This window comes from Pelecanus crispus, chromosome 1 (genome assembly GCF_030463565.1).
Source record: "Pelecanus crispus isolate bPelCri1 chromosome 1, bPelCri1.pri, whole genome shotgun sequence".
In the NCBI taxonomy this organism is placed as follows: domain Eukaryota; kingdom Metazoa; phylum Chordata; class Aves; order Pelecaniformes; family Pelecanidae; genus Pelecanus; species Pelecanus crispus.
Window position 1 is genome coordinate 215,826,441 of NC_134643.1, and position 72,089 is coordinate 215,898,529.

A 72,089-nucleotide genomic window follows, 5' to 3' on the forward strand; every position below is an offset into this window, starting at 1 on the left:
TAATAAGCCATTATTTTGCTTGGTAAAGAACATTACAACAGATTGGAAATCTCTATTTAACACAGACCTGTCTGTGTTGCCATATAGATGCTTTTGTTCATTATGCCAATCAGTGGCTTTGGGCAAGTATTTTGTTTGACAAAGTGCTGCATACACAGTGAAGGCAGGGAGTTCAGCTTGTAGAGCCTAACCCTTAACAGAGTCAGGAGCAGTTGGAAAAAGCTGCCCCAACACATGACGAGCAGTGAAGAGGACACGGAAGTGAAAGCCAGTAAAGCATATTTTCACTCCAGTTAGCCACCCAGGCAAGAAGCAAAGCTGAGCTGAGAATTTGTTGGGTCCTTCTTATCATGATAAATCCACAGGGCCACCACTGTAATTCCTTCTTCCTTACTGCCCTTGTCTTGTCTGTTCTATGTTCAGTATTGGCTGGTTGAGTGAACACCAACATCTGAGCTCTGTTGCTGGCAGGTATTTTTAATCTTCTTAACCTGAATCCAGTTTACTTCCAGCCCCAATCCTTTCTTTGATCTGATTTTCTGTCAGACCCTATATAAAAATTTCAAGCGGCTTTTGTCTGTGTGGACTGAGTGTAAAGTCTTCAGCTAGGTGGATCTTAGCTCCCTGCAAAGAGTATAAGGGATGATCTGGCCCGTCATTCCTCAGAGTGTATCAGTTTCACATCTCTTTCTACAAATGAACTTCTTCAGCATTGCTCTGATTTGAGACTCACCTATGAGACAATGATTTAGCAAGACCACCCCCAAAATCCCTGAGTGCATGTATTCATTGTAGCCAAGCACTTACACAGTAATCACTAACTTCTTAAAAAAAAGACAGATAAATAACAAGAACTTTCCCTCTGTGTTGACATTTGAGTGGAAAGGCTGAGCTATAAGAATGCACATTTCAGTCCTCAAACCTTGATGTAATAACGTCACCTTTTCAGTCCTGAGCCTGTGGCTGGACTCTTGTCTCTTGAAACTGTTACTATTAGACTTCTGAAGTCTACCTACTTTGTGCTGAAAGATTTAGCTTTGTCAGAAAAAACATCACCTACTGCTTACTAGCAGAGCTTGTTCTTGGTTAGATATCTCAGAAGTAAAGGACAAGAACAAGAGTCTGAAGTCATATTCTGGTCCCTCCTAGCTTTTCCAAGCTGGCAGCAAGAAATTCCTGAGAAGAATAAATGCTATCAGAGCTGTGGGCAGCACCCTAGGCTGAGTTTTTCTAAACTTGCTTTTTTTTTGTTTTTTCTTTTCCTCAACGCCTTGAAATAAAATAGAAATTCTGTTGTATTCTGCACTTCCTACTCTCAGGCAGAGGTGCCTGGTTGGAGGACAGGTTGCCACCAAGCCCAAGCACTCCAGTCTGCCTGGAAGGCACCTGGAAGGATGCTGGTTCTTCCTGCTGTGATTCCAAAATCCAATTCTCCTTCTTCAAGTTCTTACCCCTGAAGAAGGAGACTAAAAGCAGATTGTTCTGCATGATTTCATACTACATTAGCTACCTGTGTACAAAGAAAGATTCTCTCATGTTGTATGCCACCTGAGGTTTCCATCTGAGGAGAGCTTTGTAGAGTTTCACTTGCATTATTCGTCATTGAGCTACTGGTGCTGACTCTGAACCTTTGATCTGCCAGAAGAAGTGCTTGTGGAACTGCTACCTAATCCAATTCATTAGACATGATCTACCTTCTCTTAAACAGTTTAAAGTAGATTTCTTGTAGTCCTAATTGTATTGAATGAATTCTGCTGGGAAGCAATTACATGGACAGTTATGCCAATGAGCAGCGACCAGCTGTTGGGCATAGGCCAAGAACAGAAAAATTTTTGTCAGTCATCCACAGCCAAAGACAGGAATTATGACACTAATCTTATGGTATTTTGCATACAGGTAGTATATATAGACCTTTTGGGAAAAGAGCCTAGTATTGAATGCACAGCAAGTTTTCAAACTAACTTTGAGCTATAAATTACTGGAAAGTCAAGACTGAGTGTTTGTTGGGATTTAGTCTAGCCTAACAGGTAGTTTAAAGGGACAACATGAGCAATATAAACCTCATAGAATCATAGAATCATAGAATGTTTTGGGTTGGAAGGGACCTTTAGAGGCCATCTAGCCCAACCCCCCTGCAGTGAGCAGGGACAGCTTTAACCAGATCAGGTTGCTCAGAGCCCCATCCAACTTGACCATGAATGTTTCCAAGGATGGGGCCTCTACCACCTCTCTGGGCAACCTGTTCCAGTGCCTCACCACCCTCACTGTAAAAAATTTCTTTCTAATGTCTAGTCTAAATCTATTCTTCTTCAGTTTAAATCCATTATTCCTTGTCCTGTCACAACAGGCCTTGCTAAAAAGATTGTCCCCATCTTTCCTGTAGGCCTTCTTTAAGTACTGGAAGGCCGCAATAAGGTCTCCCCGCAGCCTTCTCTTCTCCATGCTGAACAACCCCAACTCTCTCAGCCTGGCCTCGTAGGAGAGGTGCTCCAGCCCTCGGATCATTTTTGTGGCCCTCTTCTGGACCCACTCCAACAGGTCCATGTCCTTCTTGTGCTGAGGGCTCCAGAGCTGAACACAGTACTCCAGATGAGGTCTCATGCCCAACTTTAAGACAGTTCCCTTCTTGATAAGGGTGGAGGTATTTCCTTTGGTTATTTTTGGAACCGTTCTTTCTTCTTCCTCAGAGAGCTGACATGTTATTGAATTATGTGTCAAGTCCTCCACAGATCAGCTCTACCCACCACTGACACCTGAGTTAAATTTATAAAGCTTTTAGTCTGTTGTGTTTCTCAGCCTTGGGAATTGTTTCTCTTTTGGATGTGATTTTTCAGCCTGAGGTCTCTGCATCACTGGAGACTACAGACTTCTAAATGGTCTGCAAAAGCAAGCCAGTTCTCAGCTTAATTGGTTTTGTAGGGGTCCCTGATTTTGTTGGAAAACCTTTTAGAAGTTTGGTTTTTTTTATAAGAAAAAGACAGAAAACCCACTGACATGCTTTAAATTACATTAGACATAATTATTACTGTCGATTATTTTTAATTAATTTTAATAAGTTTATTTAATATATTTAATCACTTTAGGTCATTCACTTTTTAAAGGTAGTTGCTGTACGCTAGGTGTTTGTATTAAAGATGTTTGTGTGAAATGAAGCTAACAAACTACTCATTATCTGAACTGTCTGAAAGCAGTGATTTAGGAATATAGAGAAATTTGAATACACCATATCAAACAGACCCAGTCTTGAGGGATGTAGAGACCATGCTCAGAACTATGTGGTCTGTGGCCTGTGGAGTTACCCATTGCTTTCCAAATCTCCATGGCCCACTACGAGACAGCAGGGTAAATTTGAGGTGCTCTCCAGTGTCAGTCTTTCATTATTTATGTTGCTAATTAATGAAAGTCATTCTTTCATTATTAATGTTGGAAAGCTTTAAAACCCTAAACATTTTTATATGTCAAGTGCCTAGCTGATTTAGCTTGATTCCTTGCTAGATTCCCTGCAGAAAATCCTCCTCATTCTGGGGGTGAGCAGCCCCTCTGAGTCAGCCAGGGAGAGGCAACAGGGAGAGCTGCCCATGTCTTCGCACACAGTATAATTCAGATCTGTGTGGGAGTGTCTCTAAATGCTGTGTAAAAGGTTCTTGCCTCCATCCTGATGACATAATACAGGGTTTTAACTTACCTACTGTGGATGTGCCGTATTTGTTTCCAAACGAATAGTGAACAGACTGCAGATACTATAAATATTCTACGTAGTTACTTAATAAACCCAAATGGCTGTAAATGAAAAGGACCTTTCTGAATTAGTGAGTAAATAATTGCTCAAAGCCTTTTTGCCCCAGCAGTCCTCAATTACAACTGCACAGTATGTCAGAGAACATTTAATTACCTTCCAGAGGGCTCTGTAATTCTGCTTATAATGGCTACACCTCCCTATTAATCCTGTGCAAAAATTACCCCTCTGATGAGTTTTTGTTTTGGTTTTGTTGCTTTTTTTGATTAAAGGAAACAAACAGCTCTAGGAGGAGCCTTGCTGTCTGTCCATCAGTCCCTCTTGCCCACCAGAAAATTTGCTGCTGCCCTTCTTGTTTTCAGGGCTGGGTATGGTGCTGACACTTCAGTGGGATCAGATCTGACATCAGCTGAAATCACTAGCAATAGGGTTCCATTCTAAATTAAGACATCAGAAAGAAAAATTTCATATATGAGCGAAGTGTCTAAGCTCACATCTAGGAGAGATCCATTCATAAACCCACAGAACACTGAAAGCAAATTGGCTGACCAGACACAAGGGGCCCAATTGGTCAACCTATGCAAAGGCATTTTAAATGATCTGAAATGCCCTAGGATATCTCTGGAAATGGACACATTTCCCACAGGTCCTTTGTCATACATGCTTTAGAATATAGCCTCAGATATCTCAGGTTATTCGAAACAGCATTAAATACCTATTTTTAGGCAACTGGATGATATCTTGGTTATCTACTGTGGGGTGAGCTGAACTGGTGTGTAGATTCCTCTGTGTAATACTACCTTGGACACCCAGATCACATGCAGATATCTACGTAAAACCCCCTAAACTGAGATGTCTTAAAAATGATATCTTATCCTTTCCTAGAGAGTAATAATTTTGCCTCAGGCCCTTGTAGCTAGAAAGGACCTATGCTATGAAACTGGGATGAGAATCAAGTCAGGTTATATGTGAATTTAGCTTATTGCAGTTGGACTTGACCATCATCATGTAAGTGGCTGAAAAATACAAGGAGTATTGTTTTGAATAATCGCCCTAGCTGTTTGCTGATGTATCTCCAGGTGTGTAGTGACAGACGCCATGCCATACAGTGGGTGACTTCCAAGTGTTGTGGTATAGGAGCAAGTTGGCTTCAGCATTGAGCATTTGGGAGTCACCCTTTAGGCTTCACAGGGGCTTGTAGAGAGGATTTATGTCCCAGATGGTGTGAATGGAGTCCTCATCTAGAAAGGATTTTTACGGTACTAACTGCAAAGGTCAGGAGAGCACGGCCTATAGCAAACTGCACCTATGTCTGACAGAAATGAAGAAACCTATGAGCAACTAAGTAGGTGTTTTGGTAATTATAGGTTCAGCTGCCTTTCCTGATCATAAATAGTACTTTAATCTGAAGGGAAACCCAGTCACCTTCATGAAACTGATATATCATTTAGCCTGTGAAATACCCTCGGTTTAAGATTAAAGATGAGTATATGTGTCCATGAGTTTAAAAACTGAAAATTAGCATGTGTCCTGGTTTCGGCTGGGATAGAGTTAATTTTCTTCCTAGCAGCAGGCATAGTGCTGTGTTTTGGATTTAGTAGGAGAAGAATGTTGATAACATGCTGATGTTTTTAGTTGTTGCTGAGTACTGCTTATGCTAGTCAAGGACTTTTTCAGCTTCCCATGCTCTGCCAGGTGCACAAGAAACTGGGAGGGGGCACAGCCAGAAGAGTTGATCCAAACTGACCAAAGGGCTATTCCATACCATATGACGTCATGCTCAGTATAGAAACTGGGGGTGGGGGTTGGCCAGGGAGCAGTGATCGCTGCTCGGGAACTGTCTGGGTATCGGTTGGCAGGTGGTGAGCAATTGCATTGTGCATCACTTGCTTCGTGTATCATTATTATTATTATCATTATTATAGTGTTACTATTATCATTACTATTTTACTTTATTTCAATTATTAAACTGTTCTTATCTCAACCCAGGAGTGTTTCTCACTCTTACTCCTCCAATTCTCTCCCCCATCCCATCGGGGTAGGGGGAGTGAGCGAGCGGCTGCGTGGTGCTTAGTTGCTGGCTGGGGCTAAACCACGACAGCATGAAAGAAAGGGAGAAAGAGGTTTGCTCCTACTGGATTGGTAGCGTTTGTTTGTTATGGATTTCTAGCAACGTGATTCTAGAATTATCTATTTCCCTGGAGTTTCTACTCATCTATCGAGGAAGACTGGACCTGATATTTCATGTCAGGAGCCTGTTAAGATGAAGGAGTGTGGGTGAACCAAAATCAAGTTAAAACCAGTGAACTTACTCTCTGCATCTTCAGGACTGTCTAGAAACTCATCATGCAGCTTACACTTGTGGCCCTGTGGCAGCTATGAGGTGTCACCAGGAAATCTGTAGGGCCCTACGTGCCTTGGTGTGCTTGGTGGCTTAGTATGCCTGATAGGTGGCTTAATCCACTAGCAAAAGGACATTAACATGCTGTCTGATGAACTCATATGACAGCCTTATGCACAGGAATCAGGCAAATCTAAAAGCACCTTGTGCTCATGGATGTTCCAGAATCCAGTCTTTCGGATGAAGTATGTGTAGTATGCGTAACCATTGCCATTGTGTCCTTGTAGCTGAGCCGTGAATATAGGGAGAAATGCAGAATGTAGCTAGATCTTCCATACATCTCCTACTGTTTGTTTCTGTTTCAGGAAAACAGATGAAATTTTGTGGATGCACTGATTGAAAGAAATAGTAAATAACGGAAGGAATTAGCAGCTGATTTTTTTTATATTGTCGTTGAGCTCCTGAAGATTTTTACTTGATTCCACTCTGGTCATAAGACCTCCTTCTCATTTTACCATGACAGGATGAAATCCCAGCATGGTTTTGCTTGCCTTTTATTTACTTAGCACATATACTTGCAGCAGAACAGATGTCATATAGTAGCCATGTATGATTACTGCTACCCTACTGAAAAATGAAATCTGTTGTGTGGAGACTCCATCCTACACCAAAAGGCAGCATCGCTATTACCACTACCATTGGCAGTTTGGACCTACCTGGGTCTGGAAACGGTACACGTGTCCTGCATAAATACATCAACTGTACTGATAGATTGCTATCACTTATGTAGCACAGGATGAGGCTTCTAGCTTGTTTTGTGGCTGCATGGGGGATTTAAATGGTCTTTTCCAAGTACCTTTCATAAACACTAAATGCAGCCTGGGAATGACTGGCCTCTATTTCAGTGTAGCTAATCAGTTAACAACTCAGCTGTGACCACAGGTATATTTTCTTCTGTGGAAACCCTTGTCTTCCTCTTTTCTCTATGTGACTATGAAGACTTCTTTCTGTATAATCTAGAGAAAATGTCATTCCAGAATGAAAACCTCCATTGTGAAGTCTGGATATCATGCAGCAGTTTAGGAGTTTGAAGTTTAGAAAATAATACATTAACATTTCAATTAGGTGCAAAAATAATAGACTGGTGCTGAAGTTCAAAGTTGAGGATATGAATTTTTTACAAAGGGCACTTGCATCTTCAAAGAAAGAATCATGGGCTTTTGAAACTCATAAGGTAAATCTAGCAGCCTATGACAATCCACTAAATATAAATGAAAAGGGCTATGATGAAGAATTACAGGGGCTCCATAACAAGCTATGCAATAGTTACCTGGAATGAGGGCATCTGAAAAAGGTCTCTTAGGCTTAGTTTACTCATTCTTTCAAACTAAGCTAGTTTAACACTTGAGTTACCAGAGGATCCTCAGTCAAATCTGAAGCATTTGTCTCTGCACAAAGAGATAGCCATTATCCTTCCAGCAGCTAATGTCTCTGAAGAACCATAGGAAATGATTCAGCCCTTGTTGCTGTCAGAGAAATAATATGAGCATGTAGCAGAGAAGAAATATGAAAGTTATGAACAATATTTTATCCTGCTTTCCTAAACATCACTGGGGTGCCTGCTTCTTCTTTTTCTGGTGCTTCACACTGCAGATTAAGAGGTCTATCAACATGTCTAAAGGCAAAAGAAGCCATACATTAAGTATGAGGTGATAAAAAACCTGCTTGCCGAGTGTTTTCTTTTAAGGACTTTTAAAAAATAATTTTTCTTCATTTTTAAATACTATGTGTTACAATTTATCCAATTAACACTATGAAGAAACTGCTTAAATGGAATAGACAAGTGAGCTGTTAGCCACTTGGAAACAAAGAATGTGTTAGCTACTTATGGCCTAATGAGAGAGGATTATGCTTACCCTCCAAAAGCACACACACCTTTTATAATACAGAACTCCTAAAGAAATTACTAATTTCTTAATACAAAAAACCCTATAAAATTTAAGGTACATACTGTTAATACCAATAATGTTTTTTAAAATATAAATAGGCAGTGATATTTGGGGGAAGAATAAAAGAAACTTCGTTTTTTACCTTCATGACTACAAAGGTACTTTGGTGTCTTTGTGTTTCCAGTGGGGGAAAAAAAAAGATTCTTTCCATATACTTCTGTTGAGAGATAAGATAGGATAAGTGACAAATGGAGTCCCTCAGGGGTCCGTACTGGGACCAGTGCTGTTTAACATCTTCATCAATGACATAGACAGTGGGATCGAGTGCACCCTCAGCAAGTTTGCAGATGACACCAAGCTGAGTGGTGCCGTTGACACACCCGGAGGACAAGATGTCATCCAGAGGGACCTGGACAAGCTGGAGAGGTGGGCCTCTGTGAACCTCATGAGGTTCAAAAAGGCTAAGTGCAAGGTTCTACACCTGGGACGGGGCAACCCCTGATATCGATACAGGCTGGGGGATGAAGGGATTGAGAGCAGCCCTGCGGAGAAGGACTTGGGGGTACTGGTAGATGAAAAGCTGGACACGAGCCGGCAATGTGTGCTTGCAGCACAGAAAGCCAACCACATCCTGGGCTGCATCAAAAGCAGCATGGCCAGCAGGTCAAGGGAGGTGATTCTGCCTCTCTACTCTGCTCTGGTGAGACCTCACCTGCAGTGCTGCGTCCAGCTCTGGGGCCCTCAGCACAAGAAGGACATGGACCTGCTGGAGCGGGTCCAGAGGAGGGCCACAAAAATGATCCGAGGGCTGGAGCACCTCTCCTACGAGGCCAGGCTGAGAGAGTTGGGATTGTTCAGCATGGAGAAGAGAAGGCTGCAAGGAGACCTTATTGCGACCTTCCAGTACTTAAAGGGGGCCTATAGGAAGGATGGGGGAAATCTTTTTAGCAAGGCCTGTTGTGACAGGACAAGGAATAATGGATTTAAACTAAAGAAGAATAGATTTAGACTAGACATTAGAAAGAAGTTTTTTACAATGAGGGTGGTGAAGCACTGGAAGAGCTTGCCCAGAGAGGTGGTAGAGGCCCCATCCTTGGAAACATTCATGGTCAAGTTGGACGGGGCTGTGAGCACCCTGATCTGGTTAAAGCTGTCCCTGCTCACTGCAGGGGGGTTGGGCTAGATGACCTCTAAAGGTCCCTTCCAGCCCAAAGCATTCTATGATTCTATGATAAAATGTAATTTTTGTTACAGAACTGTTCATCCTTTTATCCCATATCTGCTAGTGTAAGTGATCATTTTATCCTAAATTTGAGAAAATAGGATTATGGGATGGAGTGGGAAATTTCAAGTGAGGTTTTTCCATGGTATGGGACAAGTTGAAGATCTAAGCTCAGACCTTCCAATACCGCTAGTATGTCTTGATTTCTTGATTGTATCCCTCCTAAAGGCTCACAGTCATTTTGCATTAACAGTTTAATCCCATCCTGTTTGTTCTGGGTCTTTTATGTCATAAAAACTCCAAGGAGCTTGTATGTCTATGTATGGTATTATATGTCCGCATATATTTGTAGCTGATATTTATTAGCTATCCTTATGTATATGCTGCTACCATACCAAACTCTTACAGCAGCTCTGCGTGCTAGGTCTTCCTTCATCCACACATACGGGCAGTACAGGACCAAGTAGGGAACACAGCTCCCAAAAACAAGTTCCTTTAACTCATGATGAACAAGAAACAACACATTCTGGAGCTTTCCTCTCTTCAGCTGCTTTAGTGTGGCCTGTAAATGCCTGAGGTTATTGAGTGCCTTTATGGTTTGGGTGGGAGCAGAGCCCAGGACCTCAGTGGAGCAAATCTAGGAAGCTAGAATTGAAAGCTGGCTGAAGAGTTGACTTTTTGCCCTTATGAGGGCAAAGTCATGAGGAGGCCTTGTCTAAGGTGAGAATGCTAACATTTGTAAGACAGTGAACCGATAGTCTCTACTTTGAGTTTTCCATGGTGCCAAGAAAAGATACTGCATATTTTAGCTTTGTGTCGTTAAACTATAAGGTACCCCATTCTTATAAGAAATATCATCTAGAAAAAAAAAGAAACAAAGTACTCCCATTTTATTCTGATTGTTTCTAACACTTGTGGTTTTATCACTGATCTCATGATAGTTAGCTGTTTTCTTTAGCATCCAATCTCATGAGACAAATGTTAGTGGCAGCACCAGAACAGGAGGACAGTAAATATTGCTGACATAGTCATTGAGGAATTCTGAGCCTACTTAACCATTTTCTGAGCAACCTGGTTTTGTAGACATCTGCTTGTCTCCCAGAGGAGGGTGTGAGAAGTTCATAGAGACTCCAAGGTGCCTATGTTTGTGAATGTGATGGGAACAGAGGCCATTTCCAGAAGCAGAGTCTCATTACCCTGAGGAGCAGAAATATGTCATTCATTTGACCATTTATCTTACAACAGCTCACAACATATTCATCCTCATAGCCAGTATAATTTGACCTTTTACTTGGATCTCTGCTTTCTAAGGCAGTAGGATTTGTAGTGTCAGCAAATCTGTAGAGATCAATGAAAAAAAGCAAAGGCAGAAAATCTGCTTACCTGGGTTTCATTTTCAGTGAGCCATGTAGAACTTGTTATGCTAACAGAGATTCCTACTGCTCTGGAGAGTATTCAGTGTATGCAAGTAATTGCATGTGCATGGTATGTGACATCTAGGAGGTTTCTATACCATGGATTGAATTATATGGCTGTAGAGACACCTTTTATGATTTTTATTCATATGTCATGAATAAAATTTGTGAGACAATTAAGTGCTTTTTTCATTAGAGAGAGACTTCCTGGAAGGAATCTGAATAACACAGATGCATTATTTAATAAGAACAAAAAATATTCCCTGTCTCCTGTTTACTGCATACTGGACTAAAGACAGAATGGATCATGGTTTGCATATTTACCTGAGAGTGCCACATTCAAATTTACTGTAAAATCTCTTCCTAGTTCCAAGAAAATGAGCACTTGAGGGAGAATTGCTCAGGCTGAAAAGGGCATGGGATGAAAGCCTTGTAACAAAGCTGTCCTCCTCTGGGGTGGAGTGGGGGGGGGGGCACAGAACTAAATGCTCCAGTAGCACATCAAATTCTTTCAAATAACACCATTTTTGATTCATAGGTTTCAGTTCAATCTGTGCAATTATTTTCGCATAGGAAAAGTTAAGATGATGGAAGAAGTTGTTCAACAAGCAAGCGTATCTTTTTGAAAAATAGCTAGAGAATGAGATGGAGCATAAAACTCCAGGATCTGTATACGTTTTCCCTGAAGAAATGGTACTTGAGGCTGCCTAGTTCCTTGCATGTAATGCATTTGAAAGATGGTCTCTATATATGGGACATTGTCATGTTGTATTTCTTTTTTTTTTTAGTTGTTCTCCACACAGACAAACCTGGGAAAAAACCCATATGCAGAATATGCTTTAATACAGATTACTTGAATGTCATGTCAATTTATGATATACACCAGAGAGGGTTATTAGAGCCATTGTATTCACTTTTGGTATTTCCAGCTGAAAGCTGGGCATTGTAACCAATGGCCCAAGAGTATCCAGATCAATCACTGCGGTAACTTTTTGATAGTTCATACATGCTAATTATGTAAAATACTCCAAAATACTAAATGTCTGCTTGAAATTTAGCAGCAGAACATGCTTTCATGGTGTTGCAGTGACAAAGCTATCTTGTATTTTTAAAATTATATCTATTATTTAAAAAATTATATATATTGCATATACTTAATATAAATAGTTCTAGTTCCTTACCTTTTAAACAAAGTGAATGATAAAGGAAATAGAAAAAAGGTTTGCAGCAGTTACTCTGGCTAAGAGCAACTTTCAACAAGGATGCTTTAACATTAAGAGACACACAAGTGCTTGAACCATGCTGATGAAATGGGCTTTCAGTGAAGTTCTGCTTGAAAGTAATGAAAAGTGCAGGATGTGATAACATTTTCAATGTCAAAAATATCTTTTAGAAGTCCCTAGATTGGTACTGACATATAAAAGGAAAAAACCCCAAAGCCTGATATTTCTTTTTGATTGATTGATTCCTTCACAGAAAGATTTACTTCTCAACATGCTCTAGCATTTGATCTAAATGTCATTGTCAAGGAATATTAGATGACTTGCCAGTACAGTCTGTCTCTTACTGGGCTGTGCATTTGGTTTGGATCATCAAGAATATCCTGCACCACCTAACCTTTCTCACTATAGGAAGTCATACAAAATAGTGCCTGCTTCTCACAGTCGCAATGTCAGGCTGCTGCAAATGGAATGGAAAGAGAAAGGCTTCTTCAGACTCTGGGGCACAGAGATTGGAATTGAATCTGTGCAATAATCTCTTTCACATGGTACGTAGTCCAGGAGGGAGCAAGGTGAAGGGCGATAAGGAAGGTCTCTATAAATACATTGGTATTAAAAGGAAGGGTAAGAAGCATGGGGGCCCATTTTTCAGTGGGGCAGGGAACCTAGTGAGAAGCTACAAGGAAAAGACTGAGGTACTCAATGCATTTTTTGTCTCAGTTTTCAATGGTAAGGCTTGTCCTCAGGCATCCCAGGTCCCTGAGCCTTCTAGCAGGATGTGTGGGAGTAAACCAGTACCCACAGTAAAGGAAGAACGAGTTAGGGATCACTTAAGCCTCTTGTGCATACATAAGTCCATGGGATGAGATGGGATGCATCTAAGGGTGTTGGGAGAGCTTGCTAAGGGACATTGTGATGAGACACTGCATCATTTTTGAAATTTCATGGCAACTGGGGAGGCTCCTCATAACTGCAAAAAGGCAAATGTCACACCTTCTTTGAGAAGAACAAGAAGGGGGATCCAGGGGACTACAGGCTGGTCAGTCTCACCTCAGCCTCCAGGAAAGTGATGGGGCAAATCCATTCAGAAGTAATTTCTAAACTCATGAAAGACAAGAAGATGATTAAAAGCAGCCAGCACAAGTTTATCAAGTGGAAATCATGCCTGACCATCCTCATTGCTTTCTATGACAAGGTGACTGGTGCTGTGGCCAAGGGAGGGCAGTGAGTGTTGTACACCGTAATTTTAGCAAGGCCTTTGACACAATCTTCCATAATCACCTTATCACTGAATTTGTAAGATAAGTGGACAGAAAGGTGGGTGGAGAAGTGGTTCAGCTGGTGGGCCTGAAGAGCTGTGATCAGTGATCCAAAGTCTAGCTAATGGTCAGTAACTAATGGTGTCCCTCAGGGGTCAATAATGGGACCAATGCTGCTTAAAGTCTTTAGTAACAACCCAGATGATGGGACAGAGTGCATCCTTAGCAAGTTTGTGGACAACACCAAATTGGAGAAAGCAGTCAATATGCTGAAGGGCAGGACTGCTACTCAGAGGGACCTGAACAGGCTGAACACATGGGTTGCAAGGAACATAATGAAATTCAGTAAGAGCAAGATATTGCATATAGGATAGAATAACATCATGTAACACTACAAGTTGTGGCCCAACCATCTAGGAAGCAGCTCTGCAGAAAAGGACAGAAAGGGTCTTTGTGGGCAAGAAGTTGACCGTGAGCCAGCAACAGGTGCTTGCAGTAGAGGGCTGCATTAGGAAAAGAGTCACCAGCAGGTCAAGGGAAGTGACCTATCCACTTTATTCAGTGCTTTTAAGACCACATCTGGAGTACTGTGCCCTGTTCTGGGCTCCCCAGTGCAAGATAGGTATTGATATACTGGAGTGAGTCCAGCAGAGGCCACCAAGCTGGTCAAGGGCCTGGAGCATGAGCCACACAAGGAAAGGCTGAGAAAAGTGGATTTGTTCAGCTTGGAGAAAAGAAGCTGAAGGGCAGACCGTACTGCTGTCTACAACTACCTGATCAGAGGAAGATGGAGCTAGAGTCTTCCTGAAGGTGCATATGATAGGATGGGAGGCAATGGGAACAAGTTGCAATATGGGAGATTCCAAATAGATATTAGGGGAAAAAAATATGCATGAGGGTGACCAAATATTGGTGTACGATGTCCAGAGAGGTTGTGTAGTCTCCATCCTTGGAGGTATTCAAAGCTGATTGAGCATGGTCCTGAAGAACCTGATCTATTTAGATCTGTTTTGAGCAGTGGATTGGACAAGATGACTTCTGGAGGTCCCTCCCAACCTAAGCTATGATTCTGGGATTCTGACAGTATTACTGAGAATGCAAGGGAAAATTTACAGCTACTCATATACTGATTACCACACAGATGTGAACATTTCAAGCCATAGGTAGTCCTTATTTTAAGATCTCTTAAAAATTGTGAGGTTTTTTTCTTTTTTGGTAATAATTGTTCAAAACCAGAAAAGTACTGACATTGAAAGCAACAGGCTTTGAGAGAGGTTGTTCTTCCTGGAAAAGCTTTTTTGTCAGTTGTAGAGACAGCTTAAGGCTCCTCAGCCACGTAAGCAAATTGTTCTTAAGGCTGGGGAAACAAGGCTGAACCAAGCTGCTCTTGACATGAAAAAGGGAGCAGCATGAGAAAGACGTACAAATGCAATGCAGTGAAGAGCCAAAATATAGAGCCCTGGAAAGTTGCTGTCAGCAGAGAATGAGAAGGAGACAGTGACAGTATCTGCTAGAGGAATATTCCTATTAGCAATAGCTGTGGTCTTATCCTGGACAGCAGCTGCTGCAGCAAAAACTTGGATTTCCAGACTCCTTCCTGGGCCTGGCATATTCATGTACTTCTTTTGTGCTCACAGTAATCAGATAAGATCTGTTTTGTGGACAAAATATGAAGCACTGAAATTCTCCATGTCTGGAGATCGTTGTGCAACCTTCCACATTTTGCTCTCATGTTATTCCGTGTGCGTCTTCAGTGTCTTATGCTGCTGAAAGTTAGGAATTGCAACGTGCACATTTCCACAGTAGAGTATCCTTTTCATTGGAACGCTATTTTATCTTTTTGAATTTTGAAAAGCCTTTTGGATTTTTTTTCCAGGATGAAATGGTTACATTTACACTAAACACATGTAAACAGGTGATCTGCCACAGGGTTTCTTTGTGAAGCAATTTAAAATTATGGTTACATGGCTTGCTTTCACAGGATTTTTGGTGGTGGTGGTGGTGGTTTTGTTCTTTTTTTTTTTTTCCCCTAAGGACTAAACCTCACTGTTCATTAGTTTCTAATTAAAAAACCAGCCTGCATCAATGGACCTCACTTGTCACTGCCTATAATTTCAGTTGGCATGCATTTAGTTGATTTTACCACATGACTGTAGGCAGAAGGGAACCTCAGTAAGTTTACAGAAGAGTAGAATTAGTTGGTAGGTATTTCAGACATGCAATATGATTTTTAAAATGCTGGTACCATGGCCAGCTCTTCTTTATTCTCCCAAAGAGCGATTCCTTACACAGCAATTTCAAGGCTTCATTCTGCAGCCATTGAACTATTCGGAGTTTTGCCTGCACAATCACATGAGATTAACTTGTTCTGTGAGTGGACACCAACAACATTCCATAGGACCTTCCCAGCTGTCCCCAAGGACTAAAGCCCTCAGGGCTGAACACAAGTGTCTCTACTGTTAGTGAACGTGACAGTCCCACCTCTGTGACCAGGTCCAGTGGGAGACACAGTGGGTCACGTTCTTTGTGGTTTCAGCTCCAACTCCAGTTGTTAAATTCAGAGTATCTGGTTTTTGACAATGCATTTAATGTGGTTCTTACCCCAGAGTAAATTTATGCCACAAAAATATTTATAAAAATATAGATTTAAAAAAATGGTTTAGTCCTTTTTTTTTCTTACTACAGCTCCAGGTGTTACTAACAAGAGGATGAACAGGAATCAGTTATGTGTTCTACAATGGACGTCCGTAGTGGTCTCTTTGCATGCTCATTATAACTTGAGGCAAAATATTGATCTATTATTATAGACCAGGTGTGCAAAGATCCAGTTAAAATAGCAACATATCAATAGATAACTGAAAATAAATTGTCTTCCACATTTTGCATTGAATCTGTAAATGTCTCTAAATGCAAGAAATTGTTCAGATGACCAAAATTATGTTATATACCTATTAAGAAATATAGTCTTCCATAGATATTTATTCATTGTGAAATTCCCAGACTTGTACAGTTATTTAAAAATAAAATTGGGAAATAGAAGTAATCATCTTTTATCTAAATGTGTTCTTAAAGGGAGAAGTGGAGAGACAGAAGTGCATTTCTGCCTCTGAGAATGAGCCAAACAGAATTATTCTATTCGGCCAATAATTTGGTGTGAAAACCTGATCTCACTGAAGTCAACAGTAATATGATTGAATCCTTAGTTTTAATTCTTCCTTGAGAGTGAAATTTTCACTTGCATGGAGCAACAGGATAAGGGTAATGCATCGCTTCAGTTTCATTTAGACTTTACCATACCTCCACTTCCCTCTTTACTGAAATAGAATTTGCAAGTGGTCTTCACCCATCCACATAAGGGTAAGCTTTTTTTTTTGTAAGAACAATTCTAGAATACATTAATTTCTTTTAATAAACAGAAAACACAACACTTTTTAAACAAGATAACATTAAATGCTTGAAAACACTCCAAATTTTCTGGAAACAGATTTTGTCCCTGAGTCCCTTGTCTTGCCTTCACTAATTACCTTGTGCAGAACAAAGGCTCTACCTGACTTTCTTCCTCCTTTTTCTTAAAGTGTCTATATCTTACATGCTGGTATAAATACTTTTATATAACAGAAATAAGAATTTCCTCAAAGGTGCATAAATCTGTACAGAGCTGATATGTTCTTCCTGAGTATACTTTTAAATCACGTTATAACCATATCACCTATCTTGATGGTTAGTTACATTTTAAATTGCACTTACAATTTTTTTCTTCAAATGTAAATTCAGGGAAAATGGATTTTGAGTTGTAATAAGAGAGGAAGAAAATTAATTTAAGGCTTTTGATGTAGGCAGATGGATACATTACTATATGGAAAAATAAAATATCACTACATAAAGAGGTTTCACCATGCAAGAGCTGCATTTAGTCATCTAAATTAATATAAATGCTATGAATTTGGTTGATTTCCAGGTCAACTCAAGTGCCATGCTTTGTAATAATGCACAGCATAAAAACTCACTTTGACAGACATGAGTTATTGTTGTACATCAGACTCAGTAAGTAAGAGTAGCTGGCACACTAAATAGATCCATTGGCTTTGCAGACACCATGCAGAGCAGGATCCCATTCAGGAAAAGTTGTGGTGGTAGAATCCACACCTAATAATTTAGCACTGTTCAAAAAATTTTCCATAATTTGTGAGGAAGGATCAAATTTTGGAACAATTCTTTGAACAATGCATTACTGTGTTCAAGTACTGTATTCAGCTCTGGGGCCCCCAGCATAAGAAAGGACATGGACCTGTTGGAGTGGGTCCAGAGGAGGGCCACAAAAATGATCCGAGGGCTGGAGCACCTCTCCTATGAGGACAGGCTGAGAGAGTTGGGGTTGTTCAGCCTGGAGAAGAGAAGGCTGCGAGGAGACCTTACAGCAGCCTTCCAGTTCTTCAAGGGGGCCTACAGGAAAGATGGGGAGGGAGTCTTTATCAGGGAGTGTGGTGATAGGACGAGGGGTAATGGTTTTAAACTGAAAGAAGGTAGATTTAGATTAGATATTAGGAAGAAATTCTTTACTGTGAGGGTGGTGAGGCACTGGAACAGGTTTCCTAGAGAAGTTGTGGGTGTCCCATCCCTGGAAGTGTTCAAGGCCAGGTTGGATGGGGTTTTGAGCAACCTGATCTATTGGAAGGTGTCCCTGCCCATGACAAGAGGGTTGCAACTAGATGATCTTAAAGGTCCCTTGCAACCCAAACCATTCTATGATTCTATGTTTCTACTCTATTACTCGTGTGAGCTTCATTTAGGGTAGTTGAGGAGGTACTAGCACAAGGATGCTTAAAAGTGATCTTTAATTTTTAATGTGCAGAGATGATTTGTAAAATGACTTCATAAAAATTTCAAATCTTCTTCCCATGAGTATGCAGAATGATAGCTGCTCACTTTTATGGCTAAGCAAGTGGTAACAATGTTTAAATTTGTTTTATGGAGCTAAAACAACAATGGGAATTTGATCCAAATTCTGGACTCTGTTCTGACTCGTGTCAGCAAGTGATAAACCAAAGTCAATCAATTTACTTCTAATACTAGTTCATCTACAAGTCAGGCAACAAATTTTGACTTTCAAGTCACAGTTTGGAGTACTCATAGAAGTAAGAAAAAGCAGGATTGTCAATGAAACAAACTTGATGTCCTTTCCTGCAAGTTTCCCATACTCTTGAAACTCCTTATTTAATCTGGGGGAAGTTTCACATGTAGACATACGTCCATATTAGTTCTGTGTTCAGTACCTTGGTGTGGAATTCATAAGGAAAGACAATACATACCAAAACTGTGTCAGACTTACAAAATTATGTTCCAGGTAGAACCTACATATTAATGATTGCTACTTTTAGCTACAGTATTTTTATTATCTACTTCCAGGTTAAATTTGTCCCATCTCTTTCTTACCCTTATTCACCAAGTTTTCAGCTTTCATCAGGCTACCACTCTATGAGTCCTAGGGTACTGAACTTCAGAGATTATTAGAAACTATCTGAAGAACATGAAAGAAGCTAGAAGAATCATCATATTTGTTACTTTGCTGTGCTGTACTTAGACTTTTGGAAAGCAAATAAAACTGTTAAAGTACTGTGGTTCTTTGATGTTTTTCTCTAAGTGTAGCAAGATAAGGGTGATGTTTAATAGGTCTTTATGGCTTCAGGAGCAGTATATTGGCTGTACAAATTAACATTACTACAGAAATATTTTTCATAATAGCCAGGTCAGGAAACCCAAATTGGAATGTAATAGCAACCTGAATTCCTCCTTTTCCTGTTTCAATACCTGACGTGGATTTACCTCTCCCTTGAGCAGTGCTACTAAGAGTAATGTGCATTTCAGGTCTAATGATAAAATAACTTCACTGACTGTGTCTTTGCACACAGATCCCTAATCTGATTTAGAGATAATGTAAACCACATTGTGTAAATTACTATGATGCTATGGGGTATAACCCAGATTGTAATCTGATCTGTACAGTCACTGTTACAATATGTTACCTGAAAAAGAAGAAATCCAGTTTGAATTTGAGCTGAGTTTGAAAAGAAATTGAAAACCAGCCTTTCATTTTATGAACTGTGCAAATATGAACTGTAGGTGCGCTAATTATGGCATTGAGATCATCTGTCTTTGCCTGGAATGTGTCTATGTGAGCTGCCTGATCTCCATTATAGTCAATGAAGCTACAGTCAGTGAGTTCTGTTGATCAGTTCCCTTGACCAATAGATGTCTGTTTCAAGATAAAATTAATAATTTCCTAGAACTCCATGGACTACAGTGGGAATTTAGAAAATAAATCATGTGCAAACACCTACACTGGAGACATCCCAAATTAGGCAAGATAAATCCCAGTCTAGCTATCCAAAGGGAGGTGTTTGAAGTAGTAATCAAAGCTCCTTCTAAAGTCAATGAAAGGAGACCAGTACCTCCACAAAGCAATTAATCTCATCCTTGGATGTGTGTTTATAGCAGATGGAAGGAAGCATATCTCCATTACAGGGAACCTTGAAGGTTGGCTTAAATTAGACACCAACAGTGGATTTTGTTCAAGATTAGATGTAGACATAAGGCAAGTATCTCAGCTACCTTTATAGTCAAAAGGGCTGCTTCTTTTGGTCTAGTGCCATTTGAGATGATCTAGGATCCTACCTGGTGTCCAGTTGTCACTCCAGACAATCACAGGTCATATACCATAAGTTCCAGCCTGTTGCAAATGTGTAAGGTGTATTAAAGTGCATCAAATGGCATTGGATGTATATATTTAGGTAAATAAATGGAGTGCAATGAAAATTCAATCCTCTCTAAGGGAAGAATATTGCATAAAGCAAATGTGTAAGAAATCAACCATTTGTATTTTCTACATAAAATTGACCACAAAAGATGAACAGAGTAAATACACTGTATTCCTAATCTCAGTGTATGTAAGTATGAAAAACCTGTGAGGAAAGGCTCTAATGTTAATATTTGCTTTTACACAAGCATTATTCTTTCCAATTTACAAGTTTGATTCAAAGATACTACTGCTGCCACCAGTACATGCACAGAAATGTGGTTTGGCTTATGTGTGGAAAACAGTATCTGCTTCACCCTCTTTGTTCAGATACAGGAGGGAGGAAAACATCACTCTGCAGCCTTGATGAGCTGCTGTGCCCCCAGACAAATATCATCATTATGTTGTCTAAGAAACGAATCCTGACCTTGTATAAAGAATGCAAAACTCCCACTGAAGTAAAAAAATGCCTCATTCGTATGTCTGGAAGCAGAATTCACCTCTCAGAACAAAACCAGCTTGCACTCACCTGCTGCTTTAAATCTGAAATGTGTTTTAAATTGATATCTTGTATAAATCATGAACTGAAAGCCATGTGCTTTATCAAGAAGACAGTATTCCAGTCACAAAGTGCCATCCAAATGGAAAGCCCCCAAAAGTAAGCAAGAATGACCAGAACACAATGATGTTGTTGGAGTTCTCCATAACAGACACTTGCATTGACTATTCACATTTACAAGGTATCAGTTTTCATTTGGTCATTGTTGTTTAAAGCAGGAGAAGGCTTGCTCTTCTGACCATCAGTTCCTCCTTTGGATGTGTCCTGGAAGAAAAGCCTTGGCATCCATATCGACATTAAAATTCGTTTGTATTCATTCCGAAAATTCTGGTTAAGAAGTCCATATATTATTGCATTAAGGCAACTGTTGAAATAGGCCATGAAGTAGCTTATAATGAATAACCATTCAGGAACTTTTGGTGCCATTTCCATAGGATCGATGGCTACAGCCAGTCCAATAATGTTTAGAGGTGCCCAGCAAAAGGCAAAGATCACAAAAACCACAAACATGGTAAGAAAGTTTCTGAAGTCACTTGGCTTCAGTCTTGGCTTTGTTTCTGACTTGACTCGTCTTCTAACTTGAAGCACTAAAACCCAAATTCGAAGGTAGCAGAAGCTCACAATGGTGATAGGGACGATGAAGTGAATTACCACAACAGCTATTGTATAGTAGGAATTTGCAGTCTGAACAAATGTGCATGAATAGATGCGTGGATCGTACTTTAAAGAGCCAACAAAAAAATTTGGCACAGTTGCAATTACTGTTAATACCCAGACTAAGGAGACATACAGCATTGTGTTCCAACAGCTGTACACTTTGTCATAGGCAAAACTATGACATATGTAGCAATATCGGTTTATTGCAATTGCAGTGATGTTGAAAATAGAGCCTATTACACTTAGTCCCATCACAAAGCCACTCACTTTACAGTGCATTTCACCCAGAGTCCATCCATTATGGAAAATAGCTAAGAGCACCAGTGGGTATGGGTACAAGGCCACCACCAGATCAGCCAAAGCCAGGCTCACCACAAATGCATTACCTGGGGAAAAAGAAAAATACATAGATGTAAGTCTGAAAGCAAGCATAGTTATGAATAAGAAGAAAATATGATATATTATTTTGGATATCTGCAATGCTAAATTATTGATGATGTCAGCAAGCAGCAGGTATATAGGACCAATAGATCTGTACGGGAAATAATTTTACAGTTCAACTTAGAACACCATGGAAATACCTACAGCAACATGATCTTTCAAATCTGTTGGTGACTTGATTATACCCTCCATTCTATTTCAATCAATTGACTGATTTCAATTTATTTCAATTATGTTTATTAAAAATAAGCATAATTATCAGTGAGCCATTACATAAGCATGTGTTGAGTTGTTTCAGTGTAGCAAACTCCACAGCTGGATCAAATAAAGCAAAAAAGAAAAAAAGCCTAAATCGTGCCAGGTAGGCCAGCTATTAAGCCATTTTAACCTATCAGTGAAATACAACAGGCTTGACAGGTATCAAGGGAAGGGATATGCAAGGACTGGGTCTGTAGGGATTAGAAGTATATGTTGGTTTATGTCTAAATTGCTACACAATTGTCTGTAGTATAGATATTTTCTGCATGAATGGCCTACCCATACTGCAGTTATTTTCCCATTGGATTGACTAGGAAAGAGTGAATTGCCTTCATCACCCTCTGTAGAAAGGCATATTTAATTGTACAAAGGAAACGTGCATGAATGCAAGAGAAAGTATTCAAATTAGGAAAAATTTTTTCACTGAAAGGGTTGTCAAGCATTGGAACAGGTTGCCCAGGGAAGCGGTGGAGTCACTATCTCTGGAGGTATTTAAAAGACGTGTAGATGTGGTGCCTAGGGACACGGTTTAGTGGTGAACTTTGGCAGTGTTAGGTTATCAGTTGGACTTGATGATCTTACAGGTCTTTTCCAACCTAAACATTTCTATGATTCTATGAAATTAATGGGAGGAGCCTTTAGATCTTTTTCTGCAGCTGATGTTTAAAGAAGTTTTAGTGATATAGTTGAGACTTACTGTCTCTCTTTAAACAGTGTCCTTTTCATCAGTTTGAAATTTCTGGATATTGTATCTAAGGATACTTTAATAAAATAGTGAGATAGTAAACCATATTCCTGAAATATTAGATTCTTTCCATGGTAAGTAGCACCTTCCTTCCTTTTTAAGAAAAATGTGACATCATTCTCTAGGAACTCCCCAGGAGACAGAAAACAGAGGTACTAACTTTAGATTCTTGGCATTTAGGTAGCATAAAACACATTTCTGGTTAGCATACTCACTTTTTTGCTTTAAGTCCTTCACAGCGTGAACAGATGTGCAAAAGACCCAGGTAGCTTTAAAAATTGTGTGTAGAAATTAATTATTTTTTTGAGAAGAGCAATTAGATGCTCAATCCTGCAAATTCTGAGCTTTCTAGCCCTCATCTAGGAAAGCAGTTCTCCATTTAATCTTAAGCACAGAAATAATGCTGTGGATAAGGACATCATTAGCTGGGGGCCAGAAAATGAACAGCCTTGTACGATTAAACTGTTTGCTCCACCAGCTATTTATCTGTAGCTTGCTTAACCTGAATTAAGGAATGGGGAGCTCTCTTTCTCCCAGGGGAAGACCATGCTCATCAGAATTTGTACAACAGCTAGTGAACGTAACAGAAAGCAGGATTATCCATCTGTAGCTTCAGAAATATGGCTTATCTCAAGAGTGGTGTACAACTTATTTTACATGGTACCTTGTTATACATTTAGCAGCCTGTCTCACACACTCTTTATTCTTCAAAGGCCATATAAGTGTTATCATAGCTACAGTTCACTGTAAGGCAATTCCATGGTATTTGTCTGAGAAGTAGGACGTAAACCCAATACCACTATTGTTTTTTGTGTCCTCCCAAGTGACAGACACTCCCTGCTTTAGGGCTGAGGGAGTCTATTTGAGTATGTTGTTGGACATGCACAATGAGACATTTCCTGCTGGCTTTGTATATGCTATGCTGAATACAATTCAGTAATGTCATGCTGTTTTGAAAAAGGCAAACTTGATTTTCAGATGCATAACCAGAACTCTTAGAAAATACATAAAGTAATTTTTCTGTCTTACTAGGGATTGCTAAGGCATTAGAAAAATATCTCCGGTTTGGGGCTTCGCACTTCAAGAAAGAAGTAAACCCTAATTAGAGCTAATCTTGAGCAAAGCAAATATCTACTAGTTTTACAATCTGTGAGGAAGGATTGAACAAACTAGGGAGAGGATTGAGAGGCACATGATAACCTCAAATAAGTGAAGTGGGAAGGATATAATCCATTCCCATGACTGTGGTGAACACAAACAAGCCTCAGTCACAACAAGGAAGTTTCAGATTAGACACTAAAAAAACCATTTTAATGGCAAGAAGAAGTAAGTGCTGGAACACCTTGCTTTGAGTCTGCCATTGGAGGCTGAAGAAAAAGTTAAATACACATTTGTCATTACTGGCCTAGATAATGCTGTTCCGTGTTTTGAGCATAGGAAGGATGAGATGACTTTGAAGGCCTTTTCCTGCTGTATGGTAAATAGGATAAAAGACAAGAATAACAAAGGAGCAGGGACATCTTTATCAGAATGTATTTACATCATGGTAACCAGAATTTCTCTTATGTATTTTCATAACTGTATCTGACGTTAGAAGATAGAGAAGTCAGGAGAAAGAAAGAAAAAAATAATTTTTTTCTGTTTTAGAATGACTTTTGGAGAAAGATAGAGTTTAGTCCAGGGTGTGTGTTAAGATCAGTCTAACGTCTAAGGCCTCCCAGCATCATCTTATACCTAAAATATATTTGTTCAGTTAAAATCAAGTGGGCATTCAGCTCTTTCAATCGTATTTGGAAATTTACTGTAAAGTACATTTGGCAAGAGAATTTCAAAATTGTGTGTGTAATTTCAGACTTCTTGAAAATTCCAGCTGCAATGAATAAGGACAGTTAGCAATGAACTTGTCAAAAAAATAATATACCACTTCACAACATAGAAGAAAAACTGTGCAATATCTATAAAGGCCTAAAGTGTTTTGTCATTTTTGTGGCTGTTTACAGGGTCTGGTGTTCACACTGCTCTGAAAAGTAAGGTCCAATGTTTTTTCTTTCTCTTTGGCTGACTGCAGAATGAAGTTTAATATTATATTACTGCAATGACTAATCTACAAAAGTAGAGAGAAACTTTTCTAATTCATAAAAAATGCTTAATCAACATTTTGAGAAATCAAAGATTTTAGATGTCTTTTAAGTGCTTGGAGGAAGTACATGTTCCTTGATACACCTAAGACACAGCATTTGGACTGGCTGTAACTACATTCATAAGACAACCAAAAAGGTAAGTTTTTGCCATCGGTAACAAAATAGAAAGCACAGAATGCTCATCTAGTTGGAATTATTATCATTATTTCCATAATTTACCCAATGGACTTTGTTCCTAGATTTCAGTTTCATCAGACAGAAGATTATATAAATTTATAAGAAGTACATTCGCTTACTGGAATGGAAAGATCCCTTAATTACAAGCAGTAGCTACTAAAAGCCAAATATCTAGCCAGGGTGTCAAAAAGATACACATCTGCACTGTTTTAAACGTTGATAGTTGGGTTTATAGAAAAGAAAATAAGTTCTGATCCTGACTTTGGGTGCAATGAACTAGATTGATATTTCATGAAGCACTCTTGCATATTGGTTTTGTTACCCAAATTAACAGGAAAAAGGGAATTTTCATACCTTCTTTCAAACTTAGTAAGACTTGATATTGTAGGAATTTAATCACAGAACAAACTTTTTGGTAAGGTCAGGACTTCTAAGGGCTAAGTATCTGCCTTCTGAAAAGAAAAATGAGTTCTGATGTCTCTTCCAAAACCAGAAACAATTGCAATTACCAACCATTTTTTAAAGGTTTTTTTTCTTTCTTTGGTTTCAAACTGACTAAAATGATCAATTCTATATCATGGCATTTTATTTTTTATCAGGTGGTGTTTTGGTTGTTACACACTTGTTTAACAAGTTTTTATACATTGCATACAGACATCACGCTCTTAGCTCTATTTCCCCCTGGCTACAGTCATGTTTGTCCCTGTGTACTCTTCTGCATCCATTACTCTTGTCTTCTTTAGCCTACAAGGGCCTAGCTTCAAGATAGGCAAATTGTTTCTACACAGTCTATTGTGCAGACTCTTGCATTTTTCTCTGCCCCTTCCTCTCCTACTGTTGAACTTGGGTCGCTGTGTAACAACAAACGTAAGGAGTAGGGACAGGCAAGGCAGAAAGTGAATGAATATGGCTATAATGTATTGGCAGGTTTTTTTAAATACCAAGGATTGATGACTCAGGATAGATATTTTATTCTAACCTTAAGGGAAAACTTAAGCAGGCAGAACTAAGGACTGGGTAGGTTTTTGTTTCTCTTCCCAGAGAGGCCCAGCAATTACGGCTCAAATGGTGTGCAGGAAGACATTAGCTGTTCCTGGAGAAAGGCTGATGCTACTTACTTCCTCACTACTAATTTTTGTGTCTAGTTTTGACTTCTTTGATTAATTTTTTTTTACAGTATTTAAGGTCTTGTAGTTCTTGATTTTTTTTAAACAGGTAACTTTTAAATCTGTTTAAATCACCTGTGTCAACTATTTTTTTTCTCACAATCCATCAGAAAAAAAAAAAACCCAGCTTGTTAGCCTAGTTCAGATGAAACTCCATTCATGTCAGCAGGAATGAAGCCACCAGAAGTGGACACTGGCAGCAGGTGGAACAGAGAATTGTCTTTCACACATTGACATTTGAATTGCCTGTGACACTGCAAGCCAAGACCTAAGGTAATCTTTGATTAATCGAGACATTTTAACCTAGTATAATGTTCAACAGGTGTTACTAAGAGAATGTTTAACATAATGCTCCAAACAAGTGCCAGATGGGTTTTTGTTTTCTTTGAATATGACAGTTTAAAAGTGGTGATACACTCCTTTGTAGTTATGTTTCATGATTTCTGATATTAGTGGGATATACTGCAGATCGTGATGTAATGGAAATGGACAGGCAATGTATTTTCACTAGAACCACAGTATTTTAGAGACTTTAGCAAAAATATAACATAGACAATGAATCAAAGCTGGTCCTTGATCTGTGGAACATTCAGGTTATTTCTTTTTAGGAAGCATATGTTCTATGAAACTTTAAAATATTTGCTGAGTATAATTATCCTATGGTATGTATAAGGAATATTCTCTACAATCACTGGGAAAAGAATCATAGAATCATGGAATCACAGAATCATTTAGGTTGGAAAGAACCTTTAAGATCACCGAGCCCAACCATTAACCTAACACTGCCAAGTCCACAACTAAACCATGTCCCTAAGCACCACATCTACACGCCTTTTAAATACCTCCAGAGATGGTGACTCCACCACTTCCCTGGGAAGCCTCTTCCAATGCTTGACTACCCTTTCCATGAAGAAATTTTTCCTAATATCTAATCTAAACCTCCCCTGGTGCAATTTGAGGCCATTTCCTCTTGTCCTATCACTAGCCACGTGGGAGAAGAGACCAACACCCACCTCACTACAACCTCCTTTCAGGTAGTTGTAGAAAGCAATAAGGTCTCCCCTCAGCCTCCTCTTCTCCAGACTAAACAACCTCAGTTCCCTCAGCCGCTCCTCATAAGGCCTGTGCTCCAGACCCTTCACCAGCCTTGTTGCCCTTCTCTGAACACGCTCCAGCACCTCAATGTCTTTCTTGTAGTGAGGGGCCCAAAACTGGACACAGTATTCCAGGTGTGACCTCACCAGTGCCGAGTACAGGGGGACAATCACCTCCCTGCTCCTGCTGGCCACACTATTCCTGATACAAGCCAGGATGCTGTTGGCCTTCTTGGCCACCTGGGCACACTGCTGGCTCATATTCCTTCTCTGCCAGGCATCTTTCCAGCCACTCTTCCCCAAGCCTGTAGCATTGCATGGGGTTGCTATGACCCAAGTGCAGGACCCGGCACTTGGCCTTGTTGAACCTCTGACCTGGTTTCACCTGAGACAGAGTTAATTTTTTTCCTAGTAGCTGGCATAGTGCTGTGTTTTGGATTTAGCATAAGAATAATGTCGATAACACACTGAAGTTTTTAGTTGTTGCTAAGTAGTGCTGACACTAGCCAAGGACTTTTCAGCTTCCCATGCTCTGCCAGGTGCACAAGAAGTTGGGAGGGGGCACAGCCAGGGCAGCTGACCCAAACTGGCCAAAGGGCTATTCCATACCATATGACATCATGCTCAGTATATAAGCTGGAGGGATTTGGCCAGGGGGCAGCAATCGCTGCTTGGGGATGGGCTGGGTATCCATCAGTTGGTGGTGAGAAATTGTATTGTGCATCACTTGTTTTGCATATTCTTTTGTCATTATTATTATTATTATTTTCTCTTCCTCTGCTGTGCTATTAAACTGTCTTTATCTCAACGCACAGGTCTGGGGTTTTTTTTCCTGACTCTCTCCCCATCCCACCAGGAGGGAGGGTGAGTGAGCGGCTGTGTGGTGCTTAGCTACCGACAGGAGTTAAACTACAACAGCCTCATACAATTGGCCTCAGCCCATCGATCCAGCCTCTCCAGATCCCTCTGCAGGGCCATCCTACTCTCAAGCAGGTCAACACTCCTGCCCAACTTGGTGCCATCTGCAAACTTACTGAGGGTGCATTGACCCCCTCATCCAGATCATTGATAAAGATATTAAACAGAACTAGTCCCGATACTGAGCCCTGGGGAACACCACTTGTGACTGGCCACCAACTGGATTTAACTCCATTCACCACAACTATTTGGGCCTGGCCATCCGGCCAGTTTTTTACCCAGCAAAAAGACGCCTGTCAAAGCCATGAGCAGCTAGTTCTTCCAGGATAATGCTGTGGGAAATGGTGACAATGGCTTTACTAAAGTCTGGGTGGACAACATTCACAACCTTTCCCTCCTCCACTAAGTGGGTCACTTTGTCATGGAAGGAGATCAGATTGGTCAATCAGGACCTGCCTTTCATAAACCCATGCTAACTGGGCCTGATCACCTGGTTATCCTGTACGTGCTGTGTGATGGCACTCAAGATGAATCGCTCCATAATCTTCCCTGGCACCAAGGTCAGACTGACAAGCCTATAGTTCCCCGGATCCTCCTTCTGTCTCTCCTTGTAGGTGGGTGTCACATTTGCTAACCTCCAGTCAACTGGGAACTCCCCGGTTAGCCAGGACTGCTGATAAATGATGGAAAGTGGCTTGGTGAGCACTTCCAACAGCTCCCTCAGTACTCTTGGGTGGATCCCATCCAGCCCCATAGACTTGTGTGTGTCTAAGTGGTGTAGCACATTGCCAACCATTTCTCCTTGAATTAAGGGGGCTTCATTCTGTTCCCTGTCTCTGCCTTCCAGCTCAGGGGGCTGGGTACCTGGAGGACAACTGGTCTTACTATTAAAGATTGAGGCAAAGAAGGCATTAAGTACTTCAGCCTTTTCCACATCCTTTGTCACAATGTTTCCCACTGCAATAAAGGATGGAGATTCTCCTTAGCCCTCCTTTTGTTGCTGATGTATTTATAGAAACATTTTTTATTGTCTTTTATGGCAGGAGCAAGATTAGATTCTAGCTGGGCTTTGGCTCTTCTAATTTTCTCCCTGCATAACCTCACAACATCCTTGTAGTCGTCCTGAGTTGCCTACCTATTCTTCCAAAGGTCATAACCCTCTTTTTTTCCCTGAGTTCCAGCAAAATCTCTCTGTTCAGCCAGGCTGGTCCTCTCCCCCATTGGTTCATCTTTCAGCACATGGGGACAGCCTGCTCCTGCACCTTTAAGATTTCCTTCTTGAAGAATTCCCAGCCTTCCTGGACAGGAAGCCCTTCAGGACTGTGCTATATGCAGAGCAGAAGGAGACTGTTTACTGTGGCAGTTATCCTTTTATAATGCAGCTACCCAAAGGCTTTGGGAGAGCTTTCTGTTCAGAAGAAATCCAGGTCTAGACACCCTGAAAGTTAGATGCCTGCGTTTTCACAGAAAAGTCTGGAATCCAGACTAAATAGGGTTTAAACCTTAGTCATGCACTTTCTGGATGAAAGCACTATGCTGTTATGTAGAAGATGAGAAGAGGAACTTTTAATTTTATGATGAAACAATACAGACACCCCATTGTGGGATTGTTTAGTGGGGAATGCTCTGTACACCCTTTTGTCAAGCTGTGCTGCAACACAAAGAATGCAGGATTCACAGGAATACAAGCTCAGCATGTAAAAAGGAGCTTGAGATTGTGGTTTAGTGACTTGCAGACTGCTGGACTGGGATAGACTTGTTTCTTGGCCCTACATCTGCAACTATGAGTTGGTGCTGGAAGTTACATTTGCAGGAGCTGAATTTTAGACTTGTAAGGTGTAGCTCTCAGGTGTCAACATAGTCTTGCTGAAAAGAGGCACCTAAGTTGCACTGTTGATAAATATGTTTTTGAGATCATGATTTTGGCATGCTTGGCAGCTAGGTATGAATATAACCCAGTGAGGAAAGCCTCCGGTTTTTCTGCATGCTCAGGCTTCTTCTCCCTGTGGTTAAATACGGGAGCACCGGTACTTGCTGCGAGTTTGTTGCCATGAGTCTCATAATAGACTTCAGGTACAAAAAAATATTTCTAGTGTTATGCTGTTAAAAACTTAGTGACGACTTGAGATTTGTAACCTCTAGGTTTATAATTTTGCTCGCCTGTGGCTTCCTCTGGCGCGGGTAGGGACAGTGGTGACTCTCTATTGCCACCTAGTGCACCAGACACAACAGAGACAGTGCATCGCACCCGCTAGTAGGGCAGAAGGGAAAAGCAAGTGGTTGGTTCTTCCAGAGCAAAAGTCTGATCGCTAATCAGATAGTATGTTTATGGGGTGATGACTACTTTTCTGGGCTTCTGATACTTTGTGAGATTGCAGGAACTTTCCTAGTACGGGGTGTTTTCAGAAAGAAAAGGGGAAGCAGAAAAAGCAAGACAGGCTCTTCTAGAGAATTCCCTATTACCTAGTGGTTAGGACACTTCCATGATAGAAGAGCCTTTCTTTGGAAAGGGACTTGAGCCTATGTCTCCCATAGTCGCAAGCGAGTACCCTACTAACCAGGCCTGCTGCTCTTCTGGGGTTAGCCTGCTTGTCTCTTTCTAGGTTATGTTCAAGAATTTCACCCTAGAACCATAACACACAGGTTATTACTTATATTGTAAGTGCTCCTCATCAGTCTGTCTCAAAGCAGGAAAAAAAAAATTAAAATCCTCATGATTGAACAGGTGGGAAACAGGTAGACAGTTACAGGGACTCTCCCAAGACACAGATTAGGAAGAACACTCAAGGTTCATGAGCCTTGCTCTTCTCTATTAGAAAATAACACCTCTATTAGGCACCCCTTGGAAAAAAATGGCAGCGCCTTTCCAGCTCACTGGTCCAAGATGTTACCGTAGTGGCATACTGGTACTGAGGGATGGAGCCGATAGAAGAACTAGACCTATTAAGCGAAGCTAGTGGGATTCAAAGCAAACAAAAGGAGGCAGTTGCTGCAATAGGTAGTAAACCTGTGGAACTCCTTAACAGATCTTGCAGATGCAAAATTTTACCTGTATTCAAGGGAAGGCTGGGAAAGTGCTTGAAAGAGACATCAGTTGAAGGTTACTAAACAGACAGAACATACTAGATTCAGGAAATCCTCTGAGTTGTAAGGAGTCACAAGTTGAGAGAATACAGGAGAAGGATCATGTAGGGTTGCTCTGTTCTCTTTTTTTTTCATAGAACCATAGAGTCATAGAATCATTTAGGTTGGAAAAGACCTTTAGGATCATCCAGTTCAACCATTAACCTAACATTACCAAGTCCACCACTAAGCCAGTTAAGGGTAGAGTAGCAACCCCACGCCTCCTGGCTTGGTGGCTGGATTATTTATAATGAAAGTAAAAACTAGGAATCATTAAGATTGGAAAGGACCTCTAAGATCATCATTCCAATCATCAACCCAACACCACCACGCCCACTAAACCATGTCACAAAGTGCCACGTCTACACGTTTTTTGAACACTTCCGGGGACGATGACTCCACCACCTCTCTGGGCAGCCTCTTCCAATGCTTGACTACACTTTCCGTGAAGAAATTTTTCCTAATATCCAACCTAAACCTCCCCTGGTGCAGCTTGAGCCCATTTCCTCTCGTCCTATCGCTAACTCCTTGGGAGAAGAGACCAACACCCACCTCACTACAACCTCCTTTCAGGTAGTTGTAGAGAGCGATAAGGTCTCCCCTCAGCCTCCTCTTCTCCAGGCTAAACAACCTCAGTTCCCTCAGCCACTCCTCATAAGACCTGTGCTCCAGACCCTTCACCAGCTTTGTTGCCCTTTTCTGAACATGCTCCAGCACCTCAATGTCTTTCTTGTAGTGAGGGGCCCAAAACTGGACACAGTATTCCAGGTGCAGCCTCACCAGCGCCGAGTACAGGGGGACAATCACCTCCCTGCTCCTGCTGGCCACACTATTCCTGATACAAGCCAGGATGCTGTTGGCCTTCTTGGCCACCTGGGCACACTGCTGGCTCATGTTCAGCCGGCTGTCTACCAACACCCCCAGGTCCTTTTCCACCATGCAGCTTTCCAGCCACTCTTCCCCAAGCCTGTAGCGTTGCATGGGGTTGTTGTGACCCAAATGCAGGACCTGGCACTTGGCCTTGTTAAACCTCATACAGCTGGCCTCAGCCCATCAATCCAGCCTGTCCAGATCCCTCTGCAGGGCCATACTACCCTCGAGCAGATCAACATTCCCACCCAGTTTGGTGTCATCTGCAAACATACTGAGGGCGCACTCAGTCCCCTCATCTAGGTCGTTAATAAAGATATTGAACAAGCCTGGCCCCAAAATGGAGCCCTGCGGAACACCACTTGTGACCAGCCACCAACTGGACTTAACTCCATTCACTACAACTCCCTGGGCTCAGCTACCCAACCAGTTTTTTACCCAGCGAAGAGTATGCCCGTCCAAGACATGAGCTGCCAGCTTCTCTAGGAGAATATTATGGGAGACAGTGTCACAGGCTGTGCTGAAGTTCAGGTAGATGATGTCCACAGCCTTTCCCTCATCCACTAGGCGGGTCACCAGGTCATAGAATAAGATAAGGTTGGTCAAGCAGGACCTACCTTTCATGAACCCATGCTGGCTGGGCCTGATCCCCTGGCTGACCTGCACATGCCAGTTGAGCGCACTCAGTATGAAACACTCCATAATCTTTCCCGGCACCAAGGTCAGGCTGACAGGCCTGTAGTTCCCCGGGTCCTCCTTCTGGTCCTTCTTGTAGAAGAAGTCCTTCTGCTCCCTGTCCCTGTCTCCCAGCTCAGGGGCCTGAACACCCTGGGGATGACTGGTCTGGCTAGTAAAGACAGAGGCAAAGAAGGCATTAAGTACCTCTGCCTTTTCCTTGTCCTCGGTGACAATGTTCCCCCCCACATCCAGCAAAGGATGGAGAGTCTCCTTGGCTCTCTTTTTATTGTTGATGTACTTATAAAAACATTTTTTATTATCTTTTACAACAGTGGCCAGGTTGAGTTCTTGCTGGGCTTTTGTTTTTCTAATTTCCTCCCTACATGACCTAACAAGATCCCTGTACTCTTCCTGAGTTGCCCGCCCCTTCTTCCAAAGGCGGTAAACTCTCCTTTTTTCCCTGAGTCCCAGCAAAAGCTCCCTGCTCAGCCAGGCTGGTCGTCTTCCCCGCCGGTTGGTCTTACAGCACATGGGGACAGGCCGCTCCTGCACACTTAAGACTTCCTTCTTGAAGAAGGCCCAGCCTTCCTGGACCCCTTTGCCCTTCAGGACTGCCTCCCAAGGGACTTTCCCAACCAGCGTCCTGAACAGGCCAAAGTCTGCCCTCCAGAAGTGCATGGTAACAGTTTTGCTGCCCCTCCTCTTTACGTTACCAAGAATCGAGAACCCTATCATATCACGGTTGCTAAGCCCAAGACGGCCATGACATCTCCCATGAGTCCTTCTCTGTTTGTAAATAACAGGTCAAGTGAGGCACCTCCACTGGTAGGCTCACTTACCAGCTGTGTCAGGAAGTTATCCTCCACACACTGTAGGAACTTCCGAGACTGTTGCCTCTGTGCTGTGTTGTATTTCCAGCAGATGTCTGGCAAGTTGAAGTCCCCCATGAGAACAAGGGCTGGCGATTGTGAGATTTCTGCCAGCCGCTTATAGAATGCTTCATCTATCTCTACATCCTGGTTGGGTGGTCTATAGCAGATTCCCAACAGGATGTCTGCCTTGTTGGCCTTCCCCCTCATCCTTACCCATAAGCACTCAACCTTGTCATCAGCACTGTTGAGCTCTACACAATTGAAACACTCCCTAACATACAGAGCCACCCCACTGCCTCTCCTTCCATGCCTATCCCTTCTGAAGAGCTTATAGCCATCCAGTGCAGCACTCCAGTCATGAGAGTCGTCCCACCATGTTTTTGTGATGGCGACTATGTCATAGCTATCCTGCTGCACAAGGGCTTCCAGCTCCTCCTCAGTGCCTTTTGTACCTCCTCCTTTTTCCCTGAGTGCCTGCTTGTATCTGCTTGTGTTTGCAATTATGTGTCTGCTTGTGTCTGCAATTAAAGACAGAGCATGAGACTAGCTATGCCCTTGTTCTGTGCCATTACAACCACTTTTATGATGAAGATAGTAGGTTTCAGTGACACCATTCAGAAGCACAGCTCCTTCTCAGGCTCCCCTGTTGCGCTGATCTGAGTGATAGCATGTGACATTTTCATTCAGGTCCTTGCCAGCCGCTCCTCTATGCAACCAGCCCATTTTTGTTGACAAAACATTTGAGGAGGCAATAACCTTCTTCTGTATGTCTGGCTACCTGAAACTGAGCTGCATTTTGCAGCAGGCTCAGGGGTGAAGATCCTTTATACCAATGCCCTCACACTGAAGTCAGGATCTTGCCTTCAGGGTAGTCTAGGATGGTGAAAGGCCCGTGTTGTTGCTGACAGAATGTCTCTACCTAGGGTACTATTGCTTTTCATGCAGGGAATGAAGCCAAGACTTTTACTCTGAGTGCTTACTACTGTGGGCGCCACTGATGGTCCAGCTTTAAAACCTCCAGTTGCTGAGCACAGTCACAGAATAACAACAAAAACAGACTGTCTTTTCACTAATTCATGAAAGAAGTTGTGTTTCCTGTATCTGTCAATACATATCAGCTTAATTTTCTTCACTTGAAGTAATCACAGATGTTGATTGCTTCAACCAAGGAAGAATAGGAAACCTATATGAACAACTGCAAGTATGAAAACTCATTTACTGCTGACAAAGGGGCTAATATGAAAAGTTGTAAAACACAACAGGTGCAATCTAGTCAGATCCTATAAATAGCTAGACAACCTATTATTGTTGTTAATAACAATTTTTTCTTTCAGTATCCCAACACTATATTGCATTTCATAGAAAAAACAGTCTAAAAAAAAAAGAAAACTGAAACTTGGTTCACATAAACTATAAAAGACTGGAGTGTGAAAGCAAACAAAGTAAGGACATTTCACTGCTTAAAACTGGACAAGACTTTACTGTGTCCTGGCAGGTATTAATTTATATTGTGTGAAAGACTAGCTCATCTTCTTTTACCTTCACTATTACCTTCTATTACCTTCATCTTTGCTACTGTCTTTAGCCTGAATTTGTGTCAAAGGAAATTATGTTGGGGTTTTTTTCTCTCTTATAGCAACAAAACAGTGTTCGGGTTCTTAGAATAACTTATCTTCCACCTTCTTTTAGGAAGGAGGGCAGGAAATTGAAGAATGAAAATAATTTTGTGCAAAGAAAAACTATGTTTTGTTTAGTTAAGCTGGTTGGTTTGTGGGTTTTTTAACATTCACTAGCAGAGTAGTTGAATTAAAAAAAAACAAAAAACAAAAACCAAAACAAATGACAAACCCCAGAACATAAAATAATCCTATTTTGAAATATAAGGCTCAAGACATTATAGAAGATATTAAAAATATCCAGCAGATATACTAAGTGAATTAAATTGGGACTGTTGCAGACTATGGGACATACTCAGCACCAGTTAGCCAAGAGATTTGGTTAGATATGATAAGGCACACCTTGGAGATTTGTCTTGTAGAGAACAGAGCATTTTGACCAGTACAAATGTTGGGATGTTCTCTTACGGAAATTAAGATATTTCCTGGTTGTAGCTGGGATACAGCTAATTTTCTTCCTAGTAGCTGGCATAGTGCTGTGTTTTGGATTTAGCATGAGAATTATGTTGATAACACACTGATGAAAACAGCTAAGCAGGGCTGACACTAGCCAAGGACTTTTCAGGTTCCCATGCTCTGCCAGGTGCATAAGAAGCTGGGAGGGGGCACAGCCAGTGTCATTGATCCAAACTGGCCAAAGGGCTATTCCATACCATATGGCATCATGCTCAGTATAGAAACTGGGGGGGTTGGCCAGGGGGCAGCAATTGCTGCTTGGAAACTGGCTGGGCATCGATTAGCAGGTGGTGAGCAATTGCACTGTGCAGCACTTGCTTTGTATATTATTATTACTGTTATTATTATATTGTTATTATTACTACTACTATTTTACTTTATTTTATTTCAATTATTAAACTGTTCTTACCCCCACCCACAAGTGCTCTCACTTCTACTCTTCTGATTCTTTCCCCCATCCCACCAGGGCAGGGGGAGTGAGCAAGTGGCTGTGTGGTGCTTAGTTGCTGGCTGGGGTTAAACCACGACAGACATGCAAGTGGTAATTTCCACAGTGATTTACTCAACTGCTCTGCAGGTCTCCAGATGAAGCACTCACAGCATGTGACAGCTACACAACCAGAAACAAGTACATGCAAAGCATGTACATGCAAACTAGTTACAGCTGCCAAAAGAAATCAAATCTAAGCCCATTATTGCTGTTATGTACTTTTAGAGGTTTCTATGCTCAACTCCCAGACACAGTGGGGGTTCCTAAGACAGTCTTGGTATTCTATAAAATAGAATCTGATACACTGCAGTAAATATAGTATATGGGAACATCTAATATGGGAAACACTTAGGTTGACAAGTTGACAATGTTTCTAACATTCTCTGGAGTCCTTTCATTATGATCTTCTTTTTCCTTCTCTTGTTTCCTGTTTCACCAAGGAAGAAAACAGATGATAGTCAATGAAAATGGCCATTATAACTTGTCAGTGAGGAAAAGTCTTACCCTTTTTGTTCTGAGCTTTTGGAAGGCCTCATCACTGTACATGCATAGGGAGATGAATGTCTTTGGAAGCTGTTGTCAGTCTGTGCCATCTGTTTCTTTTGGAAAGAAGGTCTTAAAGCAAAGTGCACTGATATGATTCATTTTATAATGATACTCATAGGTTTGTAAACAGCATGTAAACAGATGAGTAAATAAAATACTTTTACAGAAAGTGATGGTGTATTCTCGTCTAAAGCATTGTCTGGTTTGTGTTTCAACTCAACACAAAGTGTGTAATGATCATTTCCTAAATAAGGTCTTTTCTGAGAGCCAGTAAAAGCCTTGAAAAATGACTAGACAAAAACTCTGTTCTGGCTGGGCCTATGAGTCATGATATTGGTGAGATAGTTAAATGATGGGTGATAGGCATAGACGTATAACCACAGAATCATTTATGTTTGAATGGATCTCTAGAGATCATCTAGTCCAAGCCTCCCGTTCGCAGAGGAGTCAACTACGGCAGGTTGTTCAGAGCCATGTCCAGTCAGGTTTGACTATCTCCAGCCATGGAGACTCAACAGCCTCTCTGTGTGACCTGTTCTAGTAAGGAATGGGTATACAGGATATTTCCTGTTTTCACTAGGGAATAGGGAGGAAGATGCTGTTGATTTTGCACCAGATGAGGGCTCTTCTTGATCTACTAAATAGTAGAGGGTATCTAAGATCGTACCTGCTACTGTGTAGGTAGAGAAAAGGCATGGTCATTAACAGCGAGCTAGAGTTGCTTGGTCAGAAGAACAGGTCCCAGTGCAGATTAGAGTAGGTAGGGCTTTGTTTTGTTTATGTTTGTGTCTTCAGATTCCTTGTGGCAGCAGAATCTGAACAGTCACTGACTGGACATAATGGTCTGAGCCAAACAGAGAATCTGGACCAACAGATGTTTACAGACTTGGGGGGCAGAGGATGGAGTGTGGTGAGGGCTGCACAGAAAGAGGGAAGAGGCACCAGATCATAGTGAAAATATTTTTGGAATCCAGTTCCCACTGGCTTTAGCAAGGCCAGAATTTCCCTCCTTATCTAGGTACTCAAATACTAGGTTCAGCTTACCGAGGTTGCAGAATCCTTTTCCACATGCTGCTTTGATGATCTCTGAGCACTGTGAACTGCAACTAGCTGTTCAGACTAACTCCTTGTGGGAGTCCTAGCTGTAACCCAAGTGAGCGACCTGGTAGCCTGTGGTTCAGAAACAGCACTGGGTGACTTCTGTCTGCATGAAGTACTGAGTCTCACCTCTTTTACTGGGTGAATACACCTGCAAACTGGGACAAACCAATGTCATTTTTACTAAATCATGCTCAACTGGAAATTCCTTTTGTATATATTACATGAGAATGTTGTGTTTGACGGTCATGTACTTCACTATTTTGGTTGCTTTCTATAAGCAGACCAGATATTTTTGCTTCATGTTTAACCAGGAAGCTGACTGTGTAGCAAGTTTTACAATCTTTACAGTCCTAGCCTACCAGGTGTTTCATAAGAGTGACTAAAGAGGATTACATTGTTTTGAGACTAAAGGCATAATTACAGGATCTCAAATTAGTTAATTTTTGCTCAACTTTGAAGCAACAAATGTCCAGTGCTCAAATGAGACTCTGGATTGTGTAGTTAATGTTTCATACCTGGTACCATCATCATAGGTAAAATCTTTTAAACTATTTCAACCCGCTTACCAGTAGATCTTTTTTTTTCTAGGCAAATCACTACGGTTAAACCATCTTTTTACAAGACCTCCTTAAACACCTGATTAACATTTTACACATTTTGCTTCTAATGACTGCAAAAGAAAGCATAAAAAAAGAAGGGGATATCTTGCTTAACATGAAAACTGATCCAGAAAACAATCTGTTGTCCATGGGCTCTAACCTCACCTTTGAATCTAATAACAAGTATTTTTGCAGTCACTTTAGAGGTCTCACAGAAAGGCTTTGCATCCTTGAGTCAAACTGCTCTATATTCCCACAGTCACTTTCTACCACTATATTTTATGCCAGTAAATAATCTGGAATATGCCAGTGTACTACCTGACTTTTGGCAGGGGACTCTGAATTTTAAATTTTCTTTCTATCATAACCTCTCATGTAACAAGACAAAGGCATATAAGGATACCAGTCCCCTATTAATCAAATAATTGTTGCATTATCTAAGAATTAGGCCTTTCTATTTAACAGAAAGTTATTTAAATATAGCATTTTCTGCCAGGTGACTGTGCTGATGTAATTAAAAGTGTGAGAAGGTGTGATGCTTTGTTTTCTCTTTTGGAAAATTATTTTTATGTTTCAGTTAAGGGTTGGACCTACTGATACAGAACATTTATGAGAGTTTACCTCCCAGCTGCTTTTAGTATCACTGTATACTGCAAATACAGAGTTCTGCCAACACAAAGTATTCTCTTCCTATTACTCATCAAAAGGCTATCCCTTGCTTAACAGATGACATGCAAACAAAGGCACTAATACTACTGCAAACATATTTCCATCTTCACTTTATTTTCCTGTTTGGTCTTTTCCAAACTGGAGCAATAAAGGAATGGAAAAATAGTGGCAGTAAACAATAAAAGACCTCATTAAAGGCACAGGAACTTTACCACCTTTAAACATATGTGCATTGGAAAAAAAAAAAAGCAAGCTTTTCAGAAACCAGGGATCTCAGAAGTCAGAATGAGTCAAAGCCTACCTATGCATCAGTAAGCCAGTGCTGTTAATAGAGTTCTGTCAATTATGTCAAACGAAAATCTTTCCACTAGTACTTAGGTCAAAATACAAGTTTTTTACAGCACATTATGATGTCATGCTAGAGCCTTACAGAATCACTATATCACAGACTCTTTTAGGTTGGAAGGAACCTCTTGAGATCATCTAGTCCAACCACTCCTGCTCAAGCAAGGTCAGTGAAAGCAGGTTGCCCAGGACTGTGTCCAGTTGGATTTTCAGTATCTCCAGAGATGGAGACTCCACAACCTCTCTGGGCAACCTGTTCCAGTGTTTAACCACCCACACAGTGAAAAAAGCTTTCTTTGTTCAGATGGAATTTCACACGTTTTAATTTGTACCCATTACCTCTTGTCTTCTCAGTGGGCACTACTGAGAAGAGTCTGGCTGCCTCTTCTTCACTCCCTCCCACCAGGTGTTGATACACATGGATAAGGTCCTCCTGAGCTTTCTCTTCTCCACGCTGAACTGTCACAGCTGTCTCAGCCTCTCCTCATACGGGAGATGCTCCAAGCCCCTAATCACCTTAGTGGCTCTGTAGTGGACTTCCAGTAAGTCCATATCTGTCTTGTACTGGGAAGCCAAGGACTGGACACAGCACTCCAGGTGTGGCCTTATCAGTGCGGAGGGGAAGGATCACCTTCCTCGGCTTGCTGGAAATGCTCTGATGCAGCCCAGGAGACTGTTAGACTTCCTTGCTGCAAGGGTGCATTGCTAGGTCATGATTAGCTTGTTGTCCACCAGGACCCCCAGGTCCTTTTCTGCCAAGATGCTTTCCAGCTGGGTGTCTCCCAGTATATGTTGGTGCCTGGGGTTGTTCCTCTCCAGGTACAGGACTTCAGACTTCTCTTTGTTGAACTTCATGAAGTTTCTGTCAGCCCATTTCTCCAGCCTGTCCCCATCCCTCTGAATGGCAGCATGACCTTCTGGCATATTAGCCACTCCTCTCAGTTATGTGTCATCTGTGAACTTGCTGAGGGTGCATTCTGCAGCATCATCCAAGTTATTAATTAAGAAGTTAGACAGTATTGGTCCCAGCACTGACCTCTGAGGCACACTGCTAGTGGCTTACTCTCCTACTGGACTTTGTACCACTGATCAAAAACCCTTGGGCCCATTCATTCAGTCAGTTTTCAGTCTTCCTCACTGTCCACTTATCTAACCCCTTGTCGTGGTTTAGCCCCAGCCAGCAAGTAGGTGCCACGCAGCCACTTGCTCACTCCCCCTGCCCCGATGGGGTGGGGGAGAGAATTGGAGGAGTAAGAGTGAGAAACACTCCTGGGTTGAGATAAGAACAGTTTAATAATTGAAATAAAGCAAAATAGTAATGATAATATTAACAATATAATAATGATAATAATAATAACAATATACAAAGCAAGTGATGCACAATGCAATTGCTCACCACCCGTCGACCGATACCCAGACAGCCCCCGAGCAGCGATCGCCGCTCCCTGGCCACCCCACCCCCCCCACCCCCCCCACCCCCCAGTTTATATACTGAGTATGATGTCATATGGTATGGAATAGCCCTTTGGTCAGTTTGGATCAACTATTGTGGCTGTGCCCCCTCCCAGTTTCTTGTGTACCTGGCAGAGCACGGGAAGCTGAAAAGTCCTTGACTAGCATAAGCAGTACTTGGCAACAACTAAAAACATCAGCGTGTTATGAACATTCTTCTCATTCTAAATCCAAAACACAGCACTATGCTTGCTACTAGGAAGAAAATTAACTCTATCCCAGCCGAAACCAGGACACCCCTACTTTGTCAGCTAGTCTATGAGGATGTTATGGGAGACAGTGTCAAAAGCTTTACTAAAGTCAAGGTAAACAACATCCTCTCATCCACCAAGCTAATCATGTCATTGTAGAAGGCTATCAGGTTGGTTAAGCATGGTTTTCCATTTGTAAATCCATGCTGATTACTACCAATCAGCTTCTTGTCCTTCATGTTTTTGGAAATGGTTTCCAGTTACTCCGTCAACTGTTCATTACCTTATTAATGAATCATATGCAGAAATGCTTCTTATAGCATCCTGCAATTTTATTGACTGCTTGTCTTCCAACCATTGATTAAGTCAAACTTTGCTTAGGTTATGATGTAATTAATCTAAAAAAACAATAGCTGGGAATGAGAAACTAATTGAAATCATGTCACATATTCTCATAGGCTGAGGCTACCCACAGACCTATAATTCTGTCTTGAAATAAATTATACATAAAATTTCTGGAAGTGTTGTGGAAGGCAATTCAACTCTTCAAATAAGTTATTTTGGCCTCAGTGGTACTGGCAGTGTTTGGGGGTAAAAGAAGGAATACATAGATGCATCTCTTACGGTTTCCAAATTACTTTGCAGATGATTTTTATTTACATTTCATGAATGAAACACAGGGGATCTGAAAAAACATAGCATTTTACACAGAACAGAATGCATGATCAGCTTTGGTGGAGCTTTGAATAGTATAGTTAGCTGGTTTAGTGTAGTTACCAGTTAGTTACCTGTTTAGTTACCTGGTTTACTGTAGCCACCAGTGAAGTTACCAGTTTTATCTGTAGTGCAAAACTACACTTTAATAGTGTAGTTAGCTGGTTCCTGGAGGAAAGCTTTGGGAAAGGTCATCTCTGCTTCAAAATGTATACAAGTATTCCTTGTGTAAAGTGATGCACATCTGCTTTTTGTGAATTCTAACTCTGTAGATAATGGAATTAAGCAATTTTGCACATAGGTGTAAAGTGAGGGCTGTTTCTGAACAGCTTGGTGCCCAACAAGTTCCTTGGCTTATGAAGACTTTGGGAAATCTGTTATTTTTAATTTCATGCTTATGTAGAAGTAATGGCATGCTGACTCTTTCTGCATATATCTGTATTCAGCACAGTGAGTAACACCCACCATTCTTAGATGCTCTTGGATACATGAAGGATACAGTCCTTAAACCTGAACTCAGAATTGTTAACAGCCTCAATGAATGAGGCTAAAAATGCCCTCAGCAATGAGTGGCTTCACTTCAGAGCAGTACAGTAGCAGTTACTGTGTAGTTTGCTACATCAGAAGGGGTTTGCTGAGGTGCTTATAAGAACATAAAGGAATTAACATTTACCTGAGAGGCTAAAAAGGATGGCCATCTATTTTTAAAGGACAACATGGAAGAAAGTACAAAGCTGTGTTAAAGTTGCATGCTGTCTGAAGTTTGCAGACCAGAAGGTTTGCCTGACTGAAGAAGGAAATTCCAGCCAAGGTGATGTGTAAAACTTTTCCTCTGTAACAATCCAAAGGTTACACTCTGTGCATTCCAGTGAGTGATGCTTGATTTCGAATGATTTTGCTGGAATGCTCAGTCTCTTGAATATAGATTCACAAGAGTCTTAAGAACCATAAGTTGTAGTTCACAGAAAGGAGGGATGGGATAACTCCCAGTTGGCATGTAGTGGCTATGCCACCTGCATGTCTTTACTTGTCTTGAAGTGAAGCAACATGTTTTAATATAACATCCTTTTACTTGTCAGTAGAAAAGCTGAGTAGAGTTGTCTACTTCTAAGAACATATTAAAAAGCCCTAAAGACTACAATGTTGATGAACTTCACCATGGGCAGGATCTGCACAGAATGAGTAGCTTGAATAGACGCTATTTTTTTAAACTATGCAGATAATATTCAGTAAGTAGATTATTTTCACTTGAATGAAAAGTAGAAAATAAAAATACCTAGACTGATCAGATTACACATATTCATAGGTGATAGCCATCTGACATAAGGTCCATTCCTCTGTTTGAACTCAAATGAAATGTTGTGTATGCTGAGGCAATTGGAAAAATTGCACTGGCTTTAGTATGAGAGGACACTGAGAATTTCAGGCAGGATTTGAGCAAATCTTGGAGACATGAGGATGTGCTTTATAGGTCCCTGTCTTTTTTGCAGTGATATATTTTACAATTCAATGCTAGCTCTGACCTTATAATTAGTTAACATAATTACATTTACAAGGCTGATGTACTAAGCAGATATTTTTCCTGTTAGTCAAACTGCTAGCTCCAGTGGCTGTATGTGGTATTTTCTGACAGTTGTTGCCCTCGTTGTGCAAATATGGCAATCTAATCTAAACCAACAGATGAATAGATGTTGTTCTATAGCAGAAAGAGGTCAATGTTTGTGGAAGTGTCAGGTAATATTATTATAATCTTCAAACAGGTATTTAAACATTGAAAATGAGCCAAGCCCACAAAAAGCAGCTGAAAAAATTAGTAACTTTGTGAGAAGGGTTATGTTTTTTTCTTCAGATATAATTTAAACAGCATTTATTAAAGTGTAATCAAATATCTCTATAATTAATAAATAATTAGAGAAGAATCCCAGCATTCAAGATCCTAGCCATTTGATGAATGTGTTTAGGCTGTTGTTATTTGTAGTCATGTCAAGACATGACTGTCCCATACACAGCTGAAATGTCAGGAAAATGTTGACTCTGTGATATAGCTCAGTCCTTATCAGTATTGAGACCAAAAATAAACCAGAAGATGCCAAAGCAGCTACTAAGGAGGACAATGGAGTTCCATCCACGGTGATTTAGACATATTTCAGTTAGCTTTTGCTGCCAGGAAATCTGTTGCATGCCAATATCAAGGTGGGAGTTTAGAAACTAGAACAACTGCTGTCCTGGTTTCAGCTGGGTTAGAACCAGAGAACCAACCCATGCCAGTATCAGTCACCCCTATACACAAGAGGAAATACACGAGAAAATCAGCTCATTCAGTAAGGCATGAAGATGAACCAGGGCCATCACGAGAACAGGAGGAGGAGGCGGCAGAACCCATGAGTGAGATGGTAACCACCCAATCCCTATCCCTGAGTGAGCTGTGAGATATGTGAAAAGATTTCAGTCATCATCCAGGTGAGCACATTGTCACCTGGCTGCTCCGATGCTGGGATAACAGGGCCAGTAGCCTGGAATTAGAGGGTAGGAAAGCCAAACAGCTGGGATCCCTTTCTAGGGAATGGAGCATTGACAGAGTGATTGGAAAAGGTGCACAAGCCCTCAGCCTCTGGAGGCGACTCCTGTCAGGTGTGAAGGAAAGTATCCCTTCAAGGAAGGTGTTATATGTCACCCAGGCAAGTGGACCACCATGGAGAGAGGTATCCAGTACCTGAGACAGTTAGCCATGCTGGAGGTGATTTATAGTGACCTGAGCAACAAGCAGTTATCCAAAGATCCAGATGAAGTCAGGTGCACACAACCCATATGGCGGAAGTTTGTATGGAGCACACCATCGTCACATGCCAACTCATTGGCAGTAATGACCTGGAAAGATGGAGAGGAACAGATGGTAGATGAATTGGTTGGCCAACTCCAGCAATATGAAGAAAGTCTCTCTTCCTCCCTATGGGCCTGTGTCTCGGCTGTGGAAAAACTGTCCTGGGAGTTCCAGTAACTCAAAGAGGGTAGGTCCTACTCTCCACCTGTACAGACCAGTATCTCAGCCATTAGGAGTAAGTATCAAGAGAGACGCTCAAGAGGTAGGATATAGAGGGTACCCACCATGGGCCACCCTGTGTTTTTACCTGCATGACCATGGAGAGGACATGAGGAAGTGGGATGGAAAATCTACCTTGACCCTAGAGGCACAGGTACATGAGTTGCAAGGAAGAACAATCACAAATGGGGGTTCTTGCAGGAAAATTGCAGCTCCAGTTTCCAGTGGGTGGTTCCCCAGAGTAAAATGGCTGATTTTACTTACAGTCTTAATGAAGACACTACTGACTCATATGTACAAAAAGTGAGTAACGAATACTATGACCAGGATTAGAGGGGCCCTGCCTCCAGCCAGGTGGTGGAGAGGGACGACCAGGTTTACTGGACTGTGTGGATTCGATGGCCTGGAACATCAGACCCACAGGAGTATAAGGCCCTAGTGGACACCGGCACACAGTGTACCCTAATGCCATCAAGCTATACAGGGGCAGAACCCATCTGCATTTCTGGAGTGACAGTGGGATCCCAACAGCTAACTGTATTGGAGGCTGACGTAAGCCTCACCGGGAATGAGTGGCAAAAGCACCCCATTGTGACTGGCCCAGACACTCCGTGCATCCTTGGCATAGACTACCTCAGGAGAGGGTATTTCAAGGACCCAAAAGAGTACCGGTGGGCTTTTGGTAGAGCTGCCTTGGAGACAGAGGAAATTAAACAGCTGTCTACCCTGCCTAGTCTCTTGGACTCTTCTGTTGTGGGGTTGTTGAGGGTCAAAGAACAACAGGTGCCAATCGCTACCACAATGGTGCACCCATGGCAATATCGCACCAACCAAGAATCCCTGATTCCTATCCATAAGCTGGTTCATCAACTGGAAAGCCAGGGAGTGATCAGCAAGATTTGCTCACTCTTTAATGGTCCCATATGGCCAGTGTGAAAGTCTACTGGAGAGTAGAGACTAAAAATAGACTATCGTGGCCTGAATGAAGTCATGCTGCCACTGAGTGCTGCCGTGCCAGACATGCTAGAATTTCAATACGAACTGGAGTCAAAGGCAGCCAAGTGGTTTGCCACAAATGATATCACTAATGCTTTTTTCTCAATCCCTTTGGCAGCGGAGTGCAGGCCACAGTTTGCTTTCACTTGGAGGGGCATCCAGTACACCTGGAATCAACTGCCCCAGGGGTGGAAACACAGCCCTACCATTTGCCACGGACTAAATGAACTCAGTGAATATTTTATAAGGATGGCCCATAGACTAAGGGAATGATATCTGTGTGCATATATCAAAAGACAGAAAAGGTGGTGGTGATTAATTGGGATGTATTGGAAAGTGTGGGACCTGAGCATAACGTAGATGGTATAGAATAAGGGGTGGATACTGTCCTGATTTTGGCTGGGATAGAGTTAATTTTCTTCCTAGTAGCTGGTATAGTGCTGTGGTTTGGATACAGCATGAGAATAATGTTTATAACATGCTGATGTTTTTGTTGTTGCTAAGTAGTGCTGACACTAGCCAAGGACTTTTCAGCTTCCCATGCTCTGCCAGGTGCACAAGAAGTTGGGAGGGGGCACAGCCAGGGCAGCTGACCCAAACTGCCCAAAGGGCTATTCCATACTATATGGCGTCATGCTCAGTATAGAAACTGGGGGGAGTTGGCTGGGGGCAGCGATCGCTGCTTGGGGATGGGCTGGGCATCGGTCAGAGGGTGGTGAGCAATTGCATTTTGCGTCACTTGTTTTGTATATTCTTTTATCATCATCATTATTATTATTATTATACCTTCCTTTTCTGTCCTATTAAATTGCCTTTATCTCAACCCAGAATTTTTACTTTTTTTTTCCAGTTCTCTCCCCCATCCCACTGAGGGACAGGGAGTGAGCGAATGGTTGTGTGGTGTTTATCTGCCTGCTGGGTTAAACCACAACAACTGCTCAGATTGATTTTTAAGATGATGAAAATTACCATAGCATTTTTTTCCTTTCTGCATATGAAAAATTTGTTTTGTTTTATCAGCTCAGGATAACATAGCTGTTTTCATATGTATTCTTGGGAACAAGGCAATGTACTTGATAGTCTATGTCAAGGTTCCAACATGTGCTTGTAAAGGATAACTTATAAGAAGCTAAAATCTGGAGCATATATGAAGATACTGGTACTCAGAATAGGTCTGAATTGGAGTAAAATTTACCCCTAGCAGCAGAGAACAGGTTATCATTGATTTAATGAGATGAAGTAGTCTCCTATAGCATCCTCAGGAGAATGGTTCAAGTCACCTGGTGAATTTATATCTGCTAAGAATAGTTGAAAAAATTAGTCTTTTAAAATGAGCTGTCCTGGCTGTCTGTGAGTAGATTTGGTCTCTTAGCTCCTTGGCTGACTATGTCAAAGAGCACCGTGAATCCTTGTATTGCTTCTGCTGGTCCATCCAAGAATAGAGCTTTACTGCAGAGAGGTCATGCCTCATGCAGTCAGTGAATCTTGCAAAGGAAACGCCAGTCCAGAGTCCAGGAGATAGCTGGCAGCAAAGGGAGTCCTGCTAAGACACGCTGGAATTGCCATATTACAGCTGCCAAGAGGTCCTTCGAATTACCTGTCTCTGAGGATATGTTTGCGTTGGTTGTTCACACTGAGTTGAAAAAAAAAAAAAAAAAAGCTGTGTGACTGTGTTAGACTTGGACCTATGGAGAGCCTGGGTATGGTGTTGCAGGCAAAGCATCACGCTAACATCATGCTTTGGTTTTGCTTTTGCTCAGAACATGGGTAGAGTGGACTTGTGCCAAATGAAATACAAAAGGTAAATATACCCTTAGATTCTTCTGTTACAGGTTCAAGAAAACCCTTATATTTCTGCAGTTCAACTAAATGCTTATGATTTTATTTCCTCTAAAGATAAGCACACCAACAGCTCCATTTTACCAAGTGGAATAGAGCTTAGCATTTTATTAAAAAATAAAAGTGTCTTGGAGCTGATCTTGGTGATACACTTCCTATTCATTTATCAACAAATTGACCACTTCCTCTACAGGATAAAAGAAAATTATAATTTAGAGCTATCATCCAATCAGGTATTGCCAGGTGCTTCAAAAGAGGATACAATATACCCTATAGCTGTAGAATAACCTGCCTCAGGTTACAATTTTACCCTAATCCTTAGTTGCTAGAATTTGGTTTATACCTGTCACTGACACATTCCATACTTTCTCCAATTTTTGGTAGCATTAGCCATTATGACTTTGAACACTCAAACTATTCACAAAATAGCCAGTAGTTCTTTAAATTTACCAAATTCCTGACTTCCACAGTATGCTTAAAGTTTGAGAATGTGATTTCCATTTTAGTATTCTCCATCTCCAGATTATGCTGAACATGTCCTTGGTCTTGTGTCATGATTCTCTAGATGATGAAAAAAAGATTGTTCTAGTCCATCTTCTCTAAGGTTTTCCATTATTTTATACACAGTGTTGTATAAAGCCATCTCCTACTGCTTTTGAATAAACTGTTTATCTCCTAAGGATTCCCTGTGATACAGACTGATACAGAAGTTATTTTTCTACTTTATGATGTTTCTGTACTGCTAAATGCTTCTTTCAATCCCCTTAGGCAGATAATTTTTTTACAAACTTTCTACTCGCAAAATATTTTACAACTCTATATTCTTTAGATTTCTTCTCAACTAGAACATTCTTCGGTCTCTGATTTTCACTTTTTCCAAATTTACTTGCAAGGTTTATTTGCTTTTGCTGAAGGATACTTCCTTTGTTAAAGTAATTTTTCTAATTTGCAAATGAGAAATACTGGCTTTTCACTTTACTATTCTACTTTTGGAATAATTAACAGGTTAACAAAGTTTAATGTTACTATTTTATAAGTAACTTTGAAGATTTATTTTCTCAGCTGGTTACTGTTTGAACCAAGTCTCACAGAAAAGAGGATGGAATTGGTGATGAACTTATTCTGTTTCCTCTCCAAGAAGAGAATAGAAGTGTAATTAGAAGTATGAGATGAGTCATGGGCACATGACTGAATAACTCTAGAAATGATTTAGAAAGACTTGGAGTGTTGATCATTTGGAGGTATTCTCTGAGAAGAGGTTTCATATCTTCATGGACAGACTTCACCTAAGCATATGGGATACCAGCTTGCAATCCAAGCTGGCAGAATGAATAAAAAGAACTTGAAATTGAGAGATGGGAAGAGAGCCTGAGAAGGAATCATATAGTTTCTTCATGTAACACCCAGGGGAGGGGGAATTTTGGCTTCAGGAAGGTGGTGGCAACAAATATAGAAAATAGGAGCTCAAAGACTGAGGAGTTCGACTGCAGTGGCAGTAAGAAAAGCAGCAGAGTCAGTAAAAGAATGCCAGGAACCTATGCAACAAAATAGAGGATCCAAAACCAGTGAGAAATTAAAATCAAACTTTCTGGAAATAATTCTGTTAGAATAGAATTGCACCAATGATCAGAGAAGAGAAATACTAACTGAAAGGTGTATAGACTTCATAAAAGGAAAAAAAAAAAAAAAGAAAAAAAAAGAGGGAGGGTGGTATCCTGCTAAAAGCCAAAATTACATTGAGGAAGAGCTGTAAAGACTGTGCAGGGAAGGATGCAGAAACTTGCGTAGGATAAGATCACCTCTGTTTTAGTAGGGAAATACTAATGCAAACAATTTAACGATGGGACACTGCAGATCCTCATACGCAAAGGAGATAATAAAAGTACTAATGGCTGCTGAGTTCTGGACATACACCCAGTAGATTTCTTCAGTACAGAGTCTATTTGCCAATATACCCCAGCCTTTGTTTTGATAAAGAACAAAGACAACCCTGAAGAGTCTGTCATAGAAAATAGGGTTATATTGAAAGCAGATGAGATTATTTTGTTCAAATTAAATGGAAGAGCAAACAAAACAGACATAACTAAGAAGTACTTTTGCACATTTTGATAAATAAAAGAAGCTAATTAAGAAAGTGAAGTCAGCTGTATTGAGGAGCTTAGGGACTTGAATGTGGAGGAAGCTTGGCATTTCTTTATATTAAAGATACAAAAATATTCTCTGGAACTTGTATCCAAAAGAGGGGGAAAAAATATTAAAAAAAAAAGTTCCAGATCTAGCTGGAGGAAAAGTTTTCTCAGCAAGGATACCAAAGGGCAAGAATTGAGGCTAGAAGGAACAGGAAAAGATATATCCACCAAAGAAAATTGCTAGGGAGAGTAAAAATGGATAAAATGGGAACTGGCAAAAACCTAACCTTAATTCGCTTTGCAAAGACTTCTAAAATGAGTAAAATGCCCTTTCACCATATTAACAAAAGGAAAAAGGAAAGAGGAGTTAGTGGGAGAAGGGGAATCTGAAAATCAACTTAAACCAGCTGCTGGTCTGAAGTAAGATTTTGCTACAGTTTTTAATAAGGACAGTAATGGTGGGCTTGGGGACAAGACAGGCTGGCAGGTGAGGAATTAATGTATCTACAGTAAAACAAAAATGTCAGATAGATTGAATACACAATAGCAGGAATTTTTTAACATCTGTTATCTCAGAGATAGTATCATAGGTTCTGAAAGGACAAAGAACTACATGTGGGACCTGTAAAAAGGGGCCAAATGTGTTCTCTGGTCCTCACTGCCAGTAGGGAAGTGCTGATTTCTCTCAGGCTGTGGCACAGAGCTTGGCTCCCACATGAAGAGCAGTTTTTGCCATGACTTGCCTGCACCTGTAGTGCTCCCACACTTCGGTACCCATTTCCTCCTCCCTTTCTATGGTGCTGGCACAACTGCTGTTTCTTTTTGCAGGAATGGTGCCAGCAATAAGTCAGAAAAACACTTAGGGAGTAATGAGAAAACTAAAACAGTGTTAGGCACCCCTGGAAGATCCATTTGTCTACTATAGAGTATGTGCTAATGTGACACTTGTAGTTAAGGTGGTGAATCAACTGCAAAGGAAGAATGAATCAAGAAATCTTTGGGCTTCTTAATCTCATCTTAATTGTAGGCAAGGCTGCAGAAACAAACCTGAAAGGAAAGGCAAATTAAAGATGCAGGTAAAGACAAATGGAATAAAATTCAATGTGAGCTTATACAAAGTGGCTGTATCAATTAATCTGATCATCTTTATTTAATAAAAGCTGGACTTGGACTTTCCGTACCTGGGAGGTTTCTCTAAACTGATCTAGCCTTGGAAGCACATATGCTAGGGTACCACACACAGTCTGTTGCTACCACTGCCTGGATGGTGATGAAAGAAAATTGTTGGACCAGAGGGAGATAACCTACATTGAACTAATTTTGTCTGGTTCAGAAGTATTATGTCACAAAACACAAAGAGAACTAATGAAATTTTGTGATAATACAAAGTTGAGAGCCCACATTGATACAGGGAAATGTCAAGATCTTATTTTCTTTGAGGACTAAAAGAACAGAAAGTTGATAGAGTATAATAGTATGAGGTATGAAGTCAGGTGCTGAAAGAATAATAATTGTGTGGACTGAAAAGACAGAAGACAAAGAACAGCTGCGTTAGCGAGTGACTGCACCAAGAAGAGTCATCTATATGATGCTATCGCATAAAAGGGGATTGTGGGTCCAAGGCATATCAGGTCCATTCTGTCCATCCAGGGAAAGACAGAACAGAACAAAATGTGAATATTATTATCTTCATGGTATTGGTGGTACTTCACCTGCATTACTGTGAACAGTTCAGTTTTCTCTTGTTCAAGAAAGATTAATTCAGCTGGGATAGGTGAACTGAAAGGCCTAAAACAATCAGGGAAATGAAGACCCTGGCTAATTAGAAGAAACTAAAAGCATTTGGCTTGTTTACCATGGAAGAACAAAGATTGAGAGGTAAATATGAGTTTATTCTCCATTAATATGGCACAAGAGTTCTCACCAGGTAGAGAAATGATCCATCCAAGTTAAATGACAATTATAGCTTTACAAATAAAAATATCCACTATAATTAGCAACTAATAAGCACAAAGTTAAAATAAAATTAAAAAATGTTTGAACAGTAGTATTAGTACAAAGAGATAGAAGAGCTTTATTTTATGGGAACTTTTGTGAATGTTTGAATTTCTTAGTATTGGGCAGCTTCAAGGCTAGAGATCCTGAATGTGAGAATGTGAAGGCCAAACACACACAGTCCCAGGGCTAAGAAGTACATGGATCCAGGGTTCAAGAAGTCAGGAGTACAAAATTTCTGCTAAGCATGGTCCTAGCTGAAACCATATAGAGTAGGATCTCATGATCTGCTTATCACAATATATTCTTGTCAGCACCACTGCTGACATTAAAAGACAATTTTGCCAAGCACTTTCAGGATCCAGGAAGCACATTGAACAATTCAGTTGTATTGGTATTTTTTAATTTTTTTTTTTTTATGTCAGTCTTAATTGGATCAATATCATTTCTCAGAGGACAGGCGGTGAGGAGGAGGAAAATGTGCAAATTTAAAAATGGAACTTGACAAATTACTGGAAGAATTATTACATGATGACTTCTGACTTTGTATGTTGATTTCTTCTCACCTAAATGTAGGTGATTACATTCATAGAATCATAGAACCATAGAATTGTTTCGGTTGGAAAAGACCTTTAGGATCATCAAGTCCAACCATTAGCCTAACACTACCAAGTCCACCACTAAACCAATTAAGGGTAGAGTAATAATTAATTACATGTTTCCTGGCTTGGTGGATGGATTATTTTTAATGAAAGTAAAACTAGGAATCATTAAGATTGCAAAGGACCTCTAAGATCGTCAGTCCAGCAATCAACCCAATACCACCATGCCCACTAAACCATGTCCCAAAGTGCCACGTCTACATATTTTTTGAACATCTCCAGGGATGGTGACTCCACCACCTCTCTGGGCAGCCTCTTCCAATGCTTGACTACTCTTTCCATGAAGAAATTTTTCCTAATTTCCAACCTAAACCTCCCCTGGCGCAGCTTAAGCCCATTTCCTCTTGTCCTATTACTAACTACTTGGGAGAAGAGACCAACACCCACCTCACTACAACCTCCTTTCAGGGAGTTGTAGAGAGCAATAAGGTCTACCCTCAGCCTCCTCTTCTCTAAGCTAAACAATCCCAGTTCCCTCAGCCACTCCTCATAAGGCCTGTGCTCCAGACCCTTCACCAGCTTTGTTGCCCTTCTCTGGACACGCTCCAGCACCTCAATGTCTTTCTTGTACTGAGGGGCCCAAAACTGGACACAGTATTCCAGGTGTGACCTCACCAGTGCTGAGTACAGGGGGACAATCACCTCCCTGTTCCTGCTGGCCACAGCATTCCTGATACAAGCCAGGATGCTGTTGGCCTTCTTGGCCACCTGGGCACACTGCTGGCTCATGTTCAGCTGGCTGTCTACCAAGTCCCCCAGGTCCTTTTTGGCCAGACAGCTTTCCAGCCACTCTTCCCCAAGCCTGTAGCGTTGCCTGGGGTTGTTGTGACCCAAGTGCAGGATCCGGCACTTGGCCTTGTTGAATCTCATCCAGTTGGCCTCGGCCCATCGGTCCAGCCTGTCCAGGTGCCTCTGCAGGGCCATCCTACCCTCCAGCAGATCAACACTCCCACTCGGTTTGGGCTGCAAACTTACTGAGGGTGCACTCAATCCCCTCATCCAGTTCATTGATAAAGATATTAAACAAGGCTGGCCCCAAAACTGAGCCCTGCGGAACACCACTTGTGACCAGTCTCCAACTGGACTTAACTCCATTCACCACTACTCTCTGGCTCGGCCACCCAACCAGTTTTTTACCCAGCAAAGAGTACACCTGCCTAAGCCATGAGCCGCCAGCTTCTCTAGGAGAATGCTGTGGGAGATAGTGTCAAAGGCTTTACTGAAGTCCAGGTAGATGACATCCACAGCCTTTCCCTCATCCACTAGGCGGGTCACCAGGTCATAGAAGAAGATCAGGTTGGTCAAGCAGGACCTACCTTTCATGAACCCATGCTGTCTGGGCCCGATCCCCTGGTTGACCTGCACATGCCTGTTGAGCATACTCAAGATGAACCGCTCCATAATCTTCTGCTTAACTTAACCTCAACTGCTTCCTCATGCATTATGGGGGCTTCATTCTGCTCTCAATCCCTGTCTTACAGCTCTTCCATTGAGATAGCCCCTCTTGATTCTCTTTGGTTTTAGTGGAGAGAAATAAAACACTTTTATGGGTTGATTCATGTCATCCTAATGTAGATGTCACAACTAAGTTTGATTATGGCCTAAAAATGCTTATTTTTCTCCTTTGTTTAAAAAAGGAGCCCAAGGGAAGAAGTTACAGGTATCTCCACTGTAGCCTTCTAAGAGATGAATTCCACCCCAGGAGAAAACTGTCCTCTATCCCAGTGGACAGGAATAATAATAGAGGAGGAGGAATAAAAGAGAGGAAGAGAACTGGTATGGCCAAAGTGATGAAGAATAACTGAAACCAGCATATAAAAATGGAGAAAACATACCCTCATCTATATTACAGAGATGTGGAGTGAATGGCATGTAAAAAGAGTACCAGACTTGGTTATATTGCTGAGCATTGTTATTTAGTAGACAGGTGAGTACCAAAATTACAGTTCTATGTGCAGCAATGTTTTATTTTGTATGGATGTACATAGGAGAAGGATTGACCATCTCTACACATTAGATAGAACTAAACATGCAAATACACCCATGTTCTTACAGGTAAAAGAAACAAGAATTTTGATTTAATTTGTGTTGCAACAACACCTTGCTATTTGAATGGAAATCAGGGTCTCATCGTGCTGTGTTAGCTGTTATATATAGAAAGGAAAATAGTGGAGAGAGTGAAGAGGGTTGACAAAATGCACTAAAAATATCACTTTCTGCTAATGTATTCTCTGGCAGTGCACCAAGGTTAATATTAGTCCTTCTGCCAAAAGTGAAAGGGTCCCAAGTCCTCACTACTCTTTGAAATGATATTGAGTTGATGTGCCTAATTCTCACCTCTCCCTGATTTTATGCTGGCTTTAAGGCCAATGAAATAAAAATGGTTGGCTTTATCTCCCTCCTGTGGGAGATGCCTTGCCAGTTCCCACCTTCTGAAGTGCTTCCTACCAAGTTCTTACGCCAGCCCATAATGTTATGGTTATAGCTACGGCTACACAAATGTATCCTGAAATTCTTAAAAGCATCTAGTGGTTTTGATTCATTTGATGCACCTTCAGGATACTTGGCCCTCCAGTAGTGGTGGTTTGAGCACATGCAAACTTCAGCACCTCAAAAGTTTAGCACTTTAAAAGCTGCCTTCAACTGGGCATGCTTAATTAAAGACACCCAAAATCAATAGTCACTTTTGAAAATTCAGAACACATTTGACATTTCAAATAGAAAGACAGGCTAATATATTTTATTATTCCCATCTACAAATTTTTATTTAATTTTGTAGTGTGCTGGACAAAGTTACTCACCTCCCAAATTAGAAATGACAAAAGCATTAATTTCTGTAAATTTAATCACTTTTAGAGATCAGAAGTCGCTCAGCCTCTCACAGAAAGAATGGGTGCAGTTATGTAAGAAGACAAGTGTGTTGATTCATACCAATTATGCTATGCATTACTTGGAAGAACGTTCACAAATTTTCCCCTCCCCCTCCAAAAACAAATTTAAATGTGGGAAAGAGGCCTCTGTGTGCTATGAAATAATCCTTCTGTTATAAGGCTAGCAAAATTCCCACTGTTTAAGAAGTGAATAAGCAATCTCTAAAAGCACCAATCCTACCCATTCTCCATTTCTCTTCTGGTGAGCATAATACTTACCAATATAAAGGCTAATGGGTCATTTTATTTTACTCCATTCTTGTGCCTCATATTATATAATAGCATTAAAATAGATTTGCTTTTGATCATGCTTTGATTTTAAGGAGCGTGATGCATAATTACATTGTTTGCAATTATCAGATTTCTCTGTGAAGCCTAGGACAGAATAGTGTTGATAAATCCTGGAAATATGCTAAAGCCCTGTTTTTCTTTCTGAAGGGATGATTACTATTTGTACTACAGAAGTGGGCAGAGCTGCTTAATTTATTCCTCATACACCTGTGGCTCATTTGAAGTCCCAAACTCTCATCCCTGTCCAAGAAAGTCTCTCATTAGCTTCTTCAAAGAGAGTGGAGTGTTCATGGTGCTATAGCTCTTCCTTTTTTCTTCGATCATCTGGACCCCCTGTCTCTCATTCACAACCATTCCACTAGCTTCATCTTGTCTCTCACTGACATCTCTTATTAGAAGTCTAACTCCTTTCATGCCATTTTTCCTCACCATTTCACTTTCTACCACATCGCTCCCCTTGCGAGTATGAACATGTTGTTCCTAGTTTGCTCAGAAAGGAGAAACTGTAAGTCCACCTGCTTGTCCACCTTATTTCTTTGTCAGAAGCTAAGGCCTCACAAACACTCCCTTAGCTCTCCACCATCTTCCCATTCCCTCCATCATTCAACCCACATCAGTTTGCAGTCCTCTTCCACTCTGCTCCCTCCTTAATAAATTTTCTCTGAAAAAGACCTCTGTGGACTTTTACCAAACTATCCTCTTTCAGCTTCATCCCCAAGAGCCACCTCTCCTTGATGGAAAACTAAGAACTGGCAATTTAAAAGGTATTTAACTATATGAAGATTATACAGAAGGAGCTCCCTGCTTTTCTTCATGGTACTTATCAAAGATGAAGAGATCTTTGGGACAGTGTCAGGAACATCACATTAAGGACGGTCCTAGGAGGAGATCCATTAGTAGGTATTTGAATTAGATAAGGCGACCACGTCTTATTTCAGCAGTCTTAAGACGCCACAGAGCACTTTGATCAGTATCTTGAAACTTACTCTTCCAGGCGTCACTATCTTCCAGTCCAAACCCTCCCCTCTGCTGTCATTCGAACGAAGGAAACGGTTCAGAAGAGAGCCCCTCTCTCGCTCCCCCCGGCCGGGCTTTGATGCCTCGGGCCGGCCACACTCTCTGGTGACAGCCCGGTCCCTGGGCGCTCCCCTCCCCCCCGGGAAGGCGCCTTCCCCCGTCGCCGGTCGCTCTCGGGGGCTGCCGAGGGAGCGGGGCGCTGGGTCCCTCCCCGCTCCCCCACCGTGGCGGTGCGCCCAGCTCCGCTCCGCTCGCCCGGCCGGAGCAGCGGCACTGCTGGCTCGGGGAACGGAGCGCTCCGGCCCCCGGTGCTGCTGGCTACTGGGGGGTGCCGCCGTCCCCAGCCCAGCACCGGGTACGGCTTCACTGCGCTCGGCACGGCTCCGGTACGCTCAGTCGCAGCCGGCTCCCGTGGATGCACGGCCCCAGTACAAGGCAAGGGACCGTGCCTAGCGCCCCGAGCCGCTCCCTCCCTCGCCCAAACCACACTTTCAGGCGTCCTCAAGTTTGGTGCTGCTCTGTGGGGTGTGGTCGCTCAGCCCCACGCAAATGGGACCCCCGGCATCCCTCGTACACCGAGACGTAGAATGATTAGGGAGAGGAAGTCTCATCCCTCTATAAACCGCTTCTGTTCCTAAGCATTGTTTAATTTAAACCAAGGGCGAATGAGTGCTCATTTCCAGTTAGCAGGAGCTCTAGTCACTACGCGTGAGACGTGACAGTGCTCGGGCGCGGCACCCGGTAAAAGAAACACAAACAAACACACACACACACACACACACACCCCGCCCCGGAGAAACGGGCCAGCAGTTCTCCCTCCTTCCCCTCGGCGGGGAAGCACCGCGCTGCCTCTTCGGGGTGAGGCTGCACCGGTACGGCACGGAGCCCGCCGGCTCTGAGAGCGCGGGGGATGCCGTGCGCCTGGCTTCCCTCACCTCTCAGCAAAGTTTTGTTCCCCTGATCTGCGAGCACATCGCAAGACGATGGCGTCCAAGAGGCAAAGAAGCGAGCAGTCTCGGGAACTGCTTGGCGTTGTGAGAATTTTTAGCAGATACACCGCTATTTCGGGGGGGGGGGGGTAACGCCTTATACTGCACCGAGCCCCAGCAGCCAGCCGAGCGCAGGTATGCCAGCAGCCGCCCGCCTCTGAGCGCCCGGCAACCCCGGAGGCATCGAGGCGGGGGGATAGAGCATCCCCATGCCGGGGGACGCGCTGGAATCGGAGCAGAATTTGGCCAGGAGGCGAATCCGAGAAGCTGGTGCTAAATTATAGAGCTTTGTAGTTTGAGACACGTGTAACCAGCCCAGCAAAGACGAGAAGAGAAAGCAAGTAAGTTTAGCAAATAGAACACGCAGAGCCATATTTTAGCACACACACAAAAAAAACATAGACACGATTCAAGAAAAAAAACACCCCACTTTATTTGCTGCTTTCTGGTTGAAGGACATTAGGGTGAAGAGACAAGAAGAAAGACGATTTCGTGAAAGACTATTGTGAACTCCGATGAAGACTCCGGAGCGTGGGCTGAGCCGCTTTCCCACACATGCACAGCACTTCATCTTCAGAAGTGTTCTTAATCAAGTTTTAAAGTTCCTTCTTTCTTCCTCCGACCGTTTTGGGCACGCTCTTTGTCTCCGGTATTTTAATCGGATGACACCGATTCCCCTTACCGGTAGCTCCCCAGAGACAGTGTCCACAGACACAACGCCTCATGAAGAGCCCCTGAATGGCCCGCATTCCCCCCTGAGGGGCTAGGGCAGGATACAGCAGGGGCTAAGGGGAGCGCAGTGTGCTAGGAAGGACTGCCACCGGGCTGAGCGCTTGGAGGTCCCTGCACACTCCACCGGGCAAGCGCCGGTGGAGGGGGACTCTTGGGTCCCCTGCCTTCAGCCGGTGGCCCGCCCGGGCTGCACAGGCGGGCTGGCCGCCCCAAGGCAGCTAGGGGCGGGGACCAGGCTGCCCGCGGGGCTCCGGGCGCCCCTTACGGCCTGCCGCCGCCGGGCGAGCGCCGGGGCTCGAGCCCTTACCTGAGTTCCTCAGCTTGCGGTTCTTGAAGACGGAGACGATGACCAGCAGGTTGCCCAAGATGTCCACCACGGTGGTGAAGATCAGCACGCTGGAGAGCACCGTCACCACCCAGGCGGGCCGCGGGGCACCCGCCTCCTCCCGCTCCGCCAACCCGAAGCGGCCTCGCCCGCCCGGGTCGCAGCAGTTCCTCAGGGAGCCATTCTCCAGCATCGCTGGTACCCGGTCCCAGCGCCCTGCGCTGCGCCCCGGCCGCCTCCCCGCCTTGACCGGCCCTGCCCGGCCGGGCCCGGCCCTGCCCCGGCGGCGGCGCGGCGCCCCGCCTGAGTGGCCTCGCGGCAGAGCGGGAAGGCTTTTACCGGCCGCGCCGCGCGCGCTGCCCCTCCCGCTCCCCCGCGGAGCTGCGGGGGCGGGGCTAGGGGCGGGGATGGGGCGGGGCTATGGGCGGGGCCACCCCCGGGGAAGCCCGTGGGCGGGCTCTTCGCTTGGGCCCCGCCCCCGGCCCCGCCCCCGGCGCTGGCGGGAGGGGCGCCCCGCGGCGGGCGGCGGGGATCCCGGGCGGAGGCCGCCGCTCCGTGCCGGGGGGCGGCGGCGGCGGCTGGGAGGTGGCGGGGCGGGGGCAGGGCCCACGGGCAGCGGAGGCGGCCGCGCTCGGTCAGCCCCGTCACGGCTTTGCCTGGCTGGAGAGCCCGGGGAGCCGCGGGGGCGGCGAAGCCCCGCGCCCGCAGCGCCTCTCCCCGCAGCGGCGCCCGCCCCGCCTGGCTGCAGGCAGCTTCCCGCCGCCGGGCTCGGACGGAAACCTCCACCGTCCGCGGCGGGGAAACGTGGTTGGGTTTTTTTTTTTTTTTCCTCCCCTCCGAGGCTCGGTCCATTGTGTTCCCGGCAGTGCAAGGCCAGGGAAGCCCCTTCCCCTCACCGCCTCCGGGCGCTCGGACGGGTTTGTGTGATGCATTCCTTCCTCTGCTCTGGGCCACGGATCTAAAAAGGTTTTACGCTTACATTGCCCCGTGGCCTTGTGCTTCGCGTTTGAACAAAACAGTCTGTCAAGTCAAGAGTAAGGACAACGCCCGTAGGGAGATAACTGCAAAAGTCACGGGCAGGAGATGCTCCAAAGCAATGTCAGCTTTGGAAAATGTGTTTTTCCTTTCAAGCTGCAGGAGTAGACAGTAGGGCATTGCTGGACTTCGCTCTGAAATTGAGCTTGAAACATATAGCTTCGGTGGGGATCCCAAAGTGACAGATGCCGTACGCTCATTTGCATTAAACAAATGAGGTGTGTGCGACAAAGGAGGACAGGCCCTGCTTGTCTCCGTGCCGGGCTTCCAGCCCAGGTGCCACCGACAGCGTGTTGGCGGGTTCACATAGCATGTGCCGACAATTAGGGCTGGTGACAGCAGCCATAACTTGGAAGGGGTTTGGGTCCTTCTTTGCATTGTTTTCAGGCCAGCCAGGCTGCACCAGATCGTTGTCCTGCTTCCAGGTTTTGCCCCGCTTTTGAGAATGATGCAGGAGCTACACTTGCAGGAGAGGTCACGGTGTAGCTGTACTCTTCCTCTTTAGGTCTGTGCAACACAGAGGAAGGTATGCCCCATAGTTTTTCACGAATTAGATCTTGAGGTAGCCTGCCTCATTGAGTTAATTTGGGAGAATGAGGCAAGTTTTTGTCCTTTCTCACACTCAAATAATTTATTATGACATATTGCTTCTCTGAGACTTACCTCTACACAAATGTGCACTGGAGTAATCAAAATAGTACAAATTAATCTGTGGACTTCTTTTTCCAAATTAGAAACAGTTTTTTGTTGTTCAGTTTAAATGTATTCCTAATCAATTTTAGATATACTGAAGTAGTCCTGGTTGAAACAAACATAAAAGTGTGCATGTAGATGTTTGCACCAGTATTATTTACACTTATTTAAAAAAAAAAAATCATACCTCAGATGCTTTCTGTTTAATGTAGGCAATATGTAAGGCATCATGATCCTTTTCAAACTACCGATCATGGCTTCATGGCTTGAACCAAAGAAGGACTGTCTTCTGAATCACTCCTGAATAATTATTTTGCAGTTCTGCTGTAAAAAAGTAATAATTGCACACTTGACAGAACAGGCTCATTCTTGATGGAAGCAAAAGTTTACTTGATTATTCTTTTTCTTTCTCCAGAAGTTTAAAAGGAAGTTTATCCAAGGAAATGCCTATTTTCTGTATTCATCAGTGCAAAGAAGGATTTTTCTCCAGTGAATAATAACCTACCTTTAAGAAGAGCTTTTGCATTACAGTGTCTCCCTTTATCTACCTCTGTTCCAATTTCCCTTTTCAGAAAGTTGGTACCCTCACTGTCTGTTATCTATGTAGTACTCTAGTCTTATTGACTTATTATGGAAAACTTACAGATTTTATCATTTATTTTCATGCCCTGGGCTCTTTCTGGGCATTTTTCCAGAGTCTGTATAAGTGCTTTTAGGAAAAATGTACCATTTTGTTGTCTGTTATTACTACAGGATTTATCTTTAACTGTTTCTCAAAAGCTTAAACTGTCCCTGAGCATAAATGTGACTTTTCAAGGTAGGCTTTGCTCCTGGCATTCTCCAGGTTTGCAGTTCATCCACACAAGAGGAACACTATATATATATCTTCCCTGCCACACACAACTGTTGTGTATCATTAGTCATTTTGTTCTATAGCTCTCAAAAGTGTGCTAAGTGATTTAGGGAAAAATTAGAAAGCTACGACCTGAACTTGGCCTGAAGTATGAGCCTGCTACCAAATGTGAAATAAAATAAGTGTTGCTGGCTTTGTAACAACAGTCTGTCTTTTGTGGCTGCACTGGCATTTGACAGTAGGAAAACAAGTAGGTAGGAATCAGAATGGCAGCCTTTCTGCCTCAGCAACCTGTAAAGGGCAGGTTCTTCATCTGATCTGAATTCCCACTCTCTTCATTTGTATCAGTAACATAGGTCTGAATTATTATTTAGAGTTATCTATAAAAGGATAAGTTATAAATGTTAATTTTATTTGCTTTTTAAAATGATTGATTAAACTGCATTAAACGATTTATGGATTTTCTTACTCAGCTTTTCAGTAACCTTATTTCAAATTAACTAAATTCTGTTTGAAAGTGAAATGCACGTTTAAGCCTATTGATTGTCACAGTTAATATGAAATAACTTGTTGCAGAACGCACTCCTCAAAGAAAGGGGTATATTCTTCACAGTTGGATTTTTAAGACCTCTTTATTTTTAAGTTTTGGGAAATCTTCTAATTCTCTGTCTAGGAAAAGTGACTGTTCTGTGTTACTTTTTGAAAGCAATCTAAGTTTTCTAAGGCAATCTATATTTGTGTTGCAGGATAAGACCAGGAATTGCCTGGATGGTAGAACAATTAAATATGTATCACTCTGCTGCTGGAGGCTGTAGTCTCTTCTTTGCCTTTTTTTTTTTTTTTCGTCATTTTGAAGACAAATGGCTGCTTCCTAGACATGCATTCATGCACTTTGTTTTCTGTGTTTTGTTGATTTGATTTTCTGAAGTGACTTCTCTTTAATTGGTCATGGAAGTCAAAACTCTTCATGATAATGAATGAAATCCTAGGACAGAGGTTCATATTGGTGAAATCTCTTGAATTTTGGGTATTCCAGTAGAACAGAAGAAGAAATTATGTCTCTTGTATGTTTGTTATGTCAGCACACATTTCTACAAGAAGCACACATTACTAGAAGACCCAAGGGCACTTAGAGCTAAAATGCGCAGTCTCCATCTCCAAGCACTGTTCCTACTTTTAACTGTCTGAGTTTGAGTTGATTGTTTTCACAGTGTACACCATGGCAGAGGCTGGAGTTTGGACTTCTATACTTCTTCCATTTCTATCCAATTTTGATTTTTTTAAATAGTTCTCTCTATATTTTTGAGTCAACTCGAGCCTGAGTACTGTTGTGTAAATGAAAGCCTGTTTGCCTGTCCACTGCTGTCATGAGCCTGTACAGAAAAGTTGTATCTTAATAGAGTCTGTCTTCTCCGCAGAAACAGAAGATCCACTTAGTAACATTTTCCAGTCTGAGTTTCATCTTTTCCCTGTGCAATATTAATATTTGTTAGGTAGAAATCAAAGCCTTAGTGTGGGAAGGGTTGTTTTGTTATTCATAATTTTCCAGCCCCTTTTTCCTGTTGGAAATTACCCATAAAATGAGATCTGTCATCTAATTCTCAACAATTTATTGGTATTTTAGTCACATTGAATTTCCATGGCACATTACAGGATCCTTTTGCTGTGAACTGTCAATAAAAAGAGTCACCTGATTTTGAAACTTTAATCTAAATAGATTGGTCAAAACAAAGATGGGGAGTGGGAAGGGGTTTAGGTTGGGTATATCTCAGGCAAAGAGAGAGAGGTACCTGCTTCCAAAGGACAGTGTACGTTCATTGTACTGTCATCACTGGATCGGTGTGGAAGTTAGGTGGAATAGATAAACTTGTGCATGTCTTTCTGCCAAAACTGAAGAGGAGCTTTGATGACTAGCTTAGACCAGATACTTCAGTGTTAGGTGATTAAAGGTGACTCTCGCTTGTTGAAGATTACTCCAAGGGGTCACAGCAAGGCTAAAACTAAACCTCAGTCTCCTGATTTGGATTGAGTGTCAACATTTCAAAGCCATCCTATCTCTAAACATGATCACCTATTCCATCTTCCCTATTCTTTAGTGTAAGTAGACATATATACACTTTCTATATTTTATACATATATATACTTTCTATACTCTCTCTCTCTCTCTCTCTCAAAACTTTCTGCGTATTCTTTTATACAAGATACTGTTGCTACTCCACTCCTGGGACTGTTCTGCCAATTTGTGCCATGCTCTTCTAACATATAAGCACCAGGCTGGAATGGAAGAAACTGATTTTCATTCATGACCCAAACTAATATTTGAACTTACATTTTTCAAGGGTGAAAGGCTAATTCTGTAATCCCCCAGAACCCTTTGACTAATCCTTTTTACGATGGAAAACAGAACCAGAAGAAAATAATTGGTTTATGTTATTAAAGGGAGCTACCACAATCCCTTGTTCATGTAGTATTCAGGTGCTGTTATCTCTGTCTTTCAGCTTGTTTTGCAAGCAGCTGCTAGTTTTGTCACAGCCAGAAGAACACGATGGACAGGGGCGGAAGCATTGCACTGGCAAGCAGGAGGTTCTGAAGTTCTAGTGGTGACTGTCCCATGGATTTGCCATGGCACTGGGGATAACTAACTTAATTTCTTTGTCTCTTTTGTCACATTAAAATGAGGCTAAGAAAACTCTGTTATGTACTTCTTGTGAGGGAATTGAGAGTTAATGAGTTAATGATTTAAAATATATTTAATTTTGCTATGCAGCTTATTGTTTTTTGTTTAAGTTAATGCAAAGCAGCCATGGATGGACTAAGCTGCATAAAAACCAGCCTGTAGGTCTCTGCCAATACCAGCAGTAACAGATGGTCTACTTCACAGGACTGACCATGAATTCGACATGAGCTGAAATTTGGAACCAAGGAATAACTGGGTTTGGTGAATCAAACGAGTTCACAACTTAAATACAACTTCTTTAGAAAGAAAGGGGTCAAGTTTCATTCTTCACCAGCAGTTTCCACCAGTGTTGTCCCAATGACAGTATGAACTGTGCTGTCTTGAGCTGGCTGACACAATATGCACAAGACAGAGTTACAACTTTGTTTTTCTCAAAGGAGTGGAAATCTGGCTCTTTCTCTTCTAGGCAGCTACTGATTTTTGCAAAACCTCTAGAAGTATAACACCCTTAAGGCTTGAGGCCATGACTCAAATCTAGTGGAATTCAGCAAAAGTTTAAAAGTTGTTGGGAAGGGCTAACAAAAAGACAGATGTGTTAATAGAAGGCCTGATTATCATAAGTACCATTTCTGTAGGAAGTTTAGGTTACAGTGGTCCAGTACTTAGGGCGTTTCCATCTAGACTAGTTGGTGCTGTATCCACTTGGTTCTTGTATGCCAGGGAAATAAGGACTGGGACTGGAGCTGGAACATGATGGACTGATGGGAGTAAAAAGCAAGTCAGACTTGGTGATTGCTTGATTAGAATAGATCATTTTTTGATGACTACCATCACACTGACCAAATAATGTGCTTAGCTGGATTTGGTTTTCTACTGTTACCTACAATTCAGAGGCAACAGTCCGGCCCTTTCACTCTGGTAACTAACAAGAGTACCAGTGAGTCAACAGTGGTTGACGGTGCTGTTCCATTCAGTTGCAATATAAGATGAATCATGTCTCTCAGGGTTGGGAGACAGAACAATAGATCATTGTGTAAATTGGAACTTATTGTCTGGATTCATTGCCTTGCCTGAATAACAAAAGTTGACCTACTGAATTATCTGCCACCCTAGGTATAGCTGCTGTTTGAGGGTAATGCATTTACAGCCATGTATCTCTCTTCAGTGACAGTCAACATAAAGCCTAAACACCACTTCAGTCACTGTAATAGTGTTTAAGAGAGGAACATTGTTGCAGTACCTGAAGTGGTGTAATGCTCTTGTGATGCTCTTCATTCCAGGTGAGTTTCATCTATTAAAGTCTTTGAGGTGAAGTGTAGTTTTATGGGTACTAAATCATTCACTGCACTAGAGTCGTCTTCTACTTAATGTTGAAATTATGTATTTAGTTTCAGATTTTAGTGTGTCTGTTTCAGAAAGGGTTTAAAAGAATCTCTAACTACTTTTTCATCTAAGGTGCAGTAACAATCATGCTTTTCTTCTGGCACTCTCCTAGCACAAAGGACAAAATCATATTAGAGGACAAAGTTATATTTATGGTAAATATTAACTGTTCATGCATTGACTGGAATTCATTAACTGGACAAAAAGCCTGGAGGTATATTTGTGGAAGTGGCTCAGAATTGGTTTTTAACTCAGTATGATTATTAACTCAAACAATAGGAAATGAAATACTGCCAGACTTGGTATTGTTGGCATGGAGGATATGACTGAAAGCAGAATATCATAGGAAGAATTGAGGAAGCAATTTGGAACATGCTGTGGTGGCGCTATGTTTAAAACTAATAAAAAGGAAAAAAGTGAGTGTGTCTAGCTTTATGAAGTGAAGCTTGGCTGGCAGTAGGTGAGGGCTGCATGGGTTATAGAGAAATGGTATGGGACATGGATGAAAATTAGGAAAGGAAGAGATGACAAAACTGGCCTTTTTTTAGTTTTGAATTTTAATTAGTACATTACTGAAAACAGGATACTTGGAAAATGCACCAGTATGAAGGAGTAAACAGGTTTAGAGTATCATAAGGGGATGGTCAATTAGAAGTATTAGACATATAAGGTTTCACAGACTGGAAGAAAAAGCAAAACCAGTTCAAATTTTAAAAGTTAAGGTCCTTAAAGTAGCATATAAACAGAAACAGAATATAAATAGTCTTTTTCAGTCAAGGATCTCAGAGGGACCACATTAAAAAAAACCAGTAGGCCACTGAGATATGCAAATTGACAGTCAGCGATTATTTTGGCAGGAGTAGCCTAATAATCATTTCCCCCACTGTTGGCATAGTCTAAACTTGATTCACTTATGGAACAAGTCTGTCCCTTACAGATATTAAATGGTCATCCAAAGCTGTGTCATAGGATTGAATTCAGGTTTTACCAACCTTAATTTTGCTATTTGCCTGACACTTTCTTCACTTGCAACCTTAAGCTGCTATTTTCTGGATTTTTTTATACATCATGTCCTAGATTTTTTTTTTTTTTTTTTAAGAAAGAAAACTGCAAATCGAACATTCTGTCTTTCAGGATTTATTGACCTTTGTATGGGCTGTCACTGATAATGCATGTTATATTTAATATATATCTAATATCTATATATTATCTAATTATATCTAATATCTATATATTAAATCTTCTCTACAGCTTTCTTCCCTTCAAATTAATGAGATAATGACTAGTTACAATTCATTGCCATTCTCTTTTTTTCATCAGCATTAAATCAGTGTGAGGCTATTGAGTTTCATGGCTGCTTGCTTTCAGCAGAAGACTGGAGATGCTCCAGAATTTGGGTTTCATTCTGGACTTGGGAAAGGATTTGTGTTTATGGTTCTGACCTTTCAACCTGTTTCTCCCATATTTATTCCCTTCTGCTTTACCCTACCCTGTTCCTCCATATCTGCCCCCTTCTGCTGTATCATGCCTTGTTCCTACTCTAATCTCTTTTCTCCCCTCTCCTTGCATTGTTCCTATTTGCTTTCTCAGACAGTCCTTGTCCCGCCTTTTGGAAGCTCTCTTTGAGATCCCAGTAAATCCCTTTCCTCACGTGTGCAGGGAGTCTCCTTGCCTAGCAAAGCCCAGCATTCTCTCCTGAGCAATATTTGTCTATCGATAGTGTCTGTGATCTGCAATCTTATACCCATATGTGTTTTTATGTCTGTCTGCTCTGTCATCTTAAAGCTCTCTTTTTTTCCCACCCTTTGGAACAAACTGAACCTCTTTTTTCAGCCAGTTTTTTTAGTAACTATGATTACCCTTTCTTGGCTTCACAGTTCTTCTGTCCCTATATTTATAGTAGAGAGTTTCTCCATTCCTGAGTTTCTGTCTCAATCTTTGAAGAAGCTTTCATAATTTCACAGGGATTTCTGTTATTTTCTTATTCTTTGTCCTAAAGCTAGCCAGACTTCAGGAATCGTAAACATCAAGCTGCTGTACAAGTAGAAAACTACCAAGCCACCTTTGCTCCACAGCAGCTGATCATGGACCAAACATAAAAACTTTTCGATCTTGGGGTTTTCTTGTTTTTTCTTTTTCCCCACCAGCATAATTTTCCTCAGAGACCTTTGAAATCAGGAGGCTTCTCCTACCTTTTGTCCTGTGTTTGAATCATGATGGCTCACACTGTTATGCAAGTTTGCTGTTTCAGTCTTCCACTTCTGATTATGGAGGCTGCATTGTTTCAGAGGCCATGGTACTAAGTAGGTGAAGCCAGAGAAGGATAGCCTAATGGGGCTAGCAGAGTGGCAGCATTTATACTACTTTGTTGTCCTGGTTTTGGCTGGGACAGAGTTAATTTTCTTCATAGTAGCTAGTACGGGGCTATGTTTTGGATTTGTGGTGAAAACAGTGTTGATAATACAGAGATGTTGTTATTGCTGAGCAGCGCTTACACAGAGTCAAGGCCTTTTCTGCTCCTCACCTCACCCCACCATCGAGTAGGCTGGGGGTGCACAAGAAGCTGGGAGGGGACACAGCTGGGACAGCTGACCCCAGCTGACCAAAGGGATATTCCATTTCATATGGCATCATGCTCAGCGTATAAAGCTGGGGGAAGAAGGAAGCGGGGGGACATTCAGAGTGATGGCGTTTGTCTTCCCAAGTAACCACTACATGTGATGCAGCCCTGCTTTCCTGGAGATGGCTGAACACCTGCCTGCTGATGGGAAGTAGTGAATGAATTCCTTGTTTTGCTTTGTGTGTGTTGCTTTTGTTTTACCTATTAAACTGTTCTTACGGCAACCCATGAGTTTTCTCACTTTTACCCTTCCAATTCTCTCCCCCATCCCATCAGGGGGGAGTCAGCAAGCAGCTGTTGTGGTGCTAGTTGCCCATTAGGGTTAAACCAAAATGTTTGTGCAGTCCTAATTAAAACTGTGTCCCTGAAACATGACAAAGCAGTGAAAAAAAATCTATTTGGAAATCATAGAATCATAGAATCATTTAGGTTGGAAAAGACCTTTAAGGTCATCCAGTCCAACCATTAACATAACATTACCAAGTCCACAGTAAACCAATTAAGGGTAGACTAGACTAGACCATGTCCCAAAGTGCCACGTCTACCCATTTTTTGAACACTTCCAGGGATGGTGACTCCACCACCTCTCTGGGCAGCCTGTTCCAATGCTTGACTACCCTTTCCATGAAGAAATTTTTCCTAATTTCCAACCTAAACCTCCCCTGGCGCAGCTTAAGCCCATTTCCTCTTGTCCTATCGCTAGCTACTTGGGAGAAGAGACCAACACCCACCTCACTACAACCTCCTTTCAGGTAGTTGTAGAGAGCAATAAGGTCTCCCCTCAGCCTCCTCTTCTCCAGGCTAAACAACCCCAGTTCCCTCAGCTGCTCCTCATAAGGCCTGTGCTCTAGACCCTTCACCAGCTTTGTTGCCCTTCTCTGAACACACTCCAGCACCTCAATGTCTTTCTTGTATTGAGGGGCCCAAAGCTGGACACAGTATTCCAGGTGTGACCTCACCAGCGCTGAGTACAGGGGCACAATCACCTCCCTGCTCCTGCTGGCCACACTATTCCTGATACAAGCCAGGATGCTGTTGGCCGTCTTAGCCACCTGGGCACACTGCTGGCTCATGTTCAGCCGGCTGTCAACCAGCACCTCCAGGTTCTTTTTGGCCAGGCAGCTTTCCAGCCACTCTTTCCCAAGCCTGTAGCATTGCATGGGGTTGTTGTGACCCAAGTGCTGGACCTGGCACTTGGCCTTGTTGAATCTCATCCAGTTGGCCTCGGCCCATCGGTCCAGCCTGTCCAGGTCCCTCTGCAGGGCCATCCTACCCTCCAGCAGATTGACACTCCCACCCAACTTGGTGTCGTCTGCAAACTTACTGAGGGTGCACTCAATCCCCTCATCTAGATAATTGATAAAGATATTAAACAAGGCTGGCCCCAAAACAGAGCCCTGGTGAACACCGCTTGTGACCGGCTGCCAACTGGACTTAACTCCATTCATCACTACTCTCTGGGCTTGGCTACCCAACCAGTTTTTTACCCAGTGAAGAGTACGCCCATCCAAGCCATGAGCTGCCAGCTTCCCAAGGAGAATGCTGTGGGACACTGTGTCAAAGGCTTTGCTGACATCCAGGTAGATGAAGTCCACAGCCTTTCCTTCATCTACCAGGTGGGTCACCAGGTCATAGGAGATCAGGCTGGTCAAGCAGGACCTGCCCTTCATGAACCCATGCTGGCTGGGCCTGATCCCCTGGTTGATCTCCACTTGCCTGTTGCTTTCACTCAATATGAAATGCTCCATAATCTTTCCCAGCATAATCTTTCCCAGCACCGAGGTCAGGCTGACAGGACTGTAGTTCCCTGGGTCCTCCTTCCAGATCTTGTTGTAGACGGGGATCACATTGTCAAGCCTCCAGTCATCAGGGACCTCCCCTGTTAACCAGGACTACTGATAGATTATGGAAAGTGTCTTGGAAAGCTCCTCCACCAGCTCCCTCAGTACTCTTGGGTGGATCCCATCCGGCCCCATAGACTTGTGAGCGTCCAGGTGGCGTAGCAGGTCTTAACTGCTTCCTCCTGGATTATGAGGGCTCCATTCTGCTCCCTGTCTCTGTCTTCCAGCTCAGGGGGCTGAGTACCCTGGGGATGCCTGGTCTGGCTAGTAAAGACAGGCAAAGAAGGCATTAAGTACCTCAGCCTTTTCCTTGTCCTTGGTGACAATGTTCCCTCCCACATCCAGCAAGGGATGGAGATTCTCCTTGGCTCTCCTTTTATTGCTGATGTACTTATAAAAACATTTTTTATTGTCTTTTACAACAGTGGCCAGATTGAGTTCTTGCTGGGCTTTTGCTTTTCTAATTTCCTCCCTGCATGACCTAACAAGATCCCTGTACTCTTCCTGACTTGCGCTGAGTTCCTGAGTTGTGTTGAAATTTTAAGGAGAATACTGTAAGATATGCTCTTATTCACCAAAATGGCATATTCTTGTCTTCTGTGAGATTGGAAAGGCTTCAAAAGAAAGGAAAACGTAGCCCTGCACTGCTGTGTCATAGGATTTCCTGGTTTTGTAACTCCTGCAGAAATACGGGAAGTTCACTATGCCATTACTGGTGTGTTGCAATGACATTTTGCACTTAGAGAGTAATAGTGCCTATGACCTTTAACCTGCACTTTGCTAGTGCTGCCTACTTATACTTCTAGTATTGCTATCTCGTGTCAGATAGTACATTTGAAACTGAATTTGTACTGGTTTGGAAAAAAAAAAAAGAAGTGTTAGAGTGAAATAAAGTATGTCTCTAAAATTTATGTTTGCGACAGCAAAGCCTTTTTGAAATTCATGTTTATACAAAACAAAGGTTTTACACATATGAAGATCCCACTAATAGTTTTTAATATTAAGAGTCTAAATCATTGTCCTTGAGGTCAGGATCAGGACAAGGCAATGGATCTTCTTCAAGGCTTTCTCTTTTTCCTATCTGGTCTTGTGATATGATGACTTGCGAAGGTCTGAGGACAGCCCATCATTATCTTCAAGTGTTGGTTACACACCAGCCTGCTAATCTTTGAATTGTTATAGTCTATACAATTTGCACAATCACCAAAATCACCCTGATGATTCTTCAGGCATGAAGTCCAACTCATTCCACCTTTTGAGTACCCTTAAAACTTGTTGCAATTGATTAAAATTCCCCCCAAAATTTACTGGCCTATTATAGCACACAATTGCAATGATTTCTTTAATAAGTGTTACTTTATAATGTATATAATAAAAAATAACATCCTTCCATAGAGTTTACAGTAAATATACACATACATACTTATTGTAAATTAGACAACTTACAGTATTTTTGGACACAAAACACTCACAAAGACAACTGGAGCCTACATAGTTACAGTTGGATTGGAAAGAGATGGGACAATTTCATAGTCACTCTTGATCATGTTTGAAGCAGAAAGCTTTTTCATGCACATACTCGTGTGCGTGACTGAATTTAACAATACTATGTGTGAGCTTGAACTGCTTGTTTTCATGTTAATTGTATTGCATTTGTTTGGCCTGTTCTGCAGTCTTAAACATCTTACCTATTCTACCAGTTAGGTATTCTTTTGTATGTGGTTCTCTTTTTCTTCTGAAACTTTTCAGAATGCATGTTAGAGGAGCCTCAAAGCTGATGTTGCCTTTTCTCTTCTTGTTTTGTAATTCTGGGGTTCATACCATATTTAGGTCTCCTATTTATACAATGCTTCACTCTTATTCCTCTTTCTTAGGTTCTCTTGCTGCAGATCATTGTTAGCAAATGTTAAAGCCCTGACTTATTCCTGTGTTTATTATCCCTTTGATCCTTTTGTTCACCTCTCAAATTTTTCCTTGCTTGTTGGAACCTCTGTGCTAATTCAACCACAGAAATGGTTACTAGTCTGATTCAGTGGTTGCTGCTGCTCAAGCTAGGTTCCCATACTGCTGTCCCAATGGTTTTCTCCCATTTAACCCATCACTCCATAG

The 72,089-nt window shown here is 42.0% G+C and overlaps 1 protein-coding gene across 1 annotated transcript; it reads right to left on the bottom strand.

The window, feature by feature from the left end:
* Positions 1 to 20,668: 20,668 nt before the first annotated feature.
* Positions 20,669 to 59,071, bottom strand: MTNR1B (melatonin receptor 1B). Its single transcript, XM_075717568.1, has 2 exons — positions 58,861 to 59,071; positions 20,669 to 21,537 (listed from the first exon to the last, which is right to left on the bottom strand). Exons 1-2 carry the CDS (start codon positions 59,069 to 59,071, stop codon positions 20,669 to 20,671), a joined length of 1,080 nt encoding a protein of 359 aa, XP_075573683.1.
* Positions 59,072 to 72,089: the final 13,018 nt, after the last annotated feature.

What these genes read in the sequence shown, in the direction of transcription:
- MTNR1B (XM_075717568.1), bottom strand. Translation starts at nt 59,071, where the DNA reads ATGCTGGAGAATGGCTCCCTGAGGAACTGCTGCGACCCGGGCGGGCGA. An exon ending in CCGCAAGCTGAGGAACTCAG is followed by an intron (nt 21,538 to 58,860) that starts GTAAGGGCTCGA and finishes CTTTTTCCCCAG; the next exon opens with GTAATGCATTTGTGGTGAGC.